The sequence below is a fragment of the Diadema antillarum genome, unplaced genomic scaffold (genome assembly GCF_040938485.1).
Source record: "Diadema antillarum isolate AM-2024a unplaced genomic scaffold, OU_Dant_1.0 scf00000171, whole genome shotgun sequence".
In the NCBI taxonomy this organism is placed as follows: Eukaryota; Metazoa; Echinodermata; class Echinoidea; order Diadematoida; family Diadematidae; genus Diadema; species Diadema antillarum.
Window position 1 is genome coordinate 411,404 of NW_027271060.1, and position 65,773 is coordinate 477,176.

The 65,773-nt window shown below is 38.6% G+C and overlaps 4 protein-coding genes across 4 annotated transcripts; 2 read left to right on the plus strand and 2 right to left on the minus strand.

Annotated features, from left to right (window-relative positions):
- Positions 1-3,333: 3,333 nt before the first annotated feature.
- LOC139722765 (uncharacterized) lies at positions 3,334-4,448 on the minus strand. Its single transcript, XM_071634051.1, has one exon. The coding sequence runs from the start codon at positions 4,377-4,379 to the stop codon at positions 3,591-3,593; it is 789 nt and encodes a 262-aa protein (XP_071490152.1). The 5' UTR covers positions 4,380-4,448; the 3' UTR covers positions 3,334-3,590.
- A 2,559-nt stretch (positions 4,449-7,007) lies between these two features.
- Positions 7,008-7,901, plus strand: LOC139722770 (palmitoyltransferase ZDHHC22-like). The gene has a single exon (XM_071634055.1). The coding sequence runs from the start codon at positions 7,008-7,010 to the stop codon at positions 7,899-7,901; it is 894 nt and encodes a 297-aa protein (XP_071490156.1).
- A 14,284-nt stretch (positions 7,902-22,185) lies between these two features.
- LOC139722771 (BTB/POZ domain-containing protein KCTD3-like) lies at positions 22,186-44,879 on the minus strand. The gene is made up of 16 exons (XM_071634057.1): positions 44,777-44,879; positions 34,718-34,771; positions 34,079-34,124; positions 33,040-33,172; positions 31,989-32,069; positions 31,103-31,264; positions 30,256-30,540; positions 29,010-29,125; positions 28,494-28,581; positions 27,960-28,082; positions 27,214-27,384; positions 26,501-26,656; positions 25,744-25,840; positions 24,831-24,963; positions 23,291-23,348; positions 22,186-22,523 (listed from the first exon to the last, which is right to left on the minus strand). Exons 1-16 carry the CDS (start codon positions 44,857-44,859, stop codon positions 22,186-22,188), a joined length of 2,124 nt encoding a protein of 707 aa, XP_071490158.1. The 5' UTR covers positions 44,860-44,879.
- A 4,145-nt stretch (positions 44,880-49,024) lies between these two features.
- LOC139722766 (TAF6-like RNA polymerase II p300/CBP-associated factor-associated factor 65 kDa subunit 6L) lies at positions 49,025-59,563 on the plus strand. Its single transcript, XM_071634052.1, has 10 exons — positions 49,025-49,231; positions 50,825-50,911; positions 52,067-52,217; positions 52,625-52,681; positions 53,859-53,956; positions 54,616-54,789; positions 55,782-55,906; positions 57,658-57,790; positions 58,367-58,489; positions 58,790-59,563. The coding sequence occupies exons 1-10, from the start codon at positions 49,037-49,039 to the stop codon at positions 59,561-59,563; spliced, it is 1,917 nt and encodes a 638-aa protein (XP_071490153.1). The 5' UTR covers positions 49,025-49,036.
- Positions 59,564-65,773: the final 6,210 nt, after the last annotated feature.

The following is a 65,773-nucleotide window of genomic DNA, read 5'->3' on the forward strand; positions in this document are numbered from 1 at the left end:
GTAATGGTTACAGAACTTTCACCTTCCAATGACCGAACATCTACAAAAGCATTACTCATATTCATTGTGATAAAACTCAAAGCAATTCATCCTATTTTCGTTGGGAAATGTAACAGAATGTACAGCAATGTTGGGCAAGCCATATTGCCGTTGACCTGGACACAAAATGGTAGAAGACACGTAAACATGTTTGTCTTTGAGACATACATGCACCTGGACAGTTGATGCCGACATTGGAAAAACATGTTTATGCAAGAAGGAGGAAAAATACACCAGCGTGAATGCATGGAATTCGGAAATGCGAATAACAAGTGAACAATTAAGAAGTACTGGGGCACTGCAAATGCGAATGGAATGTGACACTAGGTGGGATAATGTATGAAACAATTTTCCATAGGTAAATATGAGAACATAGGGATGCATAGGTTCAACCTGTGCGGGTGACACTTCGGTACGTTCAATTAAAAATTGTAAACATGTGACCTTCCTTAAGGGCAAATGTGCACATTTGGCGTTGCCAATGAATACAAGGATGAAACATTTAAACATCAATGCAGAGACAAACGAAAAAATAAGCATGTACATCACTAGCTCTACCTTAGAGCACTTCACTAATGATAGTAGAGTGACAAAAAATATCAAACTACACATTTCTTTCGAAGATATCGACAGCCAACCCACCCTCCTCTCTTAATCCATTAGTATAAAATAAATTTTTAAAATCTAATTATCCAGGTTTATGGTAAGATTCATTATGTAGTACATAGCGGTATCAAAAGAAATATCACAACCCCCTCCAAAAGAGGGACTCATGTGAATACATTATACCTTGTGCATGTCACACGAGTTTAAAACATGGAGGGAATATACTCCGGTAGCCGTGGAAGAAAAATGTACTATACCAATGCATGCCTTGAACATGCAAGTTATGGGAGACTCTCCTTTCCAAAAGGAGCAAAAACAGACAACGAATACATAATGCTAATAACACGCAGTTATTAAACCTTCAGTTAATCGTTGCTTAAATCACCCGAAAGGCTCCTGACCTACACACACAATACATGGAGTCGCAGCTAGGCCGCCAAACTCGCAACCCCCGCAAGCAAAGCCTGGTTCTAAAACAACATGGCGGTCGGTCTACTTCTCCGACCCGTAACCGATGCACATATCGGTAAAATATCAAAATACAATTTATCAATACAAAGTTGTGAGTCATTTCTTTTCACTATTGTAACAGTAATAATGTGGGTATCATCATCACCTTTGTATACAATTATAGCCAGAAAGCATAAAACACTAATACGGTGTATTGTTAAGAACTCAGAAATGGCAGAGGTTAAGTGCAAAATGCGTGAATGAAAAAGACGAAATAAATGAAAGGATATTACTCATGATATAAATTCCAGTCCGACGCAGCTTTTTCTTTCCATTTTAACACAACCTTGATTCATTATGTAGTACATAGCGGTATCAAAAAGAAATATCACAACCCCCTCCAAAAAAGGGACTCATTACATTATACCTTGTGCATGTCACATGAGTTTAAAACATGGAGGGAATATACTCCGGTAGGCGTGGAAGAAAAATGTACTATACAAATGCATGCCTTGAACATGTAAGTTATGGGAGTCTTTCCTTTCTAAGAGGAGCAAAACAGACAACGAATACATAATGTAAATAACTTGAAGTTATTAAACCTTCAGTTAATCGTTGCTTAAATCACCCGAAGGCTCCAGCTAGAGTTAATGTAGGTTTAAAACATGGAGGGAATATACTCCGGTAGGCGTGAAAGAAAAATGTACTATACAAATGCATGCCTTGAACATGCAAGTTATGGGAGTCTTTCCTTTCTAAGAGGAGTAAAAACAGACAACGAATACATAATGCTAATAACACGCAGTTATTAAACCTTCAGTTAATCGTTGCTTAAATCACCCGAAAGGCTCCAGACCTACACACACAATACATGGAGTCTTCTCCGACCCGTAACCGATGCACATATCGGTAAAATATCAAAATACAATTTATCAATACAAAGTTGTGAGTCATTTCTTTTCCCATTGTAACAGTAATAATGTGGGTATCATCATCACCTTTGTATACAATTATAGCCAGAGAGTATAAAACACTAACACGGTGTATTGTTATAAGAACTCAGAACTGGCAGAGATTATGGACCACAAGACCACAGATTATGGACCACAAGATTATGGACCACAAGAAAGATTTACGTTCTCACGTCAAAATTCAGTAAGATATACATCTACCAGGTACATGATTTAATTTTTCAAGCAATATCAATACAGTGCACTCCCGTTATAATGAAATGCTCGGGACCGGCAGTTTTCTTTCGTTATAACGAAATGTCGTTATAACCGAACAAATACAATATATAACGAAAATAAGGAAACCACGCATATATATCATATTCTATTTGCTGAATACTCATCATACACTGGAAAGCTATGCGTGTATGTGAAATGGGATGGGATTATTGTATTACAATATTAAATGCAAGTTCCCCTCAGAAACTGTGCGTGACACAAGGAGCGAACACACAGTGATGTGAAGCATTCGCCCGTGCAGAGGCGCTATAAATGCTTGTTATACTGCCACGTATTTTCGAAAGCAATTCGCATTTCGTTATAACGGAGCACATTTCTTTTGTTTTTCTTTGTCAGTGGCGCTCGGAAAAGACTTCGTTATAACGAAAATTTCGTTATAACCGTGTTCGTTATAAGCGAATTTTGTTCCATAGACTTTAAATTAATGGTGTTAATTTTGGGACCAGAAGTTTTACTTCGTTATAACGAAATTTCGTTATAACTGTGTTCCTTGTAACGGGAGTGCACTGTATACACAGAAGCATTAATGACATGCAGTATTTCCATACAACTTAGTACAATGGAAAGCTCTTGAAAGACAAATCTTGCATTCCTTTTTCGTTTACACACATAGTGAAAGTGAGTTTTGCATTTATATTTTGGAAGTGTACATCCTCAAACTTTGACCAAGTGTTCTACTAACACTTCTGCATTCACTCAATCCACATGTATAGTTCAGTTTCATTCCCCTTTAATTAAATAAAGACTGACAGATATGTATTAAAGATGGCCTCAAATCTCTTCTCTCACAGTTGTACCACAGATGTGCTGTACATATTTTGTATTCTATTTTCACTAACTGTACTCTCAAAATCATACAAATGTGGTCAGGAACTGCATAAGTTGACGTAATTTTTTTTTTTAGGGAAGTTAACTGTGCTAACCATACCATGTGTTAGTCAATTAATCATGTAAGGCCAATACTGCTGAAGTCTACAAAAGCCTCTTCTCTAGTCCTAAAAGTTTCCTGTGCAGAGGTGACAAAGTACATCTTTTGATTTAATCCCTTTGATTTACAAAATGGATAACAACTGAAATACAGATAATGAAGGAGCAATTTAGCCTTCTTGCAGGAGCAAGAATCAATGGGCTTTTCATCACAACTTGTGTCATCCCCCGGTAGGACAGTGCAAAATGCTCAAATCCATTTTGGCTGGTGTGTGGGAATGAACATTAATTAATCTGTTCACCAAGGATGACTTCTCTCTAGAGAGGAGGGTAGATGTAGGAGTACAGCTTTTCCAGGGCGCACCTCCCATGACTTGACTGACGATCCAAAGGCACCCCTGGGATGTGAGGCGGGCACATGAGCCAGTCATTCCCAGCATGCCCGAACACCTTCAACTGCCCCAGTGACCTTGCCGCTCTCGGCAGGAACTGCATGCAGTTGTTGCTGACATCAAGGGTCTCCAGAGCATGCAGGCAGCCGATCTCTGGGGGCAGGGTGTGGAGAAGGTTGCCGGCGACATTCAAGAGGACCAAGCCTCGATGGGAAGCACCAGATAGAACACAGCCCGGGACGTCACGGAGCAGGTTGTCTGAAAATTTCAGATATTTCAGTGAAGGGAGCTCTCCAAGTTCCTGAACTATTGAAACCAGATGGTTTTTGGATGCATTCAGTTCAGTCAGGTCCTTCATACTGTGTATCTCACGTGGCAGCGTCACTAGTTTGTTGAAGCTGATATCAAGAGTGGTCAGCTTTACCAGCAAGAAACAAATCTCCCCAGGGATATCGGTCAGTGAGTTCATCGACAGGTCCAGCGTCAGGAGTTGGGGCAACTGGCCAATTGCCAGGGGAACCCTCCCAGACAACTTACAGGCGCTGAGGTACAGGTGTTGGAGATTGGATAATTTGGCGACATCCCTGCAAGGAAATGGCTGGAGTTGGAGGCCATTGAGAGAGAGAATGCAAGAATTCCGTGCTGATCTTATCTTGCAGTGTAGGATAGTCTTCAGGTTATCACAGTCCATCTCCACACACCAAAACGTGAACATTAATCACATGAAAACAGGATGTACAACACTTGAAATTCACAAAAATAATAAAGAAAAAATCTTGCAGAGAACAATTCATATACTGTAATGATTGTGGCTTCCGACTGTTTTATTTCCCTACGCATGACTATTTTTTTTTTTTGGGGGGGTCATACACACGGGTATACTTCAGTTTCAGCGCAGGTATTGTTCATTTTTCTTTGTGTGGTCTTATTGTAGAGATGTCAAAAGTCAGACATTTTGCAAAGATGCTTTTTCCAGGTCAGTGTGACTCCTCATCCGCTCTGTCTCCATATTGATTGATCTGGCGAATCCTTCATGATGGTAGATGGGCCATTGAACTTGAACCTTAAAAATATCAAAGAAAGCACCAAGTTCCACAACAAATTGAACATGCATGACAACAGTATCACTCACTGTGATCAGTACATGAAAATATGGTAACAAAATACTAAAAAAGATCAAACCACAATTATAATTTAATGTGAAATACTTGTACATGTATCAGCTTCAAGATTAACATACTTCAAATAGGCCTAATGCTAATTCAACAATAAACACATGTGCCTCGAAAGCCTTGTATATGATACCAAAGACAAACATATATATGGCAGATATTCTTAAAGGGACGCAATCCTCACGAAATTTAAAAAAATATGTTGTTGTTGGTACCTCCAATGAACTTATATCATCAAAAACAAACTTTCAAATCACCAAATAAGCTCGTACATTTCGGTTAAAAAAGTGTGACTCTGCAAATGAGCAAGCCTTGGCGGAGAGTACGTCATCGATGCACATCTCTTTCCAGCAGTGTTCTGCTCGTCATCCCTAGTTATTTATAAATACATGTTTACTATTTATTTTTATATTAATTGTATATATAAATAAGCTTGAAATATTTTGTTTGAAATAATAAAACCACATATTGTCACATTTTATGAAAAAATCAGATATGATCATTTTGAACACTTAAATTGGTTTTCTGAGGCACGGCTGTCAACTTGAGAGTAGGGCATCAATGACGTTGCACCTTTTGGCAGGCTCTTACACGATCGCTTGCAGGAATTATATTTTTAAAATCGCGTACGGAGACAATTTTTGATGTCCACGCGTATAAATTGGTGAAAGGTTATATTTTTTACTCTTCTTAATTATCAGTGCAGTGAAAATCTCAGGACTGCTTCCCTTTAAGGCAACTGCTTGGGTCCCATGCCTCTCTCTTCCTTGAACCAAGGTTTATATTCACTGCACCATTCACCATTAGACGTTTGATTGCAACAACTGTCCATATCTTGACAATATAAATACTAAATAGATGGGGGGGGGGGAAACCACCGGTTTTTTTTTTCCGTATTAGCTGATTAAACCCGGAAGTGGCACCAGTTCCTATAAACTGCTTTGCGCACCCCCTCCCCCCCCCCCCCCCCCCCTTTACAGAATTCCTGGATCCGCCCCTGATGCCATATATGAACAGTACAAATAATTCTATTTGTTTACGGTTAATAGAACTGTACGTACTTTGCCTTTAGGTCTGCAACGTAAAACTCGAAATCAGCACTGGCCACTGCGTTAGATTATTTCAATGTTCGCCAATGGCAATGCATATGTGTGGCCGTGGTACGTATCGGCACATGTCACCAATGTTTATGCTATGACAGGCGCAGCACAGGTGCACGCCACAGAAGTTCTGTGGTGCATGCCAGGGACTTCCCCAGACTCAAGCGTACACAAACTTCGCGCGTCCATCTCAGTGACATTTCCTAGGAGAGTATAGTAAAATAAATGTTCAAACCGTTATGGAATGTTTGCTTCATCGATTTATATATTTTTGACGATTATTTTTATATTTAATATAAGCACGTGAATTTTTAGATTAAACTGAATATACTGTTTTTACTTTTATGAAAGTAGCGATTGATGACACATTCGGTTGTGTTTTCGGCGCGTTGTGAAAGTGCAGGACTTGAATGAACATGGTACGCAATATGTAGTGATGAAACCAGTGTAGTGGTGAGTGTGTGTAGTACGTGAGGCATTAGCGTACACGCACGTCTCGAGCAAAATAATGTGCGTCGCCGGTCTCCATAGCTATTGATCTGTGTGACTTATGAGGCGATAACTCCTGATCCTGGCCCTGTAAACTATACGCTCAGACAACTTACTTGGACGTAAGTTGGATACTTGGTTGATTGGCCCTCTATTCCTGTGGGAAGGGTCTTGGGAACAACCAAGTTGTTGTTGACGTTCACGTTCGCGTTCGTCGTCGTGGATCGTTATCCTTGGCCTTGCTTGCTCCTCTGAGCTAGCTAGCTAGCTGTAAACTTTAATGAGCTGTGCGAATTATGGTTCATCATCGATCCCGCACTCATTCACTCATCTAGCTAACTGTTAGTCATCAAAGACTTGATCAGACAATGATCCAAAAGCAAGTGAGTCTAGAACCTAGACTAACCTTGCTTGAGTGGCGCGTAGTAGCTAGCTTGACATGAACATGACACACTGTTCCAGCAGAGGAGTGTCACTGCTGCTTTGAGTGAAGGTAACTGGACCAGCTGTACCAGCACTTATCATTTGAACTTGATATCTAGCTGCAGTGTAAGATACACATCTACACTGTGTATTCTCAACATGACAAAGTTATCACTAGCTGAGCTCCGTAAGAGCGTTTTGGACTCCATTCCAAATCAGCGTCAAGTTATGAAGCTAGCCAATACCAGTGGCATTGCTTATTATTGGATTATGTCCATCCTAGTGTTCTACACAACGCTGTACGTGGCCATTCCAGAGGTCTGGGGAAGTAAAGAAGAAAGCTTTACGCAGAAAGTTGCATCGTTTATCTTTGTGTATTTTTTTTGCAGCATGATGATGAACTATGTCCTCTGTCTCATTACAAACACATTTTACGATGCCGGAACCCTGAGAATGCCAAAAGCCGAGGGGGGAAAGAACTGGGGATACTGCGTCCCTTGCCAGCAGTACATGCCTCCACGAGCCCACCACTGCGTCGTCTGCTCAAAGTGTGTCCTGAAACGCGATTCGCACTGCTTCTTTGTAGGCCGATGCGCTGGGCACAGAAACCACAGTTACTTCGTTGTGTTTGTCTTCTACTGTGCCCTCTCGACCCTCTTTTCTTTCCTGTGCTATGCAACGTACCTAAATCATATTATTGGGCCTTTTGTGTCATGGCAGACACCATATTATCTCTACCCCATTGCGGTCATCAGGTGGCTTGCCGGATCCTTCCCTCTCCAACCGCTGTTCATCTTGACGATGTTCTACACGGTGCTTGTGATCGGGATCGGCTGCACCATGCTTGCCTTTCATCACTTCAATTTGATCTTACGAGGACAGACCAGCTATGAAATGTCCAAGAGAAATGCGGAGTATGATGCCGGTGCACAGGTCAACCTCCGTGAGGTATTTGGTCGTTACTGGTGGCTTTCATTCATTTTACCGGTCAAGTTTGGCCAGTCCGGTGATGGCATCCACTGGGGGCGAGTGAAAGACATCAAGGCATACTGATGGAGCAGAACCAACCAATGAACAGTAGCAAATTATCAAAAACCAGAAGAAGTGAAAATATAGACTTTTTAGAGAGTAATGAGTGATCTGCATAAAGCCTGGATGGTATTTTAACTCGTTGAGGATGAGTCCCAAGTATACTGTAAAACATATATTTGTGGCATGAATTTTTCGCGAATTGGAGCCGACGGCCTTTTTTGCGGCATGAAATTTTCGCGAACTGGCATTCAATGCATATAGTGTAGACAAGAACTTTCACACGCATTTTAATTTCGCGAATCTTGGCGCTCACGAAATTCGCGAAATTAAAATGCACGCGAAAATTCCTCATTTTACAGTACTTGGCAGGTGTCTATGGGAAATGCGTGTTTTATAGCAAAATTAAACCGTCCAAGAACCCCACAACAGGTTAAACACCACATCAAGATGTATACATACATACACAGTATGTAATTTGATTCTTGATATACCAGAACAACAACAAAGACGTCTGTACTGTATTATTTTTAATAAAGTGGAGTGGAAGAGAAAGGCGGGGGGGGGGGGGGGGGGGGGGGTGTTCATAGCATTTTTGGTGTATCACCTTGGAATTTAGGCTGACATATATTTTTTGAACATTTTGTATTGTGTAAATTGATGATACCATGCAGTGCTAGAACTACGCCATTACATGTGCACGTTGCAGTGCATGGTTGTATAATCACAAGTCTTATCCAACCACCAAAAAGTATTCTAGTTTATGAAAAAAAAAATACCATCAAAAATTTAAGAAGGAATCCTGTTCAGAATGCACTGTAAATCAGAATACACTGTAAAGAATGTGCCATCACTGGAATGGAAGATTGTAGAGTTAAGAAACCTGTTTCTATAATTACGCAAATGTGACAGATTCCAGGTAAGAATTTGCTAAAAGAATTTAGGTCACAGAAATATGTTCATGAAGAGACACATGTTTCAGTACTCTTGGGTTTGACAAAACAATATATCCCATTTTCATGCATTTAGTAAGGACTAAAGCTGTTTACTATATTGATAGCTCAAATTCATTCATTTAAAGAAAAATGTTGAGCGATGTCATTCAATTTCTTGACCACAAACTTTCCATTGGATTGCAATGTGCTAAAGGACAGCTCACTGCTTGAATTGATGGGTTGTTTTTTTCTGTGTCCAAAAAGAAGTATGGGAGTTATGTCATAGTCACTCCAAATAATCAAGAGTTTGCTTGTACAGTGTAGTTCATGAGAATGATGAATATAAGTACTGTTTGATGTTTACAGGGATTGCATGCAATATGTATATTGTACATTCCAGTTTTGTGAATTTTGAAGTGAAAATGAAGACTCCTATCTGCTTTGCTGAATATTTTTAGTTCAACTTTTCTGTTATTTCACTGGTATAATGGTATCTTTGCAGATCCAGAGCTTTTTTTGGACTTGTACAAGTGTATGTACTGTATATGTCTTTGGTTATTTGCATTTGAACTGTTGTGTTCTTTATGATAATGTACACTTAGTGATGTATATCTTGAAGATATGTGTACAGTTATAGGTCTCCAAACTCTATATTTCTTTCAAGAGATAATCACAAATAAATTTCATCAAAATTGTTGACCACAACATGTAATATATTTAAGTTGAGTAATGTATATATTTTGGTGAGATATTTAATGCTGTGTACTGTGATCTTGTACTAATACTAATTATGTTTCATTTTATTTAAGTGACATGCAACATTGAATAAACTTCCTATCCAGTGAATGAAAGCAGACAACACACACAAAGTGTACATGCATGTATTTGTCTACATTAATTAGGGTAATTTGAGTGTTAAGTTATTTCCAAGGTCAAAATTATTCACATTTTACAGAAATTCAAGGTACTGTAAAAGTTCAGTCGATTGGGGGTTGACTTTACATGATTACTATTCTGAAATACATGTACATGTATAAGGCAATACATATTTTTGTTAGTGTTTGATTGAATTGTTGGTGGGTTATTTGCTGTGAAGATTGGTAGATTGTATGTTTTCATAGAACACAACATAAATGATACACTTTTCTGTTACACAGTAGAACTGTTTGCATTCATGGTGCATTGTACCAAAAGATTCAACTAAGCAAGTTATTGTTCACATCATCACGTGTGAAGTTCTTTAAAGCTCAAAGTACCAGAGAAATTATCTACACATTGTACAGCTGTACATCTGTAACAGACTGGAAAATGGTATGTGTAATTTGCCTTGAAAGTTCTGACAGGAAAGTTCATTCTGTGTGAGATATTGATGTTTTAGATGTGTTTCCATGGAAATCCTAACTTGCAAATCTGTGGGGAGATCTGGACATGAATTATGCACAATTTGCATCGTGTATGATCAAAAAGTACACCGACCCCCCATCAAAACAGCGGATGAAGTGGTTTGATCTTGGGTTTCCACAAACTTGTTTAAGATTGTTGTCAGATATATGATTTATGTATGGATTTTTTTTTTTTCTATTTTAAGATGACTGAAACATGACTTCAGTCTTGAAAAATGTATTGAACATGCTAAACAATTGATCTGTTACAAAACAGTTTAGCGTAGGATTATCTCTTTTTTTTCTGATCTCCATATACGGGAGATTCCCTTTATATCAAAATCCTCTGGACCAGCAGTTTTCTTCTGTCAATATCAAAATTTTGTTGTAATTTAAGGGAATTTTGAGCCATAGATTTTAACCCTTTCTGTGACAGTGAGTGAAATGTGCCTAAATTGTACACACATACACATGTATGGAAAATAAATGTTGCACATAGAGGGTTAATTATGATAATTTTGACTCCTGAATTTTTACTTAATTTTTTAATACTGGGGAACCTGAAATTTCCTCCTTATATCAGGGATAAAAATGTAAGAATATAACAGGGAGAGGACCTTTAATATCACTTCGTTAAATCAAGTAATTCGATATATCCAACCTCGTTGTAACTAGGTTCCACTGTAACTGTTCGTTGGAACAGGAGTGCCCCATGTACATATCATCTGTATGTTGTATTTATTTTGTCTAAGAAGTTTGCAGATGTTCTTTTGATGCCAATGTTGTCCATGGGAGGGGGGGGGGGGGGGAAGGATCGCTCAGATCTTTATGGGTCCCATCAGCGGTCTACACATTTCAATCGGTATGTGTATGCAGTTTTCTCACAACATGGCATGACAGTGTACACCATATGTATTTGTGTTTTTTTGTAAAATTGTTCATCTAATGGCATCAACCAAGGAATGTTGATGCAAGTTTTTGGAAGCACTTTTGCACCTTGTATGAAGAGAAATAATGTTTAACAACTTGGTCTTTCACTTTTTACTGTCAGTTTTTGTTATTCTTGCGTGAAATAAAAGCAGATATAGATTACAATTACGTGTATCATGGTCATTGTGTTAACACTTTGTCTCAGTGTTCAGATTAAATTTACATTACATTGTAGGTCTAATCAATGTGCATATTATATCAAGGCATACTGTAAAAGTGGATATTTTTGCGCGTACCGGTAATTTTTTGTGCTTCTCCGGGTAAGATGAATTTCGTGTGTTTTTAATTCCACGGAATCAGGATATTTACTAAAACATATTGCATGCAAAAATATCAGTGTGCTTTTATTTTGGGGCTAGCTTATGGTACCGCAAAATGCGCACACATTTCCACACCGTGGAAATTTCCACTTTCACAATAGAGGCATGTTGGTGTAATATGTAGCACATGTATACAGATATTGCCTGCTTTGAAGAGCAAGGCTAAGACTATTTGCCCAGTGGTGATTTGTCAACAGTGCTATATATGCCCCAAGAAAAAATCACCAGGGGGACATAGTTTAAAAGTGTATCTGTACACAGAAATTTAGTTTTCTGACATTGTAGGTTATTGTACTGGTAATATCCCTATGAAATATAAGAGTGCAACGCTACTCACATACAGAGATATAGCAATATATAAAGAGAAATAGAGCAATCTCTAAACTGCCAAAAATTACATGCGCCTTGATCTAAGAGTAGTCTTCTGGCCTTATCGACTGAATTTGATTTCGTAGTTTGATAATTTTCTGTTCGATCTACTACAATACTCTCAAAACACACAAACGCATGCAAATGTCCATGTCCGCAGCTAGGTTAGTGCTACTGCGCCGCGCCAGGCCACTGACCAGGCAGCCGCGGCAGCCTGTACTCATGCGGATGCATATGGCTCGATGAGGCAATACCGATGGACAGTATTCGATATAGCTGTGTGCAGATGGAGGCGAACGAAGGAAACATGCACGCACCGATTGTCTACGCATGGCTACTATTTTCAAATCTGGCTACTACTGCAGCACACACTAGTGCGTGCTGATTTATTAAAATTAATATTTCACAGTTTGGGACATTTTTTGTGATGGGATACAATTTTCTCTAGAGTTCTTCGGACATGCTCTCACACCTCTTAAATTTAAATTTTAGGGGAGAGATTCCCTTTAACCATGTCTCAAAAAGCAGTCAATATTTGTTTCACATACTACATGCCACTTAATTTATGATATTCATGCTCAATTACGGCATTAAATTGAAGTTGTGCTACCAGCCAGAGAAATTACGTAAAGTAATAGGTGTTTTAAAAAAAAAACGTTTCCCACTTTTGATCCTTAATAGTTCAAAAACTCTACATCAGATAATACTGACATTGATATGAGCAATCGCTGAAGAGTGTACAATTTTGTTGGAGGTAATTTAAAAATGATAGCATAAATCAGTTTCATTAAATTTAAGATTTATTTATAAGTTTGGTTTCAGATTTTGCTCTGTTTTCAACCCTCAGTACAAAATTTTAATTTTGCACAGCGGTCAATTGGTGTGCATGGGAGTGTGTGGTTAACACCCTGACAATGGTCCTGAACAATGACCAGGATTGGAATGCTCTATTAAATATTCATGAGAAATTCCACTATCACAGCTAGTCTTTATTCATCCCGAAATGTAGTGTATGCAAGCACATGAAAACATGAGCTTATTATTTCATGTGCTCGCATTTTACCCTTTACCATGAATTCAGACTAACGGTGCCCAGGGCAATCCATCATGAATTATTGATAAAGCATTCATGTGCCTTGGAGCAAGAGTCCAAAAGCCTCGTCAGCATAGCTCTGAACAGGTGGTATTCGTGGTATTCATGTCTTTTGTTCAGGGTCATTGTAAGCACACACTCACATACACATCGTTGGTTCTTGTGTAAAGTTCACTTTTGTACAGAGGGTTCAAATTTGACCAAAATCTGGAACTTGACTTTAAAATCAATCATGGATTTAACAAAACTGATTGATGCTCTCACATTCAAATCACCTCCAACTAAATTGTACACTATTCAGCTATCAATCATATCAATGACAGTGTTACCTGATGTATAGTTTTCGAACTATTAAGGATCAAAAGTGGGAAATGTTTTTTGTGACACCTAGTATAATTAAACCAATGCACAAATATAGATACACATGCAAGATATACACAATATCTATGCACATCTTTAAAAAAAAAAATGCAAGCTGAGTGCTGTCCAGTATAGCAAAAACCAGTGACTGCACCATTGACCAATCGGAATTGCCGATTCATCAACTGAAGTACATGTATATAAATGAGATAAGAGAAAGCTCCTGTATTACAAATTATTTGGTAAATCAAATGCTTTTTATTTTCAACACTTCAATATTTTGAACCCTTTATTTCAAATATGAGCAACATACAGAGTAATCAACACACATCTCTGAAGTCGAGTCTGGCATGACAGAAGCAAATCATCAGCTTACACAGTAGGCCTACAAGGAAACCGAGTTATAGTGAGGTCACAAGGATTGCCAATTTTATCACGTTACGACCAGTACCTCATAAATGCACAAAAAAAGAGATCAGCTAAACACAGTCACAGGAAATTGGGAACGCCGAATTCAATTTGTTAAAAGCAGTATCTCGTATGTGAGTTTTTGTAATAGGGTTTCCTTCTATGTATGTACAATGTATGCACAAGCCTGGCATTAATTCATAATAGAGATTTGAGCTACATGGTGCTTCGATCTGGCTGAGGAAGAGATTTACTGGTGCTACACTCACATGAATTGCATATTCTCTTGTGACTTCTATGACAAAAAAAAAAAAAAAAATGCAACGAGCATAATCAGTACTATTTTTGTGTGTACTACACACCATTTCAACTACTGCCAAATTCCTGAATTTCACTAATACAGTGTACATATCTTGATACAAGTGTATATAATATAATTTGAGCCTTGCAGTTCTACTGCTCTTTTTGGCACTACAGACACCAAGAGATACTGGTAATGGCTTCTTTTGTCATTTCATCCTAAACTGAGTTTGTTTGCAAGTGAAAATAGTCACACATGGTAAAAGGACTATTCAGAGGTAACACTGTTATCAGTGAAGATATAGATCATGTAGGTTAAGTCAGAAAACATCTGATATTGCATCATCTTTTGAGCCCTTCTCACTTCTCAGTGGTAATCTCGTAAAACAATGAAAGGTCTTTTCCAAACACTGGCAAAAATTGCCTTTTAATAAGAAATGTGTTATATATGACCTCTTCACACGGAGATTGACTCTACAACATATGATAAAACCTTTGGTTTCCATTTTGTCAATATGTATGTCATTATTTGAACTCTTTCTCGAACACAGACTTGAAAAGTTGTTGATATTGTACACAGGCAGGTGGCTAGTGGGAATGAGTGACTCAAACACAATGGTGTCTATTGACAGATATGGAGATAGGCATCTAGACCACTTTACAAACACTGCTAGTGTTAAACTTTCCAGTTTTGTGTTCACAAAATTATCAATCAAACTACGACTTCTCTTGAATTTGTACAAAAAGACCAACTTCCTTGGTCTTGGAAGATGCATAACATGACTAAATCCTAAAAATGAGTTGGCAAGAGTCCTGATTGGAAGATGTGTACGTACTGCCATTTCACACACAAGACTACTAAGGGGTACAGTATTACACTAACATGTCACCTTCAGTGACAATGGGGCACACATATATTTATTTTGCCCTTAAATATGTCACAATCTATGGGATAATAGCCAGCTAACTTACCACAATGGTAACAACAATCCTTTCTGTATTTCTATATCATGTTCTGTCATGGTGCGTTCTGCGGACACGTAGTGTATGTAATAATATGTGTAGACTCTACTCTCGAGTTTCACTGGAGAGTGATGCCAACTATCACATGTCCTGGTATGCTGGCTCAAGAGTCTCACAGAAGGCTTATGCCAGATGACTCCCTGCTACATTCAGAGCATATAGAGTGATTTTCATCTTAACTATCACTCGTTTGATTCACTAATCAAGTGGCATCTTATGTTTATACGCCAATTCTCATTCAAAAATAACTTAAAGATACATTCTGTATCTGTGTGTTGAAAAGCAAATCTATAGTATATAGCAGCATGACCTGGTTGACAGGCACTGTAGAAGAAAACAAACAAACAAACAAACAATACGACACAAACAAACACAAATCATAGTTACCATTACAGTAAGATGATGGTAGTCATCTTAAAGACAGAAATCATTCATGGCTTACAAAAAAATCAAGACCACAGACTTAAGTAAAATATAAAAATTAGACAATTTACAATCAATAATAGGTAACAGTGTTACCACCACATGTAGCATTTATGTCAAAGAAACAACTAGATTCAATCCCTATAAGGCACATGAACAGAAATGGTTGGATTGCAAATATATATAAACATGTACAGGTTGCATGAACAAATCTTACATTTTCTAGCTCTTATGCCATCTTTAAAAACCAAAATGCACTGAAAACAATATTGTATAACGCAAATGAAACATATCGTACTCTTCTTCAGTATATTGCACTACCAGTCAGTAATAAGGTAATATACTCAAATGATACACATTGGGTACATTTGAACTACTAAGCTGTCTTTATATAATCTCATAAATATATAGAATTTAGATACATCAATCAGCACCATTCATTTCGTATTCTGTGCTTCTCTACTTTGTCATCTGTTTTCAGTGATACCCCAGGCAAATAATATTGACAATTCTGATTACAGAACACGCACGTAGGTTCAGACACTTGCATTTCGCGGAAATGCTACAGGGATCACAGAATTAGGAACAGCTTGAATATAATCATTACACATGTAGCTTGCACACACACACGCACACACATTCACAAACATACTTGACACAGTCACAATGCCATAAGCACAAACATACATTCACACAGCAAGACCCAGTCCTCAACACTTGCATTTATGACAAAGCATTTTATCAATCCCCAGTGAAATGTGTGCTACAGCAAGCATGTATTCAATCCATTGCTGTTGCACATGCTAAAACTAGCGAGGAATATCAACTCTGGCATGACACTAAATGTCAATGTTTGGCTTCATAGTTGCATATCAACAAGCAAAAAGAAAAAAAAAAGCCAGAAAGGAAATATTGTAAAATCTTTGTATACAGCAGCCTTCAATGTCAGCCCATCAGCACTGTGCTTCAGGGAATCTGAAAAATTTATCAGCATGATTTGCAAATTAATATCACACCCTTGTTGGAATGACAGCCTTTTTAAGACTAGTCAGAAAAGAAACTGGACCCTGCATCCTGTCGTATCAACCTGATACACATTTACAGTGAGATCGTATAAAATTACTTTGATACACAAAACCAAAAATTAGAAATCAAATGAACAGAACTGCAGAATTTTCACTGACATCATACTTATAATAAGAAAGTTATGGAATATTAACGTTTTACTTATTTAACAACAAAATACATAAGTTGCATGGTTTGCATATCAAAATTCATGAAATATCATGTTTTGGTATGTCATCTAGCAAAAGCAATTCCCTCCTCAAAAGTCATCGTCGCTAAGTTATAACATCTCTACAATGATTTGATACACAGAAAATAGATGTAATTTTTTCGTTACGATCGATATAATGACAGAAATTTGTGACGATTTCTGTCCAGGTCAAAGGGAGATATGGAATGACAAGGCAAGAGCCAAAATGTGTCTCGCCCATTCGCGTAGAAGAAATTACTGTTTTTCTAACTCTTGGAAGTTCATTGACCCCGCCTATGACCTTAGACCTTGTGGTGACTTTCAATTCCCCAAGGAACATTTACCAGCCAAGTTTGGTCACAAACATACACATGGATCAAAAGTTATGAGCCATAATCGAAACGCGCCGTAAAAACTTAACATGGGCCCTAAAAGTTTGTTGACCCCTGTGTGTGACCTTTGACCTTGTGGTGACCTTCAACTCCCCAAGGAACATCTACCATCCAAGTTTGGTCACAATCAAACATAGGGTTCAAAAGTTATGAGCCATAATCTAAACGCGCCGAAAAAACTTAACATTAGGCCCTAAAAGTTTGTTGACCCCTGTCTGTGTGCTTTGACCTTGTGGTGACCTTCAACTCCTAAAGGGACATCTACCATCCAATTTTGGTAACAAACGGACATATACATCAAAAGTTATGAGCCATAATCGAAAAGCGCCATACAAACTTAACATTGGGCCCTAAAGTTCATTGACCCCTGCCTGTGACCTTTGACCTTGCGGTGACCTTTATGTTTGGTAAAATGTGTAACTTTGCAGAACTACTCTTCCCTCCAAGTTTGATTGAAATTGAAGTCCTCAGTAGAGAGTTATTCAAGTTTTTTTTTTTCAACATACATGTTGAAAAGTACATATGTAGTCTACTCTAGTCTATTTCTGAATTTTAATTCAACACATACATGTATCATTGCATCCTAAAATTCATCAAATAAAGCACTGACTATCCTACGTCATGTGTCTAAACCACTATGTGGCAGACAACTTTGTAATTCCTGCAAACAATTCATTTGATTTCACACTTATTTCACTGGAGGTATGCTATATATTCAGTAACCTATTTCTCAAACATACAAAAAATAAATAATAATATAATAATAATACATACAATTTCTATAGCGCCGTTCTCCACTTTGATTAAATGCTCAAGGCGCTTTACAATTGTACATCAAAGCAAACAGATTGAAAATACAAGTACATCACAGTAATAGAAGAAGGATGAAGAAGCAGAAAAAAAAGACATGAAAGTCTGTCTTCAAAAGACACTGGTCTTCAAAATGCACTGCTAAACAGATAGGATTTTAAATTACTCCTGAAAGATGTTATAGAGCTCGAGTCTTTCAGCTCACGAGGAAGTGAATTCCACAGTGTTGGTCCAGCGTGAGCGAAAGCTCGTTCCCCCCAAGATTTCCTAGAAAACGGAATATGTAAGAGACCTGAAGTTGAGGATCGAAGAGTTCGTGAAGGTTGGTATTGACGAAACAAACAAACATTGTAATCAGGAGCTGTTCCCTCAATAACATGATAAACCAAAAGAAGTATCTTAAACCGAATACGCTCCTGTACAGGCAACCAATGAAGACTCTTCAGGATAGGTGTGATATGACTGCGTTTACTTGACAAAGAAACAATACGTGCAGCGGCATTTTGTAGCTTTTGTAATTGGGCAATTTGCGAGTTTGGTAGATTGAAAAACAAACCATTACCGAAATCAAGGCGTGAAGAAATAAGTGCATGAACAAGTTTTTCCGTGGCAGAGCGAGTCAAATACTTGCGAATAAAACCAATATTGCGCAATTGATAACGGACTGATTTAGAAATGTTGGTGATTTGATCGGACATAGCCATGTGAGAGTCAAACATAACACCCAGATTGCGACATGACTTTGACAGAGGAATATCATTACCTACAATCGAAATACAATTAATATCCAACTTATTCAAGTGAGATTTAGAACCAAAAAGGATAAATTCACACTTGCTGTGGTTTAGAAACAATGAGTTAGACCTCATCCAAGCATCAATATCAATGATGCAATTTTCTAGACAGCGCAGTGCATGAGATGCTTGGATTTGATGTGGTGGAAAAGATACAAAAACTTGTATGTCGTCTGCATATAGATGATACCGAACAGAATGCCTTTGAAATATTTTCCGCAGACCGATCAAATAGATAGAAAAAAGGGTGGGCCCGCCAACAGAGCCTTGAGGTACACCACAGCCTAATGGCTTTGAAGACGATGTGACACCATTCAAAAGAACAGACTGTGAATGGTGTGATAGGTATGATTTAAACCATTCGAGAGCTTGTCCCTGGATACCCAAACTTCTAAGTGTATTGACAAGAATTCTGTGATCTACAGTGTCGAAGGCCGAAGACAGATCCAACAAAACCATTGCTGTGACGGATCCGGAATCCATTTCCCTTAAAATATAACTAGAAACATTTATCAAAAGGGTCTCCACACTATGGTGAGGGCGATAAGCCGACTGTAAAGGATCGAATAGACCATGTTCCAGCATATAGTCTGAGAGTCTCGAGAACACAACTCTCTCTAAAATCTTGAACAAAAATGAAAGATTGCATACAGGACGATAACTTGTCAATGATTCCTTATCCAATGAAGGTTTTTTCAGCAAAGGACGGATCAGAGCTTTCTTTAAAGATAAGGGTACGGTAGCTTGCTCGATACTGAGGTTAACAATTTGAGAAATAATCGGGGCAAACGTGGGTGCGCAGTCCTTTAAGAGAATGGTTGGAACCGGATCCAATGGACAGGATTTAGGAGGCAATTTTCGAAGAAGGAGAAGTATTTCATCAGTAGTTGTATGTTGGAAGGTTTCCAGTGTGGAAGAGGTAACAGGTTCAGATTCAGATAGTACAACATTACAATTGAAATTATCTCGGATTTTTTCAACTTTCGAATGAAAAAACTGACTAAAAGTTTCAGCCATGGCACAGCCATCGACATGTTTAGGCAATGGAGATGACTGTTTGCGGTTCAAAAGTCGATTGGCGACGTTGAAAAGCTTCTTATGATCATCTCCGCAGTTTTCGATGAGTCTGGTGTGATAGATGCGTTTGGCTCTGGACACAAGGTAGTTTACTCGGTCTCTCTGATCACAGAACAACTTTCTGTCTGTCTGCAGCTTTCCATTGTTGCGCCATCTCCTCTCAAGTCGCCGCCGCTCTTTCTTTGCTTCAGAGATACCAGAGTCATACCAGGGTCTGTACTGATGAGACTTCACTTTCCGAGTCTTGGCTGGTGCGTGAATGTCCAGTAACCTGCTAAGTTCTGAATTGTAGCGGTTCACAGCATCATCAACGTCGGCTGTTGACAAGGACGAAATGTTACTGTCAGACACGTCGTTGGCGAAATCAGTCCTGTTGATGCCTTTTATGTTGCGAGATGAGAACGTAGCATCATTCCTCTCTGGCTTGTTAAAACGAAACAAGCAGGTTACGGCGGAATGGTCGGAGATGCCGGGAATAACTCGTGTGTTGGAAAATAGCAGTCTGTCAGATTGCCGTATCAAGATGACGTCGAGAATATGGCCATGATCATGTGTAGGTGTAGTCACCAACTGGCGGAGTCCATGGCCATCGACGAGGTCGTTGAACTTCTGCGTGTACTGGGATGAGAGCTTATCTAAGTGTATATTAAGATCTCCTGTGATTACGAGAGAAGATAACTTATACAACTTTTCATCTAACAAATCCGAGAACTCATCAATAAAAGATGAAAAAGAACGATATCCTGGTGGTCTGTACATAACTACAATCTCAAGACTAGTAGTGCTGTTAGAGACCACGGCTGACATAGATTCAAAACTTAAATGGTGATCTGATGGATTGAGAACTACAGAGAGATTGTCCCTGTACAAGAACCCAACACCTCCACCACGCCTGGAGGCTCGGGGTTGGTGCAGAAATACAAAACCGGGTGGAGTGAGATCTGTGATGGCTGCATCATCTAATGGAGTCAGCCAAGTCTCAGTCACTGCAACTACATCAAACTTGTTATCAACAACAAAATCTTGAAAAATTGTTGACTTATTACAAAGGGATCGGGCATTGATTGTACAGAATCTAAGATGATCACTAAATTTGTCATAACCTCCTCTTTTCCCTCGATGTGTCTTCGACCTCCGACCGATACCCAGGGACAGAATACTCCTCCATACTTCCTTGTTTTCTTCACGCCATTTTGGGGATTTACTGCTACAGTTGTATGAGTGAAGAAGCTCACTAGAATATCGAACCCTAGAATTGCGTGTGCCAAAAGTTATAGAATCAGACACATCTTCAGAAGGGCCTGGATTCGGGTTAATGTCCCCACACATAAGCAACTTTACACGATAAGTTGATACAGTATTGGAGTAGTACAGTATGGGGCTCCCAATGTACTTGCCCTTTGGTTGTACAGCAGAGCCATGGGACATACCAGGCTGGGTAGCACACATACGACAATAGGTCTGTGATAGTTGAGTGCTATTACACAAAAGAAGGGCAACAAATACAAAAGAATGCAATGCCAATGGTAACATTGTGTCAGTGAGAGTGAACCACACAGAATCAAGTGCAGTGAAGCCTATGCTATAACAGATATAAAATGGCTGTGGTTGTCTGCACTGTATACACTGTAGCTGTACTGAAAAATCAATCCACTGTAAATGCGCAAAAACAGTACAGAAATCACTACAATTTGTCCAGCAAGTGCTTGAAGACAAACATTCAAAGATAGAATACAATACACACTCAATGAAAAACTTACAACAGGAGAAATAAGCGAAGAATTAAGAGCTCTGCTGGCGGGCAGCCACCGGGCGCGCGCAACCACCGAAAAAAAAAAAAAAAAAAAAAAAAAAAAAATATGCTTTGACTGTTGAATTAATCATTTGCCATGTAATTTATACACCATCAGCGCAAAGAAAATAGTTTTCACCAGTATAAAAATAATTTCCTTAAAAATAAAGTCCACTTATAAATCTTAGCTCAGGCATAAAATGATATCTTTTTAAACAAAAAGAGAGCAATTTCATACAAGGAGTGAAAGTTTTAACTCAATAGTCACAAAATATAAATAAAACTATTTTTGCATGTCCAAACTAGCTGATACGTGAAGAAAGCCTCACCTCAGCAAGTGAACATGTCTGATACTTGGCAAAGAAATAAATATGTCTAGATGTCAATACAGAGACCCGTCAAAAGCTGTTTCTACATTGGTAGTAAATTTATTGCCAGCTCTCAGCATATTGAGAAGAAGACTTGGATCACGTTTCCTTCCATCCTGCTCAAGTAATTTGTCCCAGGAACAGAGAATGATCCACACCCCTTCTCCTAACGTATCATGCCACTGTCCTCTGGGCACAGATGCTGCACTCCGCTGTGCTAGCAGTGTGACACTTTGACCTTGTGCTGCGTCGGCTGAGACGAGTCTCTCGGTGGCGGGTCAGAGGTCGCCGCCGCCTCCCTCGGGCCCTCCCCTTCACTGTCCATGGCGTCGGGCTCGCGTCCCCCCTCGGCCCCCAGGCTGCGGGGCAGCTCGTCCACGCTGTGCTGGGGCAGTGCGGTGCAGGAGGCCCTGAGCTGGTTGGCGCGAGGCATGGAAAGCAGCTGGGAGGAGGCGGGGCTCATGGAGGGCGTGGTGCATCGGGAGGCACTCACATCACTCCCTCCAAGCAGCTTGATTAGCTCCTCCTCAGTGGGCCCACCGGGAACACTTTCATCTGGAGAAAAGAAGAAATAAATAAATGCAAATATCATAATCATCAGTAATCTTTTGCATTCAATGTTACTGACATTTTGAGAAAGTGATTTTTCAGAGTTTAACCCTTTTGTGTATTTTGAGTATGATTGGCACAAAAAAACCTCCATAGCACTGTACACACTGCCCAAAGTCCCAGGTGTAGAAAGGGTTAAAAGCATGACACAGTAGTTGGCCACATTCATCAGTTCCATTACAGTTTTTACTTTGATTATTTAGATTTTTTTTAAATCAATAAAGTCTGATTACAATTTTGTATATGAGATGTACTATAGTTTATACCTGGGTTGTTTTAGATATTCTGTTGTTAAACACAAAATTGTTTAAATGCATATTTTAACTACTCTTATCAATATGTTGAACAATTGGTATGATGAACATTGTTAAAATCTTGATACAGAAGGTTATGCTTTACATATAGATTTTTTGTTACACTGTGATGACACGTATACAAACATATTCTATGTCAAGATGATTCACTGCATTATAACACTGACGGACTATCAAAACAAGAAATGATTAGATCAGGTTGAGGTAAAAAACTAACAAGTGAATGAATTTAATGAGTGTGACGACAGCATTTCCTGCAGTTTAACTCCACAATTCAATATCTTTGACATTTCTTTGTTTTCCCCAAAAGAAGGCTGGAGGATTTTAAAAAAGAAGAAGATAATAACACTTCCCCCCCCCCCCCAAGGGGGAAAAAAAAAATCTCAAATGTGGACTCACCGGTATCAGTCTTCTCTTTTTTGTTGAAGATATCTATCGCTGTTGTGAGATCCCACATCTGGCAGATATCAAATAAGATACAATTTTTTTAGTACTCAGATTAATTGGACAGTTTACTGAGCATTTGTAATACACTGTGCAAGAGGTTCAGGTGCCAACTGCATCATGGTGTACGTTTGAAAACACTAGTTTCTATTTCCTCTGTGTTTACTCCCTTCCATTATTTCCTTTATAATCACATTTTGTTATAAAGTGCTCTTTGTCACAACTTTTGCAACAGAAACAAGCACTATTTCAAAAGAATACTTTCCAAATATTAAGAGGAGTTTCATGTGCAAAGGTTAGCCGTGCACAACCATGTTTAACAATTACATATATATGAGCAGACATTAATTTTGATTGTGATACCGTTCGGTATTGTCTACTTTGACATGGCCATTGCTAGGACAGAAATGTCAGCATTGCTCAGTTGACAAAGAAAGGCATAACTATAACATTCCACAATTTCACAATCCGCCCCCCCCCCCCGACGTTTCGCGCTATAATTCTGTAACGCGAGAAGGTCTCGTCGCAAGGCTTCTTCACTTTCTTCTTTCAAGTCTCGCGCAACTTTTGAGACCAAATTTGCAACGTCCGCGCATACTTTTGCGAAGCCACGCCCATTTTTGTAATGGAATGTCGCCCCAAAACGGGCACAATTTTGTGATTTTGTGTACATTTCCTATGGAAAACGGTGCTCTGTCATGAAAGTCATAAAAACCTAATTATTTTTACAATTAATCACTTTAATTGATTAATTTTGTGCTAATTATGGTAGAAGAGTGGTCAGTGACAATTTCCAATGAAAAAACAAAGAAAAAACAAAAGTTGAAAAACAAGGAAATACATAAGAAATTCTGAAAACAATAAAATACATAGGAATTGGAATGAGTTTTGGAAGTTTTTGTGATGTACAATTGTTGAATATGCTAAAACAGATTTACAGATCAAAAATTAGACTCTCCATGCTTTTGATTAGGCTAAAATATGATCTTGAGCTTAATTTGCATAATTAATTAATTAAAATTAGAAATTGATTTTTTCAAAAAATCTTATGACACAATCTTGTAGATTTTGACGTGGGTCTCACGCATGCAAAATTTCATCAAGATCGCACCACCGATGGCCGAGATCTTGGGGGGGGGGGGGGGGGGGGGGGGCGGAATCCATACCCCCGGTCTGAGCACAGCCAAAAAAGCCCGGCCCCTTTAGGGTTAAAGGCAAAATGACAAACAGAGAGAGCATCATAACGATGGCAATTAGAAAAGCAGGGCAGTAACAGCTCTTTTGAAATATCTATCAAATAATGAAAACTGTTTCAACATTGTGGGAAACAGTAATGAACTCATTTTCAAAAATTCTTTTCATTCTAAACTTCACCTATGAAAGGTACACTATAATACATATAAGGATAGACTGCATTCGTTCACATAAACTTGCTTTGGACACTTTTCAAAGATTGTTGTAAAGTCCATAAAACAGACACAAAGTTTGTGATTACCTGCACCCCACCGTTGGCATGACCTGTAAAGAGGTACCTCCTGGGTCGCGACCCCATGCGACTTGACCCCTCGCACTCGTGGACACAGAACGAGGATATGCTGCTGCCGTCAACAGATCGGATCATGCACACTCTGGCAGAAAAGATAAAGATCACATCATAAATTGTCCTAACTCTGCACAGAGCTTCAATCGAGTGCAGCTCTCATTCTGCCACAAGAAGCTCTCATCATGGCTCAAATCTAGGTCTGACTGGCAGGCAAACTAAAATGAAGCAAAGTCACAGTAACAATCCAGGATGAAGCTTACCTCATGTCACTATCTAAATTCAATAGCACTTTTCTCTTCTGTGTTGCTTCCAGTATATTTGTAGTTCCTCACACAAGTCATAAAATATAATTATATCAAAAAATCATGATTATATTTCAATAGAAATTGTTTGTATTATGGTTAGAGCTTGAAACTACTGCTTTAGACAATGGATGCAAGCCTGAAAACAATACAGATAAAGGGACTCCCAAAACAATTTAAAACATATTATATTATCATATCGTCGCTGGGGTAACAAGACCTTGTATCTGCAATTTTGGTGAAAATGACTTTTTTTGATTAATGGTCAAATAATGGGTTAAGTGATGTCCTGCCCGAATCCCAACTGTCTTACTCCAAAAATGAAGCCACCACGGCATGTCAAAGGAAAGGCTTTCCCATTCGCCATAGTGCTTTGGCCACCATTTTTTCTGGCTCTCCTGAACAATTGTCATTTTGTAGATATGAGGTCTTGTCACCCCAGCGACGATATATTATTAAAACATATCATGTTGTAAAATTAATCCTGCCATTTCTACACCTATGTATCATCATTTTGAATGAAAAAGAAAGAATCGTATTTCACTCATTATACAGAACTTCACCTTTGACCCGTAGACGACAGTCTGACGTAGACTTGATCTGTGTCGGGAACAACTTTCTGAACAAACACCTGCTGATCGTCAAGCTCTCCAAATGGGCCTACGCAGAATGGGGGAAAGAGATGGCATGAAAAGCAGTGCATATTTACACCAAACGTTTTCTCACAAAAAACAAACAAACAAATAAACAAATAAACAAAAAATTCTACCTGTTTGAGACCACAGAGTTTAATTTCTACTTCAAGGTGCCACAACCAATTCATTACTGTAAAAGCTGTTATTTTGGTGAATTTTGCAAATCACTGTTGGGCCATGAAAGTAGCTACATACGAAAATATTGCCACCTGATCTTGATTGCATTAAATTTGCTGTGTGAAAATATCAACGTGCTCATTTTGCGGCATTTAGCGATTTCCGAGCTGGGGGGTAAAGCATGGTCTTGGCTAGCCAGATGTCACCCCAACGCTAGTATATCTAATGTCAGGCACATCCCTCCTGATCAACAAAGCCTCAAAGCTAACTACATATTATACAGTAAAGCGGCAGAGTGAATGGACAAGCATTAATGCACTTACAACAGATTCGATGTCACATTGTGAAAACGACATCTTGCGAAAATGTCTGTGACCTCCTCATTTGCGAAAATATCTGTACGCAAAAATATCAGCTTTTACTGTGTATCTAAAGGAGCCGGCAAAAATATGTGTGTATGTGTGTATCTGTGTTTGCTTCTGCATACTGGCATGTCTTGGGAACTCACCAATGTCATTGCCAACCTGCTGGCAGGGATGAGGGTCCGAGTCCTCTATGGACAGGACCTTGAAGGAAGCCAGAGGTGTGGAGCCGGGCTGGGTGGACAGCATCCCCCGGAAGCGTGTCACGGTCCAGGTGCGGGCGTGGTTGAACTCAGAGCAAACTGATATATAGAGACGCATGCAGTGAGGACTTGTCATCATAGATTAACATTGCTTTTACGGAACATAACAACATCCCTGGCATCATTCACACACAGGCACAGAATATGAGAGAACAGACAGAAAACAAAAGAAGATATTGTGGAAAGTAAGTACAAGTCACCTGAAAACAAGTCATTCAAAAACCCTCACATGGGAATACACTAGATGGCAATGTATACTGGAAAGGTCTAATAACACACTTCGCACTAAAATATGTTTATTCTTACGTCATATTATAAATTGATGACATAAAGTAGCAGTTTCAACAATAATGAATTTCTATATTACACCTTACCTCATGAACACTTCGTTTTTTACATGCTCTTCATATCTAGCTGTCTTCCTCTCTCTATTGAAATCAACTACTAAAATACTTGAAACTGCAATAAAGTTTGCTGCGCGCAGTCAGAGCAAATAATAGAAATTCTATAGTCAAATGTCTTTATTCATTCTAATCACTTTTTTATTTGGTGTAAAATCTGGAGTTAGATGGAAATTCACACTAATGTGCACTCACCAGAGACTAGATACTTTTCTGACAGCACAACCTTCGTGATGGGATTTCTGTGGACGGTGAAGGTCTGGAAGAGTTGGGGGCCTTGACCGACGGTTTCCGGATGCTGGACGATCACCCTGACCTTGCCCGAGCTCGTGCCATAGGCTATCTCAATCCAGTTACCACTTGGACCTACAAAAACAAACATCAAAGAGTGGTCAGAACCAATCTTCACACTGTACGGTTTACTACAGAGCACAACACATATTTGATACTTACATGGATAAAGGTTATTTTGTCAAGAGAGGGGAGGGGGCAACTATGAAAATGACAATGTAGTACCAAACTTGCTCTGATTCTTTCGCCACATGTTTAAGCACACACATTACATTTACTTACATCCCAATAACCAAAGCACGTTGTAGACCTACAGTTCAGCAGACAAATACAAATATGTATTTGATAACTCAATGTCAGAAAGAATATTTATTTTTATTATCTACAATAAGCATTCAACAATGAAATGCACCTACATGTATACAGATACCTATAATTCAGCTGCAAAACTTGAGCAGTGCATGATCGCAAGCCCCGGTAACCAACAGAAAAGGTAATGATCATGAACTTTTCCAACAGTCAGTCAAACTTCTCATAACAGAGTCACATCAATATCACAATATGCAATCAATGGCATAAGATGACAAAAAAAGCTAAGGAAAAGAAAGAAACAGAACACCAGACATATAAAGAAAATGAAAACCTCTCACTATTGCTGCTCTTTGGTGTGAGGTAAACACTGAGAGCTGTGACGGCATCATTGGCTGGATCCTTGTACAGCTCGGTGACCAGGAGATCTTTGTCCTTGATTCGCAGAGGAAACTTCTGCATATCTGGTCAAGGGCAGAACAGAATTCAGACAGGTCTTTAAGCATACACATCAACATTTTTGAGGACAACATATTCAGTATCATTAGTAAGTGATACCCTTGCATATACTTGGTGTATGCTACATAGTCGCAACTGGCCTTTCCTGTACACAGATTTTCATAACCTACTTATTGCACAGCAAGCAAAACCAACCAATAGCTTACCCTTTACTACCAACAATGTAACCAAATTTGTGACAAACAATGTAATTGACTTTTGTCAATTACTATGCTTTCACTTTTCACTTGCTGATTCATTTGATAGTTTGTGTGTTATTTTACTTTTTGATTGTTTCTACTCAATGGAAATAGATGAATACAACTATGAATAGTACAATACAACTGATCGCAGTTTAATTGGACTATTTCCTATACCTATGTAGTATATTGATCCATTCGTGCAGCCTAGAAGGAGGACATAGCCTGCTGTATCATAGCTGGCAATGGGCTGTACATCTTGGACCTGCAGAGATGGGAAAGAAAAGTCAAAGGTAACTTTAGAGTCATATGATATCAGTTGTACTCACAGCTCCTTTAATGTCTGTCAATGTGAAATGTCACCTTTGTTAAGTATGATCAAGTTGCTTATGAGTACTTATTACACCTTGAACATGGATTTGCTTGGAAAGTAAACAAAAGAAGATAATAAGGACTAACGGCTACCTTAGTTTGCTTCTGAAAAAATTGAAACACTATCATTTACCACTAATGATAAAATATATCTCAATATGAATAAGTAACATTTTATTTTTTTCAAAATCATAGGAAGGTGAGAAAAAGAGCAATTCTAATAATTGGCAAATCAGTAAAACAGGAAACAAATCAAAGAGACTGTCTATGAAAAGACTTACTCATGAATAGTTACAGGCTACTGTGGGAGAAGAGACATACCTGCCAAGCTTGTGTCAGAGCGTACCAGACTCCAACCTTGCCGACGTGACTGGTGGCCACCAACTGGCTCCCAATGAAGAAGAGACTGTCCACCTGCACCCCTAAACTGAAGGTTCCTGTTGAAAATTTGAATAATAATAATAATAAAAAAATATATATCATGGATGCATGAGTGAGTAATTTGATTTTCAATTACCGTAAAGAGTAAATGTAGAGATCTTTGCACTGTTAATCTTTCACGCTTGGCCAGGTAAGATGAATTCTGCATGCTTTTGATTTCCTGAATGGATGGTCACGACAACTATGAGAGTACTTCAAACAGCTCGCGATACATACGTGTACTACGGTAAAAGGTAATGAGTCCACATTATGACTGCGAATTCACGCAGGCTACAGTATTAGTGAAAGTTTTTTTTTTTAAATTACTACAAATAGCATAATAGTTAAACCCCTAACACATCAACCTACTGTGAGATCAAAGATATAAGTAATGTTACAGTACACAAATTTTTGCATAAAAACATCGCTTTCATTGAGTCCTGAAAACAAACATATTAATCACACTGCCATTTATACAGAACACAATTCAGCTAGCAAAGTTTTGTTTACAATATTAGTAGTCATGCACTTATGGGTATCAGACACATGGGCTCTTTCACAGTAACACACTCTCGATTCAAAAGGCCCATTCATGGCATGACAACCAAAATATTCTTACTCTTTCATTTTTGCGCTAGTTTCGTGTCACGCAAAATGTACAAAAAATGGTCACTTTTACAGTATCATACCTATGGCCTCCATATGTGAAATGTACACACTCTTAGACTTCATCCTTGTCTTATCATGAAGGCAACTTCAGCTGGGAATCTCAATGTAGTGACTGTCATGTAAATACATTGTATGTAGGAGGGACAAAATGGTTGCTATTGTATCATATAGCAATACATCACATACAATACTGATATTTCAAATTCAGAGGTGCTGACTGATTCACAATGAATGAAAAACAATGACTACTGTATAACTCATTCATCATCATTCTTATAAAACTAGTGGAAACCTTTTCCTTACAAGTGAAATTTGGTAATGCTACAAAGAGGGATAAAAAGAATATACCATCATAATCTACAGCATGAAAGGAAACAAATTGGTTCACATGATAATAATCATGATTGTCATGAAAATGTACAAAGTATAAAAGAATCACTGTTAGCTCATGTATCAATCCAAATTGTGACATGCTCACCAATTTCAACCTTCTCCTCTCCTTCCCGACAACTCCACATCCGGATCTGGCTCCCGTACGCCACGGCGACCATCTTCTCCCGGTTGTCGAGATGAGCGACTCCGCCCACCTTTGGGTTCAGCGCCACCCTCTGGACTGTCTGCTCCAGGTATGGCGAGATGAAGACCTGGTGCCAGCCAGTCGACTCCTTGATGCGGTAGCAGCAGACGTAGTGGGCATAGGCCAGCACAATCCAGTTGTGGTGTCCCCCGATTATGAGCACACGACGTGGATCAATGCTGGCATCTGTGAGAACAAAAGTTGCTGATTTGTTTTTTTGACACATCGATAGGCCACTCTATGACTGTATCACGGGACTAATTAAAATAATCTAATATGCAATAAGTTATTTGACCTAAACATTTTAATGTCCTTATAGTAAGACAGGTTAAGATTAATTTTGTTGCTTTGTCTTTCATATGCTGACATAAATCAACTTGCACGAAAGGCTACATGCCTGAGTTGAGTAAAGTGAGCTAAAAATCTTTAGCATCCTCACACTGAGCAAAACATGACAGCACTGTTTACTGGATTATAATTGAGCTGCAATTCATATCAAAGCTCCATCCATCTGTTTCGGTGCAAAGGTATTCAATTCACAATATGAAATGCAAAATTGAGAATTCTAAGATGATTCCTTCTCAACACATTATCATAGAATCACAGGAATGGAAAAAATGACCTCCCTCTTTTTAGAGTGTCAGCAATACTCAAATTAAAGTTAAAAGAAGACGGTTGAAACCCTGAGCACAATTAGACTGAGATAAAGACAGAATCCAGTGTCTCATAAACCTAACATTCAACTGACCTAGTGGAATGTCAAGATCATTTTTGGAATGTCTGATATCGATGGCCGATGCTGGTCGCTGATCCCTGCCGGACCCGGCCCGAGAGCCTGGCCGCATCCTCAGCTCTGCCTCACTGGCAAAGCTGTACCTCTGCTCAGCAAGGTCGTGCCTCACTGGGAAAGCTGGAAAGCAATGATTGATACACAACAGATGCCCTAAATGAAGGGTTTAATTACCTTAATTAGAATGATAAGATATGATAGTAAAGACCCTGCATACATTCTCAACCTCAACCCCCCCCCCCCCCCCCAAATTACTATAACATGGACAGCAATAGTAAGATGCTTGTTTTTTGTTGTTTGCTTTTCATGCTGTCAATGTGTCAAGTTTGGTTTGAAAAAGATTCCCACATAGCACATATGGTTGGCTAAGTGCATTTTACCATGACCCTATCAAAACATTCTTCATTACACAATCCCTCCCAAAGTAGGATGTAATCTAACAACAAAATTTGACAAATTAAATCTCAGAGACCCCATCTTCTATGCAAAATCCCTAAATTCAACATCAGCAAGTCAATCTATATCAGACACATAATTTCAGGATTAATCTCAGAACATCTCAGATTAATACAACATCAGGCAAGTACCAAAACGGTGCTGACTTCAGAGAATTTAAAATCTATAGAGTAACAACCATTTCACAGAGCATCCCAGGATCAATAGTTGAAATATTCCCTATGTCATCCTGTCCACGGTCCATAACCTTATTTTCCATACACTACTTATATAGTGGCTACAAAAATATCACAAAAGAATACTGTCGTAGAATGACCGGTGATGAAAGGGATTGTGCATTGCATGATATACATTTCTTTTTAATCTACATTTGACAGATTCTACTTACGTGTGGGGGGCAAAAATCCATGGAAGAGAACATTTCCACAGGATGAATGATCCAGATCCTCACATAAGGCCAATTTCTTCACTGGAAACAAATGTATGACACCAAAGCAAAATAATCTAATTTGCATCAGTATGGGTAAAATGACTGAACTGCTCTGAGACTGACAGCATACATAGACAGATATCTTGGTTTTGCATTTAAAACAGCCATCATCTAAATTGTATTGGAACATGCATGCATATTCAAATAACTTCACTAAGTTGTATTTGTATATCACACTGAATTAGGACTCTGCAGTACTTTTCTCAAGAGTTTGTTTAATCAAGTAGCTAACTTTTGAAATTTATCAATTTGAATTATCCAATCTTCATGCCCAAGCACAATTCTTACTAGCCTTTCATTATTTGGACAGATGCTTGCCTAGAGCTCAGTAAAGACTGGTCACAAAACAGAACAAGAAGGAGGCACATGTATTCTATCACACCTACTGGAGTGTTAAAGAACCCGTTTACAGTGCGAGCCCGCAATTTTGTTTTGAATTCAAACCTTTCAATATTTTGTCGTTGTGGCGCTCTGCTTGTAAACAAATGCAATTTGGTATTGTCTGGTTTTCAGACCCTTTGCCAAATGAATTCCGTGGCGATGAAGTCGCCGTTCGGGCAAAGGCCATTGCCAAAGGAAAAAAATCCTTTGCAGGACAAAACCACCTTAAACTATACTAGCTTTCGACGTTGAGGGGGTTAATATCCTGAACAGCGAAATAGTACAGGCAGAGGGTTTGGAAGCCAGACTAAAATTGGCCGCGCATTTGGCCCAGTTTACGTTTACACTGAGAAAAGGCCGGGCTCGGCCGCGGCTCGGCCGCGGCCGAGACCACCTCCAGAGCGAGGCCAAATGCGAGGCCAATTTTGGCCTCGCATTTGGCCTTTTGCGCGTTTACACTGAAATGAAGGTGGGCTCGGCCACGGCTGAGCCGCGGCCGAGCCTCGCACTGTAAACGGGGTCATGGAGACATGCAATGATGCAAACTGACAATGAGTGCATTACTCACCCAGTGGTAGGATTCCATAGAATTCTGCCTCATGTTTCAGGGTCTGTATGTCAATGCCTTTGAGATTCAGTTCCTTTGTCCTCAGATAATTGAGGATGGGAACAAAGGCACTGGGGTCTCTGTCAATAAATATCTGAAACATGACATGAAACAAAAATGCTTTTGTTTGTTTGTTTTTTAAGACATGCTGCTAAATAATAGATAAATAAATGAATTAAAAGAAGAGTACAACTATTGCAAGGTTCCAGGAGCTTAGCATACTTCAGATACTATATATTTCATTTGAAGCATTTACATTCTTTGAACATCTTACACAGTAAATGCGAAGGGACACACCTTTTTAGCTGAAAGACTCAAGCTCCATAACATCTTTTAGGAGTAATTTAAAATCCTATTTGTTTAGCAGTGCATTTTGAAGACCAGTGCCTTTTGAAGACAGACTTTCATGTCTTTTTTTTTTCTTCTTCTGCTCCTTCATCATCTTCTATTACGGTGATGTACTTGTATCTTCAGTCTTTTTGCTTTGATGTAAAGCGCCTTGAGCATTTAATCAAAGTGGAGAACGGCGCTATAGAAATTGTATGTATGTATTATTATTATTATTTTGGAAGTGACAACACAAACATTATTGACACATTATTGATACAAGCCTATATTGCTTTACACCCAAACTACAACTTTGATATATGCAGCACATTTGTATTTTGATATCAGATGATAAGTAGATTTGTATATGATCAACATAGATTAAGTGAGATATGCAAAAACATAGAACAATGCCTATAGGCACAGATGGTGTATATTCAATTCCAGGTTCAGTTCACATTTCAACTACATGTACTTTTGTACATCTGAATCATAATTACAGTTTCAAAGGAGCAGCAGGTTTATGTACAATATCAACTGAAGAAAACATCCCAAAAAAATACATATATGCTGGTACCATTAACAAGGATTTTACTGCAATAGCACTGCTACTGTTTACAATGTAGAAAATATGACTGAATTTTTTGTTCTTCACTCTATTTGCAACACTTACCGCTCCAGTTTCATCCTTTACAGAAGATATTCTTCCACTTAGTAGGCTATGTTTATGTACATGTAGGGGGATGAAGAAAAGGAAGAACAGATAACGGTAAATTTCTACACACACTCAGTCTTTGTTGCAATCCAATAGGCCTAATATCAGAAGTAACTTTAATATCATAATGTACAGCCCTTTGATCAAACAAAGAAAACAAATTTCAATTTTGAAGACATATCCCTCAAAATGAGCAGGTTCTTTCACATCTTTAAGCCACAGAGAAAAAAAAAAATTTACACGCTGCACTATACCACCCGGTCCGGCAGCGTACAGATCCAGATCCAAACAAAGAACATTAAATAATTTCCAAATACTTATATTGTTTCATATTTCTTATCTATTCATATTTTCCATTTATTCAACATCTGATCTTATTTTTCCAGAATGAAAAGAAAAATTCCTGGAAATATTCGCATGCCGAACAACCTTCAACAATAGCGAAAGCCAAAGGATTTGTTGATATTTAAAGCAAGCCGCCCATGATTCAACCATACCGCCGTCCAAAATTTGACCGCCGACTACATGTAAAACCTATGCTGTTGTGTACGGTCAAATTTTGGCATGGGAGGTCGAACCTTGGTGAAGGGTTTTTACCTTGAGAAAAAAGAGTCTGGAATCCATGTCAGTGTCTGCCTGGATGTTGAAAATCTGTGCGAATAAAAGGGGTATATAAAATGAAAATCACATTGTAACACCTGGGCAAGTACAATGTAGTGTTCACTAGTATTACTAGTGTTAGTGTAGGTCTATCTAAATTAACTGTTAAATGGTAGTGTTTTGTCATGATCATGAATAACCACAAAAGCAACCCCAATACGTGCATGTCAGAGTCACAGGGTTAGCTTATTGCTTTCCATGTATCGCCTGATATGGCTTACTGTCCGAGAGACCAGAGACCAAAATACATAGTACATGGTTTTATGCAAAAAATTTGGAGCCAATCTGCTAGCCGATATACTTACAATCATTAGCACGGGCATTGATTTACAATATGATTTGCTGTAAGAGTCCATTGAAAGATTTTGTTTGAGCCTTTTGGTCTTCCCTGTTCCCTGCGAACTTTGTAAATGCATTGCCGCAGTGCTTTCACAGCGCATGCGCCAACAACACTGCTGTTGATCGGGTATGGACAAAGCGTAGCACATATTATAATACACGTTGCATGCATATGGAAAAAATCTTGAGTTCTCGCTGAGACCTGATACAAGTATATTCATGAGCCGATGTTAAACAGGCGTAACCTAGTAGAATGCACGATGTTCGAATATGTCAAATGGTCATTACATTACTTATTTGGAATAAAGGAATTGCAAACATAATGGAATTCGTGAGGATGTCCTGTGTATATACTGTCAATGGTTCAGAATTATTTGATTGTTTAAATATTTAAAGAGACTTTTTTCTTTGAAAAGGCTTAACTAAGGTTGAAATCCTACCTGTCTTTCTTTTTCTTTAAGTCATATTACTTGCTGTTTGATTGTGTGTGTGTGCGTGTGCATGTGCTTGTGTGTGTGTGTTTAATAATAATTGCGTATAACAAGTTAAAAAAATGGAAGCTAAATTTCTATGCATTAATTAGCATACAGACCAATAAATTTCACTACTCTGATTATTCATCCAATTTCATTCATTCATTCATTCATTCATTCATTCATTCATTTCATTCATTCACAACAATTGGTGAAAAAGTGTTTCTGAAAATTTTTGAAATCTATCAATGTCATAACTTTTTTTAAAATCATATTTTTATCATTTTTTTGCACTGTTCTGCTGGATATCTTTTTTTATTATTCTCATAAAATTGATAGAATTTTAGAGTGACTTTCTTCTTTAAGGCATATCATATTGGACAATGAAAAATTAGGAATTAACCCTTTCAGTTCCATGCATATGGTTATTGGGGTTTTATTCCATCACTCCCCATGGCATTTTCAAAAGATGAAGTGGTTTGTTAAAACACTATAAAGAATAACACTCACACACTAAGTTATAACTTCATGTTGATATTGTTATTTATATTCGATGAGTGTTATGATTACACCTTTTATGTATTAGCGATGGTAATGTACAAGCATATTCATACATTTATTCTCTTCCACGTCAAGCATATTAGGAACAATTACGCACTATTATGTTATGTCCAAGTGTAAACGTCTGTATTATTACAATGGTCAAGGTCAAGGTCAACCACTAAAATTTCACCTTTTCCCCACATCTCCGTATACCAACATAAACATGACATGGCATTATTTTTATGAAACTAAGCATATTATAAAATGTATTATCAGGTAAAGGTTGATTCTGTAGATAAAATTATAGGCCATGCAATGGGGCAAAAGTCAAAGGTAAAAATTTTCACCATATATAATGTATACAATACTGTACACATATTTCGGAAAATGCTCCAGGCATCTTTAATAAAAACTTATTACATTATGCCTGATGATGATTTTCTCAGGAGGTTTGTGTCATTACCTTGGATTTTACCAAATGTGTAAATGCACTAATTTAAACTTATATATGACTAAATAATAATGAGTAGGGAAATATTTCTGCCCTGAGAAGAAAGTCAAGAGGATTGCTAAAATTTCACTGTGGTGTTCCTCTACATATTATCATTGCAAATGGCTGAAAATATTGTCACGAAAATTGGTGTATATGGAGAGTGATTATTTGCTAGTCATGAAAGCACCTCACATTCGCATTCTCTATGTGTGAATCACACATGCAGTGATTAAATTGCATTCCCTCCTCGTGTTTCTGCGCTGTGTGAGCTGAGCCAAGTTCGTGGCTCTGCTCTGACCAAAGCTGCGCATGGCGGGAAAACTTTTCTGAACAAGCAGCATAGAGCCTGTCTCTTTTCCTGATGTTTTCTATTTGACCACTGTATGGAATCATGGTCTATTACGATCCATCTAGGTGTACATGTGCATGACTCTTTTCGAAAAGGGGCCAAAGGGGTATAGTCGATTGAGACTGGCCACAATTACATCTCCAGATACAGCCTTCAAACTTTGCAACAGGACTGTGTATTTGGACAATTTTGTGCGCCGGAAATGCCACTCAGTAATTCTCAGAAACACTATGAAACAGGAAAGAAAAGGACTGCCCATCGGCGCCCTGCAAGAAGTCAATTAGGAGAGAATGGAGCGCCAGTAGAGAACTCTCCAACCCCAAAAGCGAAAAGGAGGGCCCTTTTTGCTACCCCAAAAAAACAAAGATCAGGTCAAACTGAGCAGCTTGATTTTAAGGTTGCAGGAAATCAAGTTGAGGACACGGGATCTGAGGCATGCGATGACAATCGGAGCCACAGAATATCAAGAGGATGATGAAGAAGAAGGAGAAGAGCGTGTATTCCGGGACCCTGATGACTCAATACCACCACCATTACAGAAGGCAGTGGGGTATATCAAATCCCATAGGTATTTGCATGGCATCTGGGCAATGTGCAAGGTGTCTTCAAATGCAAAACGAGCAGTGATTACTGCAGCGACAGATATGGTGAAAAATGAGGTATTATGCTTACACTGTTTTTATGCTGATGTGTGAACATCAAAATTATGATGTTGCTGTATATATCTTATTTCTTTAATAGTATCATCTCTATCGCTGTTATTATCAACATTAGTATTAATATTTATAGTATCATTATTATTGGTGTTGTGGTCTATTCATATTTTCATCATCTTCAGCTAGCCAAACTATTTTCAACCTCAGAATTAGGCCTACTTTTTCAGGGGAGGGGGGTTGATCGCAGAAATCGTAACAAAGTATTAAATCCATGAATAAACATCACCTCAATTATGATTTTGTACTGGAGGCTGTATTGGTATTGACTGAACAGAGTCGGTTTGATTGTGTTCGGGGTATAATTATTTGATTTCCATATTGAATACACGCAAATCATCACATAAAGAGATTTTCTTTAATAATTCCTCCCAGTCATTTCATGTTGATATTGGCAACCAAGAAGGGCATTGCATCCAACCCATCGAACTACAGACCGATTTCCCTCACCTGGGTATGCTGCAAGACAGTGGAACACATTACTACCAGCAGCATTATGCACCATGCCACAATTAATGAAATCCTCTACCCGCTACAGTATGGCTTTAGAACAACAATGTCTGGTGAAACACAACTTGCTGGATTTCTGGGAGATCTTCAGAACAACATGCAAGAGGGTAACCACACAGATATCATCGTACTGGACTTACACTTGTAAGTAAAGCTTTGATAAGGTTGGCCACCAACGACTCACCCAGAAGCTTATGGTATCAAAGGATATACAGGCAGATGGATCAAAAACTTACTTCACAACCGTACTCAACAAGTTGTGCTAGAAGGCCAAACCTCATATGCAGGCTTCGTGAAATCAGGCATGCCTCAAGTTTCAGTCATCGGGCCCTGCCTCTTCCTAGTTTTCATCAATGACCTGCCTGATGAATCCCTCAATTCCAGTGTGCAACTCTTCGCTGATGACATCCTGATCTACATGACGGCCAAAACTGCCATCGATTCAAAAAAAAAAATTCAGGCTGGCCTTGATACTCTAGCTGATTGGAGCAAGAAATGGCTGATGGAGTTCAATCCTGATAAGTGTCAAGTCCTTCGGGTCACCCGTAAAAGACATCCAGAGGTCTTCCAGTACACCCTCTATGGCAAACCTCTCAAGACTTTCCCAGAAGTGAAATACCTAAGTCACAATTTCCTCAGACCTACCTCAGACCTATATGAGGATATAATTCTGTTTCACACATGTCCTGCGTACCATCAATGGTTCAGAATTATTTGATTGTTTATTTAAAGAAACTTTGTTTTCTTTGAAAAGGCTTAAATACTATGGTTGAAATCCTACCTGTCTTTCTTTTTCTTTAATTCATATCACTTGCTGTTCGATTGTGAGTGTCTGTGCGTGTGCATGTGTTTAATAATAATTGTGTATAACAAGTTTAAAAAATGGAAGCTAACTTGGTATGCATTAGCATACAGACCAATAAATTTGACTACTCTGAATATTCATTCAATTTCATTTATTCATTCATAACAATTGGTCAAAAAGTTTTTCTGAAAAATTTTTAAATCTATGTATGTCATAACTTTTTTTTAAAAGCATATTTTTATCATTTTTTGCTCTGTTCTGCTGGATATCATTTTTTTTTTCATTCTCATGAAATTGATAGAATTTTAGAGTGACTTTCTTCTTTAAGGTATATGAGATTGTTTAATGAAAAAAATAGAAATTAACCCTTTCAGTTCCAATATGGTCATTTGGGTTTTATTCCACTACTCCCCATGGCATTTTCATAAGGTGAAGTGGTTTGTTAAAACACTCATATCATCAACACTATAACTAGTAACACTCATACACTCAATTATAACTTCATATTGTTATTGTTATTTATACACAAGAGTGTTATGATTACACCTTTTATGTATTAGCGATGGTAATGTACAACGGAACAAGCATATCTATACATTTATTCTCTTCCACTTCATGCATATTAGGAACAATTACTGTGATGTCCTGTGTAATCGTCTATATTATGTTCGTCATTCTCATGACTGTGTGACTGTGCACAATGAACACCTGGGGAGGGAAGGTAACAATCACACCCATACCAGTGTCATTTGCATGCCCATGAGCGCACAAAGCTGTGCCTATCAACTTTTAGGTGGAAATAACGTCTTTTAGGAGTTACCTATTAAAGTCCTATTTGTTTGAAAGTGCGGTTTAAAGACAGCTATTCACTTCTTCTTTTTCATCTTCTTCTTTTATGGTATTTGTATTTTCAGTCACTTTGCTTTGGTATAAAGCACCTTATGCATTTAATCAGAATGGAAATGGCACTATGGAATGTATGCATGTATGCATTGTCATTATTATCAAATGCTCAGAAACAATGGTCATACAATGTAGGTCAAGGTCAACTACTAAAATTTTGCCTTTCCCCCACATCTCCATTTTACCAAATGTGAATGCACTAATTTAAACATATATCTAGGACAAAATAATGACAAGTAGGGAAATATTTCTCCCCTGAGATGAAAGTCAAGAGGATTACCATGTACTAAAATTTCACTGTTTGTCTACATATTATTATTGCAAATGGCTGTAAAGATTGCCATGATAATTGGTGCATATAGAGTGATTATTTGCTAGTCATGAAACCACCTCACATTCGCGTTCTCTATGTGTGAATCCACACGTGCAGTGATTTTGCATTCCCTCCTCGTGTTTCTGCACTGTGTGAGCTGAGCCAAGTTTGTGGCTGTGCTCTGACCAAACCTGCGCATGGCGGGAAATTTTTTCTGAACAAGCAGCATAGAGCCTGTCTCTTTTCCTGATGTTTTCTATTTGACCACTGTATGGAATCATGGCCTATTATGATCCATCTAGGTGTGTTATATGCATAACTCTCTTTGAAAAGGGGCCACAGGGGTATAGTCGATTGAGACTGGCCACAATTACATCTCCAGGTACAGCCTTCAAACTTTGCGGCAGGACTGAGTATTTGGACAATTTTGTGCGCCGGAAATGCCACTCAGTAATTCTCAGAAACACTATGAAACAAGGAAAGAAAAGGACTGCCCATCGGCGCCCTGAAAGAAGTCGATTAGGAGAGAATGGAGCACCAGTAGAGAACTCCCCAACCCCCAAAGCGAAAAGGAAGGCCCTTTGTGCTACCCCCAAAAAACAAAGATCAGGTCAAACTGAGCAGGTTGATTTTAAGGTTGCGGGAAATCAAGTTGAGGACACGGGATCTGAGGCATGCGATGACAATCGGAGCCGCAAAATATCAAGAGGATGATGAAAAAGAAGGAGAAAAGCATGTATCCCGGGACCCTGATGACTCAATACCACCACCATTTAATACAGAAGGCAGTGTGGTATATCAAATCCCATAGGTATTTGCATGGCATCTGGGCCATGTGCAAGGTGTCTTCAAACGCGAAACGAGCAGTGATTACTGCAGCGACAAATATGGTGAAAAATGAGGTGTGCTTTGCCTTACATTGTTTTTAGTCTTACATGTGAACATCAAAATGATGATGTTGCTGCATATGTTATTTCTTTGGTTTAATAGCATTAATCTCTATCACTGTTATTATCATCATTAGTATTAATATAAGTATAAGTAATATTATTGGTGTTAGTATTAGTAGGTCTACTCATATTTTCATCATCTTCAGCTAACCAAACTATGTTCAACCTCAGAATAAGGCCTACTTTTTCAGGGGGGGGGGGGGGGGTTGATCACGGAAATCGTAACAAAGTATTACATCCGTGAATAAAGATCATCTCAATTATGACTTTTTACATTTACATCTCCAGGTACAGCCTTCAAACTCTGCAGCAGGACTGTGTATTTGGACAATTTTGTGTGCCGGAAATGCCACACAGTAATTCTCAGAAACACTATGAAACAAGGAAAGAAAAGGACTGCCCATCGGCGCCCTGAAAGAAGTCGATTAGGAGAGAGTGGAGTGCCAGTAGAGAACTCCCCAACCCCAAAAGCGAAAAGGAGGGCCCTTTTTGCTACCCCAAAAAAAAAACAAAGATCAGGTCAGACTGAGCAGCTTGATTTTAAGGTTGCGGAGAAATCAAGTTCAGGACACGGGATCTGAGGGACGCGATGACATCGGTGCCACAGAATATCAAGAGGATGATGAAGAAGAAGGAGAAAAGCATGTATCCCGGGACCCTGATGACTCAATACCACCACCATTCTAAGGAAGTGGGGTATATCAAATCCCATATGTTAGGTATTTGCATGGCATCCGAGCAATGAGCAAGGTGTCTTCAAATGCAAAACGAGCAGAGATTACTGCAGCGACAGATATGGTGAAAAATGAGGTATGATGTTGCTGCATACGCTGTATGTTATTTCTTTAGTTTAATAGTATTATCTCTACCGCTGTCATTATCAACATTAGTATTAATATACGTATTCAAAAGTAATACTATTGGTGTTATTAGTAGGTCTATTCGTATGTTCATCATCTTCAGCTAAACAAATTATTTTCAACCTCAGAATTAGGCCTACTTTTTCAGGGGGAGGGGGTAGATCATGGAAATTGTAACAAAGTATTAAATCTGTGAATAAAGATCATCTCAAGTATGATTTTTTTTTTTACTGGAGGCTGTAATTGGTATTTGACTCGGTTTGATTGTGTTCGGGGTAATATAATCATTTGACTCCCATACAGAATACACGCAAATCATCACATAACGAGATTTTCTTTAATAATTCCTCTCTGTCATTTCATGTTGACAATGGCAACCAAACTGAAGATTCAAATCGGACAATGCTTTATTTCCCTTCATCCATCATTGTTTTTCTCTTCTTCTTTTTTTCTTTTATTCTGTTGACATAAGGCTGGTGGCCCAGATGGCATAAGCCCCAGAGTGTTTAAAGAGCTTTCCAGGGAGCTGGCTCCAGCACTTACAGCTATCTTCCAGTCATCTCTGCTGACAGGGTCGGTACTGGCAGACTGGAGAGATGCCCATGTGACACCCATTTTCAAAAATGGTGAGCATTACGATCCAGGAAATTATCGACCAATTTCGCTCACATGTGTAGCCTGCAACTAAGATCATGGAGCACATAGTGGTCAGTGAAGTGATGGACCACTTTGACACATATGATGTGTTGGCAGATTCCCAGCAGCCATGGTTTTTGTAAACAGCATTCATGCGATACACAGATTGTTGAGCTAACAGAGGAACTAACACACAGCCTGAAGAGTGGAAAACAAACTGACATCCTGGTAATGGACTTCGCCAAGGCTTTTGATCGGGTGAACCATAGCTTACCGATACACAAACTCCAGTGCTATGGGGTCCATGGAGCTACTCTCTCATGGATAACCAACTTTTTACATGATAGATGCCAAGCTGTACTGGTGAACGGCAAGAGGTCATCCTCTGTCCATGTTAAGTCGGGCATCCCGCAGGGGTCAGTCTTAGGTCCGTGTCTGTTCCTGGCATATATCAACAATCAATCGAAGGTCTGTCTCTTTGCTGACGACACAGCAGTGTACCATGTAGTAACAAGCAGTGCAGACCAAGATCTCCTGCAAGATGCCCTCCAGTGCCTTACCACCTGGGAAGACAGCTGGGACATGAAGTTCCATCCGGCAAAGTGCTGCTCCCTGCCAGTCACCAGGAGTAGAAACCCATTACAGCTGTCATACCACTTACAAGGCCACACTTTGGACAGGTTCATAAGTGCAAAGCATCTCAGAGTGACTGTCCAGCAGAACGTAAGCTGGGACAACCATATCAACGAAATCTACAATAAAGCAAGCAGAACACTGGGCTTCCTCAGAAGAAATCTCAAGATAAGTTCCAGTAAGATCAAGGAAAGAGCGTACAAGGCATTTGTAAGACCAGCACTTGAGTATGCCTCCTGTATTTGGGATCCCGCTACTCGGAAAAAACATCAATAAGGTAGAGTCTGTACAAAGATAAGCTGCTCACTTTGTGTTGAACAGGTACCACAACACATTAAGTGTTAGCCAGATGATCAAGACCCTTGGCTGGCAGTCCCTGGAACACAGCAGAAAGATCTCACATCTCTCCATGCTCTTTAGGATCAATAATGACCTTGCCCACTGCCCGATAATCAAATCAAAACTCCTTCCACTACCCCCTCACCAACGGCGCTTTCAGAGCAAACAGTTCCAGCTTGTCACCAGCAGAACACAAAACAGGGGGTCATCTTTCCTACCAAGAACCATAAAGGACTGGAACAGCCTTCCAGAGAAAGCAGTGGCTGCTCCACATTTCAATGTCAAGGGTCAGCAAGTAACAAACCATCATTGGGTTTGTTTTTAAAGAGAGAGAGAAAAAAAAAATTGTACAGTGTGAAAAGCAGTTTTGAAGGTCAACGCAGGACAGGTCTGGCTTGGTCTGCAATCCTAGTAGTGTAGTACAGTGCCATCATAATCAACCTACTAGTATTGATTGTAGGCATCTTCGGCAAGACAAGACAAGACAGCAGTCTAAAGGACGTTGATGTCAATGGCAACGTGGCTGTCTCAATGCCGCCGGTCTCTGTAAAAGACATTGCTGCACAGCAATTATCAGGTTGTCTCTAAGAGTATAATAATTTGTGACCCGCTACTAGTACAAGAAAACGTTCCGAAAGTCGGGGGAGGTCTATTTTCTGAAAATGTTATGTGTAGCCTATGTGATTATTCCCTTACTCTTCTGCTAACAGCGCCCCGTGCGCGCCGGGGCAGAGTTAGATCATGAACAAACACAAAAATACAAAATGCTATTATACCCATTAATATTTTTATTACTATAGAACTAAATTATTAGCCATATTTTTATAGTGTCTTTTACTGTTTTAAAACATTGTGATCGATGTGGACACCTCAAATCTTTGACTATTGATAAATTGACCTGTGTCATCTTGATTGGTCAAACAGATATCCACATTTTCTCTGCCCACTCTCTCTTTGTTCAACTCATTCACATATTGGTCAGTTACAGTTGTAAATTTATACCCGGGTAACACTATTATCACAAATTCTATGCTGCTGTCTGTCATTACTCACGATTTGCGATTATTACAGCGTCAAAATAGATATGTGGGACTAGAGCTTCGACTGGAGTGTAAACGAGCAGTAGAATCTACTTACCTTGTTCCACCGACGTTCAGTTTTATGAGATCGCCCGAACAAAAAAAGTGTCCACTCATCGTTGGTCTCCAATCAAGAGGCATCTGGATGAAAAGACAGACGTTACACGCTCTAAATATTGATAATTCTTGAGTCCTAATGGTTCAACACCTGACTACACTTTTACACTTTTTACAGACTGCATGACTACTATCCGAAATTAGCAAATTAGAATACCGCTGCTTTTATATTTCGCGTACATGTACGTACAATGTACGTACAGTACATTTGCATGCTATGCTGTATGTTGTGCCAGTGCAAGTACACACTGGTACACACAAAGTGGGGAACTCCTCTGGCTGATGTGACGTGTTGCACTCCTCTTTGCTTCTTTTGACTGCGCAGTCTTTGCTTTCACACCTTATTATAAGCCCCATGTACACTGCGTAGCAGAAAGTTTGGTAGATCACTCTGATTCAGTAAAATGAGTGAACAAAATACTTACTTTATCTTATGAAATAGGATTAAAAGCATATAAAAATGTTATCGTTGACATTTGCCAGATTAAGACTTTCCTAGAAATGCGAACACAAAATATAAGAGTCGGTATAAAGACTAGCAATCTGAGCGCCCCGCCCTATAAAACTAAAATGTTTTCGGGTTTGGAATCAGCTGGATATTTATAGGCGATGATAAAATGTCATCAGGGGTCTTGTTTCGCAAGATTTCTGGTTTTGTTTTACACCCCTGTCCAATTTAATTTTAAGTTTAATCATGGAACTACTAAACAATGTTTAGTAGCTGCACGGTATGACAATGCGCCTAGGTTATCTAACACTTGATTAGTCAAGAGGAACTGAATTTTGATTTCTCTATGGCTAGTTTTTACTCTTTTATAGGACTGTTTATGCTCGGAGCTCCATACCGATGGGACTGATGTAAACAAGCACAGATGCATTATAATTATGATATCGTTGATGTAGACGAGAAAGGTGTTCCAGACAAAAATAGACAAAACACTCTTGTATCATCATTATGATGAACTGATAGGCCTACACTTTCAAACAAAGGTATAATCCCCTTCTCCGCTAAGCTTCCTTTTCACTTTCCGACTCAATTCGTGTTTTTTTTTCCTCGTCTCCACTCCTCTTGTTCTTAACCTGCTCTCACTCTGCTTCAGTTTTATATGATCGAGAAGTATACAGGGACCATGTGTCATACACACCACGCACACACACACACACACACACACACACACACACACACACACACACACACACACACACAGCACCTATACACAGGAATATGATAGACGCAACAACAACAACGACAAAATTGATATGTGCTTACTCGCAGGATTATAAGACAGTAAATGTGTGTGTTTAGATAAAAATGTAGGCCTATAAGTGATCAGGAGTTCCATATTTTGCCCCTGCGACAATTGCTCCCATGATATCTGCATGGTGCTAATCCATACATAAATTCTAACCACAAACAATTCTAATCCCTAATCTTAATTCTCACATCAAATTAAACCTTAAATCCTATTACAGCCCTAACCCAGCCCCAAGTCCTTGGGGGCAAAAATGAGAAGTCCCAGGAGCACTAAATGTCGTGTCAGGGATCCGGGTTTAGGATGTATGACTTAGTATGATAGTGCGTGTTTCATGGTTGCAAGATTTTTATATTGAGCAAATTGATTGCTAGGTGTAGAACAATATGTGTAGAATTCTACATTTAAATGCTGACATTAATTCACAGCATTTTGAGATGGTCAGAAGGGGGAGGGTGTGGGAGGGACTATCTCCCACCCACACGACGGAGCTTTTGCATTCTGCGTAAATAGCACACTGAAATTCAACGATCTGGAATCTATTCGGGGGAAATATTTAGAAAAGTTAACTAAATGAAAAGCTTGAGAAACAAGTATTGAGGCCATTCGAACATGAATTACTTCATCATATTTCTGCTTTCGCGTCTTTTCACTGTGTATAGTTAATGGCGATGGAACTTGAGGAGGGAAGATGTTATAGGATGGAGTTCCCCCTCCTCCTCCTCCTCCTCCTCCTCCTCCAGAGAATATTTGAATTTTTAGAATTGAAATTCAACAATCTGGTGCACTCTTTTGGTGGAATTTTGAGAAAGTTTTCAATCATAAAAGTTAGAAATATTACCATATCCCTAAATAAATTCAGTGATATGGTAACCGAATGGTTCAATGTTGTGCAATGCTGTTTTTAGCGCAAACGCTGACGCGCTCTTAAATGGAATGGCTAGTAACCGATCAGTGGGAATCAGTGGGAATGCTGAGGGATGATTGTTCCAATTCTGGTGGGATTCATTTAAGAGTACATTATATATCTACTGTTGTGTGAAAATCATTTGCTTCAGAACGGTCTCATATTCAAGTAATGTGCAGATTAATGCCCCGTCACTGACCAGGCACGCTAACCTGGCAACATTAAACTACACATTACTTGAATACGAGACCATTCTGAAGCAAATAAGTTTCACACAACAATAGATATATAATGTCCTCTTAAATAAATCCCAGAAGGATTGGAACAATCATCCTCCAGCATTCCCACTGATTCCCACTGATCAGTTACTATAGCCATCCCCTTTAAAGGGGCTTGCTTACTATGTGTTATATATTACAAGACAAGCAATGATACAGATAGTGAGGATAATAATAATACTCTGGCAGTAAGATTTATGAATTTACTCCATCCCCCGTTGTATGCGTCTCTCGATAAATATCTAATGACGTTCCCATTAGAGGCAGAAAAAAATTGTACTAGTATTTAGCGATCAGAAGTATGGAATACAAAAGCGAAGTGACGAGGACGAAGATTAGGATAAGAAAAATAATAATGATGATGATGATGATGGTGATGATAATAATAATGATGATAATAATAACAATAATACTAATAATAACAACAACAACAACAACAATAATAATAATAATAATAATAATAATAATAATAATAATAACATAATAATGATAATAATGATAATAATAATAATAATAATGATTATAAGAAGAAGAAGAAGAGGTAAAAAGACTTAGAAGAGTGATAATCATAATTACGATAACCCCGGAAGAATACGACTAGTAATGTAGTAAAAAGATATATTTCCCTGAAACCTGGGAGGAGGATGATTATACATGGCATCCCCACCTTGTATTTAGGGAGATCCATACCCCCGACCGATATGAAGAGACAATTCAATGTAAGTCGGGATAGAAAAAAGTTTAATAATGTTTGGTTTGCGAAATTACTGCCTGGTGAATTGCATGTTTATTTGTGTGCCTTTGTGCCTTGTTTGCAGGTAGTTTTCTGCATTTATCGCAAAATAAATGTTTACATGACAAAATGATCAGATGATAAACAATGGTTATACAGTAAAAGTAGATTCGATAGATACAAACCTTATACAAACACATCATATTTGCGTGTTGTGGGTTCCGGTTGAATGTAAGACATAATTAAAATAGGGCCTAAAGGATTTATCAATTTTTCATAGGAAAACAAAATGAAAAAAAAAAATGTTTGATCAATACAAAGTAATAGTGTTTTAATCTAGAACTCGTCGAATATGCATCATTGCTACGACACAACAGGCATATTGTTTTAGTATATTGTGTAACCCCAACATGATGAAACGATGACAACGGCTAGAGTGATGTATAATAACATCAAGTTTGATTTTCTATTCATAGCTACTTTAGTTGCTGTTTGGAATGTACATATTGTCACTTTTTAAAGATAATTTCCGATTTTTTCAATGCCAGAAGAGATCAATACTGCACTGATATAGGATACATTCAGTTATCTTTCTTATCATGTCTCCAATATCCTTCTGACTCCACATATACGAGGGTTAGCCTTTGGTTTTTGCTTATGTTCTCTACCACTGGAAAATTTTGACATGTTTGTTGGTTGTTGCAATTGAAGTCAGATTACACGGTTATTCTATCTAGATCAACTGTACATAGTAAAAGTGGTGACTATTTGATGCGCCATGTAATACCAAAAATAATACAGGACTGCGACATTTATCAATTTCATGGAGACATTTCCTTCGCCTTCCTACTCCTAGAAAGTCAGTCGTTCTCTGGCGCTGGTCAGATTGTTGGTACCAGCGGCTAGCTGGCTGCGCTTTACAGGGCAGGCAGCTAGGGATCCGGACGCTTTACGCCCGTCACCCCGTCTGATTGCATGCTTACAACGCTAACATTTGAACATGGCTGACAGCGGGAAGGTGAACACAGTGATGAATTCTACTGAGGCGAAGCCGCAGATTAAGCAAGAGGACAGATCAAAAACTGTAGATGAAAAGAAGTATGCCTTATTTTCAAAAGACTCGATCAAGATCATGGCGGAATCTGCTGGTTTTGATGGTGTCTCTGACGAAATAGCAGCAACTTTAGCTGAAGATGTGTGCTACCGACTTCGGGAGGCAGTGCAGGTTTGCTCAGTCCCATATATTAATGTTTATGTCGTATAAATGAATAAACACCATCCCTCCTGATCCTAAACCGCACCGACCCGAACGCGCTGGTTTATCCCACAGAATCCTCATCCCTGCTTGTTCTCCTGTCTACAGTATGTGAAATATAACTGCGTGAAGTTATTTAGTGTGAAATTTAGCCATAACTTTCATGTGTTCATGAGCTGTTTGTTGCAAAGCAAGTTCTACAGGGGGATATGAATATGGGAAGACTTCATATAGAAACTCTACTGTAAAACTAGCCCCGGAGACCCGCCGCTCTGCGGCGGGGTCCTGGCGGCTACCCCGCAGTTTCGTTCAAGTGAGAATCACGAACAACTCCCTATTGCCACATATACGGCAACTTCACAAATAAACCATGGCTAAATGTCCATCATAAACACAGTGACAATATAAAATGAAATATACACTACCCCATTGCCTTGGTCCTTCTCACCAATTTATCTGGAAACTGCATAATTTTCCACATTTTTTAGGAGTAGGCGGTCTGCCCTAGTGGAGAGCTTTGCTGCTATTTTGAACGTGTATATCCATCAGTACGCATCTACGCATGCGTAAACAATGACGTCAACGTTACGGACGCAAAAGGATATGAATAATGCATCATCGCACGGTGAATATGCATCATGTAGCGAGTAATACAGCTGTCAATGCGCTGCACTGAATGCATTGTGTGCGCATGTGCAAGTGATTGTGAGTTTTAGTGAGCATTGGTGAGCTGAAGATATTTGCCTTATAAGACAGCATTTTCTGCATCATAAGCAATGAAATGCATCAAACAGTCGCCGATGTGAATCATTTAGGTTTAGTCGACCCATGTAAGTATTCCCAGTAGTTTTTGTTGAAAAATTAAGGAAATACAGCGCCGGAACGGCACCCGTTTGGTACAACATTAAAATATCGATGCCAAAACGGCGCAGCCCCAACACTGTACGTTGTACGTTGGGGCTGCTGGTTGCAGTTACTGTAAAACATGATATATTCGCGGCATGAATTTTTCGCGAATTGGAGCCGACGGCCTTTTTTGCGGCATGAAATTTTCGCGAACTGCCACTGGCCTTCAATGCATATAGTGTAGACAAGAACTTTCGCGCACATTTTAATTTCGTGAATCTTGCCGCTCGCGAAATTCGCGAAATTAAAATGCACGCGAAAATTCCTCGTTTTACAGTAGTCTAGACCTATTCCATCCATTCACTGCACTGTGCTGTGGCACTGCACTGTAAACATTATTGCTGCTAAATGCTGTCTGTTGGATAGCCTGCACTGCTTTACCAGGTATCCATCTTTTTGGCTGATACGTGAAGTAATGGCATACATTTTACAGTATCATGGAAATAATCTAAAGGAAAATGGAATTTTGAAAGCGCAAGGAAAATGCATATAAATATTATGTTGTGTACAGTGTATGTTAAACTTAATTGTGCAATGATACATGTGTCATGTATGTGTTTGGAGTGGCTATAAGATTTCACATCAGCACCAACTATAAAGAGAAAAAAGCTTATCATTTGTCTTTTTCGTCTTCTTCTCTTTTGCTTGTACACCCAGGCCAGCGCCCAGTTTATGAAGCACAGTAAGCGTAAGCGAATGACCACAGAAGACTTCAATAAGGCTCTTCGATGGAGTGATGTAGAGGTAGGATATGCCAATATCAAGAGTACGGTATGTCATGTGTCATGAGATTGATTGTAGTCATAAAGTAAAGTTTAATGCACTTTTGTCTTGATACCCTTTATTCGATCTGTATAAAAATTATGATGAACAATGGGATTTATGATTATGACTTTGATGATGATTATTGTATTTTATTATTATTATTATTATTATTATTGTTATCATTATTATTATTATTATTATTATTATCATTATTAATATCAATTATTGTTATCACCACCCACTTCTGTCTATATGAATGTTCATTGGTAGACTGGCAAAATAGCCTGGCAACAGGGAAAAACAAAAGAAAGAAAATAAAATGCTCAGATAATGATAATGGGCAATTCCGCAGTTAGGTGGACATGACATGGATAAAAGAAATGTGCCTCTTTATCTTACTCTTTAATATAGGTATCAACTAATGCCATGGATGTTCACCAATCATTAAGGTCTTTCAAATTCAGTAGATTTTATTTTTCGTATTTATTGATTTTGCGAGATCTAAAACATCATTTAAAATGTACATGTGGGACTGGGGATGCTGAAATTCACTTAAATGCAAATTACAGTGGGTTCCTTTGAAATTTTTTCCTCAAAGTTTTGCTAAAGGGTAAAAGATGAATACATTTAAATATTCCAGAAGTCATGTGACTTTTTTGTCAATTACAAAAGGGTGAAATGACCTGCGGAATTACTCCGGACAAATGTAACGTTACTAACTGTAACGTTACTAACCATGCTTTTGGGGGTCTAGCTAAGAAATTATCGGTCGAACTGCTAAAAAAATTTGCGTGAACACTTGCTATGATGCAATAATTGAAATTAATGCAACACTTTCTTTGAAGTAACTTGAATATTTGCACACTTTTTGTAACAAGACATTGATTTTTTTGTCATGTCCTTTTTTCGTAACGTTACTAACCAGCCCTTTAAGTTGCCATAGCAATTCTAATATTTCTCGGATTGTATTCATTCTTTTCTGTATCATAAACCTGGGAAGGATGAACTTGTTTTTGACATAATTTTGACTTGAAATGAATAAATGGAAATTTAGTAGTAAAAAGAAATATCTAAATTTGTTCAAATGTAACGTTACTAACCGCGGAATTGCCCTAATGTATTTCTACCTTGCAGCCCATTCATGGATATGGTTCAAATGAGCCCTCTGTATTCAGGCAAGTGAAAGATACAGAGCTGTACTTTGCTGAAGATCGTGACCTAAGCCTCTCAGAAATTGCCATGGATACGAAGACGCCCCTCGACAACGGGAGAACATCTCTGAAGGGTGAGCTGCGCTCCACAGTCCATGTGTCTTTGGCAGATATGCTGTACTACTGTAATTTCATGCATTTTTTAATCAAAACCTTTGTTTTAAGTAAGCCTTTTTAAAACAAGAAAAAATAGATACACCTGTACTAGAATAAGATGTAGCATTAAAATGAAATAAGTCACATGCAGTACTAATATACAAATTGGCTTTGAACTTCTTGTGCAGAGAATGCACATTATTTTCTTTTCAGTTAAGTCAAATGAATGGATGTAAGTTGTATATATAATCATATTAATGGTTAAAAGTATCTTTGTGCAATGGAGTAACAAAGGGAGCCCTCAAGTCAAAGACAAGATTTGTATTCATTTTTGCCAGTCTCATCCATGTAGTTGTAGCTGACAAATTTTCTTTTGTGCTTACAGCAAACTGGCTGACCATAGAGGGTGTGAACAAAGTATCAGCATCACATAGCGACCAAGGTAAGAGCAAGATTTAGTGTCATGGCATCTTGTAGAGTACATTCGTTGACGGTTTCCATGGTGGTAGAACATTTGGTGGGTGGTTTCATGGCACACTATGTATCCTTACCATGAAACCACCCACACTCATATGGAGCTTGAAGTACTGGTACATACCCTCTTCAAGCAAGCAAGTATAGAATACACCTTATGAATGTCATTGCCAAAACCAGTGATATGACATCATTCTAGATTTCTATGCTATGATTTTTTTTTCATTTATTTCACTGGTCCTGGTACAAGGTATTGCTCTCACAGAAATGGTCTCACATTGTTTTCATTGTAGAGAGTTGAAATGTGTTAGTATTAATACTTCCCGGTCATTAACAGCATTGTAGATAATTCTGCTAATTGGCCAATAAGTTGCCACCCAACAGAAAGAGACAAATAACATATATTTTTTCTAGTTATTAGGAACATTAATCTGGTGTAGCATGTTGTTGACAATGAGGTACTGTAAATATCAAATAAAGCACTTTTACATACTCTGTGGTCTCTTTGAAAGTTACCTATCTGTTGGACAGTTGAGTAAATATTGGCAGTATGTGCAGTGTCTGTAATTAAGCATTTTATCATAAGTATTTTCATTTGAATGCTTCATTGCTTCATTTATATTCATTGCATGTTTGTAAGCCATACATCTGAAGAGAGAGGGCTCAGTTTTATTTTTGACTTGTTCAATTGAACATTTGCTTTGTGTAATTGGAAGGTTTATGAGACTTAGTTGGGAAAACAATTGGTCACCTAATGGTACCTCTTTTATGTCCATATTTAAGAAATACCAGTAGTCTGATTTTCTACTGTAAGAATGGCAATTTTACTGGACTTGAAATTGTGTGTGTTGGGAAAAGTGATGGTGGCACTTGTGTAAGACTCATAATTTTATAGATAATGAGAGCAGGAGATGATGGAAGACATTCTAATGAGATGTTTTGTTTTCTTTTTCTTCACAACAAATAATCAGATTCTTTGTTATTTCATGACTGGGTGATATGCTTCAGGGAGTTGTAGTGCATTCCTTGAGGCTTGGTTCTTAAATAAAAAATGAAAGAGAAGGAAGGTCTGATTCTTTCAGAAACCATGAAAGCAGTGATGTACCATCAAGTTTTGAATGCTGCTTTGTGATTTTCATGATCAGGTCTTTTGCACACAAAGGACATGCTGTCATCAGATCAGGTGATCTACTACCAGCAGCTGGTCAGGGCTGTTCTTGGGACAGACAATGAGGCTGCAAAGGTAGGTCTATTCCTGTCCACTCAGGGCTTCACTTTCTCCTAAACTGCTGCTGCTGCTGCATTGCTATAGTCCTCATAGAAATGTCGACATTTTCTTGTGCTCTTGTTCTTGCCACGGCCATTTCTCCATTCGTCCACTTCCTGATGTTGTCAAATCCATCCTGTTTTCCTACATCCTGGCTTGGCCTTCTCCTCTTCCTCTCCTTCTACCATTATCTGAATAAGGCTGTCTGATTGGTGTTTCCAATGTCCATACATAGACAGCTCCATCTACCTAAATGGGCAAGCATGTCTCCTTCTACTGAAGCTCCTGCTCTTAGGCGAATCCATACATTGGTATTCCTATCTCTCCAGCTGACCTGAAGTATTCTACGCCACTCCCATAGCTCAAATGATTCTATCATCTTTATGTGACTCTGCTTTAAAGTCTAAGTTTCTGCACCTGCCCCACCTTAATGACAGCGAGGTATGATATCCTATAAGATGTGCAATTGAAATCTGTAGGAAATTATTGGAAAAATCAGGTGTAATTACTTTAACAAGTTCCAAAAGTTGTACTCGGTGCGGTGCTAAGTTCTATAAAGTGATTGTATTCATGTTTCGAAGGAGTTCCTCAAATGTTTGTAATTTTCTGCCATTTTATTCTCTCCCTGTATCCAGACCTTGTTGAACGATCTTCAGACAAGTAGCAAGATAGCCTGTTTGCTGCCCTCTCTTGTCAACTTTGTCTCGGAAGGGGTCAAAATAGTCAGTCTTGAGCTACATCAACTGAAGGGGCTGCTTTATGTTGTTGATGCGCTTGTCAGGAACAAGTTTCTCTATTTAGGACCCTATGTGAGTAACTCTGACTTCATCTGCAACTCTAAAAAGTCTCTATATATACTCTTTGTCCCCAAAGACTGTCCAGATAGACATTAACACATTGGCCTGAATTCACGAAGGTGGTACAAATGAAACCATGGTTTAAACCATGGACAAAAACCACGGAGCGCCAAGTGTCGCACAGAATATTTATATTATATATTACAAAATTGGTCATTTCGTCGATAAAATGACCATTTCGTTGAGGAAGTTATCATTTTGTGGACGAAATGTTCATTTAGTTACAAAATGATGTCATTTCGTTACAAAATAATAATTTCATCGACGAAAAGACTGATTTCATAACGAAATATTCCGTGCGACACTTAGCGCTCCATGGTTTTTGTCCATGGTTTAAACCATGGTTTCATTTGTACCACCTTCTTGCATTCAGGCCTTAGAGGCAATTCATGATGTTCGTCTAACTTATTTTCTTCGTATGGAACCTGATCTGAATTGCCATCAGGTCTTTCTTCTTTTTTTTCTGAATTTCAAGATGCACAAAGACTTTGAATTTTTATTCTTTTCTATTTAATCCAATAATCAGTGTAAATTAGTATCATATCTATAGATTTAGATATTTAATGATTTACCCATATTTCCCCCCTGCCGTCTTTCATGTGGGTTTCCCTTGTAATCCATACATTTATCAATGTTATGTCCACTTCAATGTCATGTGGAATCTTAAGATTCATAAAGCTAAGGCCTCTACTCTATGGAATAATCTACCCCAGAAGTCAAGACAAATTACTAACATCAATAAATTCAAGTCTGCTTTGAAATTGCATCTTTTTACAGTCTAAACGAACATGGAACTTGATACCATTGCAATTGCAATTGTATATGCTATTATATTCTTTCCTTTTCTTGAGTGCATAGAGACATATGCGCTATGTGTTATGCGCTATGTAAGCATTGTTGATTATTATCATTATCATTGTGCCTGTAATTCATTTCATTTGCAGATGATCCAGCTGGTTTCCATGGTGATGTACTGCATCCTTGAGCCACTTGCAGTGTCCATCAACCCACTGAATGACCACTGGGGGCTGAGAGACTTTGCTGCCAGACTTCTCCAACCCATCCTCAGGTGCGCTTCACTGAGAGTATCCTTGTAATCCTTTCACTGTTCAAAACAAACAAACAGACACTCACAGATGAAAGTCATTCCCCAAGTTGATATGTTTTATTCTCAACTGGTTATAATTGCAAATATTTATAACTGCGATAAACATTTATAAATCAAAATAAGGTTTCTTTCTGAGGTTGGCATCCGTAGTTTGGCAGATTACATTTACATTAGATACCTTTCAATGGTACTCGCAAAAAAAACAAAAAGAAAACACACACACACACAAGACAAAACTTTTCTGAAGTTGATGTGATGATTTGACTGATATAGTTGCACAGTTGTACATACTTTGATTGGCATTTACGTCTTTCGTGAGGTTGACATCTTGGTTTTGAATGCCTTTTCCCTCTATACTGACATCACATTATTATTATTATTATTTTTTATGCCTCCGCCAACGAAGTGGCCGGAGGCATTATGTTTTCGGGTCGTACGTCCGTCCCGTTTTGTTTTTGTTGATATCTCAAAAACAGTGTGGTGGTTTTACATCAAACTTGGTATGAGGGTATATCCTGGGGGGATAATACTTTATTTGAATTTTAGGGTCACGGGGTCAAAGGTCACAGGTTATTTTGTGAAAAAAAAGGTTGAAAATTCATGTTTTTCTCCATATCTCGCAAATGGTTCAAGGTATCTTCATGGAACTTAGTATATATGCTTGTTCCAATGGGCAGTGATTATCTAGGGAAGCTGGGGGTCCTGGTTCAAAGGTCAGGGGGTCAAAGGTCAAGGTCAACTCCTCAAAATATCACTACTTTCCTTATATTTATGCAATGCCTGAAGGTTTTTGGTTTTTTTTTTAACTTGATGTATGCATGTATTACCCAATATATATTCTGTGGGAAGTTTCTTGCCAAAAGGTCAAAGGTCAAGTGAAAGTGCTGAATTGCACTTTTTCCTCCATATCTCAAAAGTAACTCAAGATATCATCATGAAACTTACATATTTATGCATGTTCAACCTAACAGTGATTCTCTTTGGAACTGTGAGGTCAAAGGTCAAAGGCCAGGTTTAGATAATGCTATTTTCCCATTTGATACTGAAATTATACTTTTTCTCAATACCTTGAAAATTACTCAATGCATAAACTTATGAAAGGGTCAAAAGTCAAGTAAAAATCATTAGTTCCCCAAATACCTGCACTCTGACATTTTAATCATTCATCCAATTGAACCTAGTTCTAGGAAAGTGAACATTCAGCACATTTGTGGCACACCTGTCATTTTAATATTTTGCCAATTGTGTGAAACTGTCATCACACATTGTCAAGACATTGTACTATAGACCTATTAGGAGAATCATGCATTATGGTGGAGGCATATCAGTCGCCGTAGCGATATATCTAGTTTTTTTTTTTGGCTTTGACATGTTAGGTGATCTTCCTCATGTCATAGCCTGGGTCTTTTGATATAACAATTTCTCTCCCCTTTTATGACTGAGTTACCTCCGGAGTTATATTTCACAAATCAGCCCATTTCTGTTTTTAGACTATTTGATGACAAAGAGGAAAAAATATTAAAGTAATTTAAAGTTTTATGACATGATTTTTACATTAAAGACATCAGTCTATGTATCAATCTATTTGTATGTTCTACATGTTGCATTTACCTACATTCATGATGCTCTCTCACTTAAATTTGTAATGGCATAGGAATCAGAATGCACTTTAATCAATGCAACTACCACTTTGCTTTTTTTCCTCCACTCAGATGTGCCAAAGATTCAAAGAGCAAGTTCTACCAGCAAATGTTGACAGCACTCCAGGAAGTGCTGAATGATCCGGCCAGGCCGCTGTGCACATACTATGGGGCAGTTATGGGACTCATAGCCCTTGGACCCCAAGTAAGACTGTCATAGATATTTTTGTTTTTCTGTGTATGTTCATGCGTACAAATGTAAAATGTATTATTTACAAAAGACAGATATGTTACCATCATGTACTTTCACATATACCCTGTTTGTGTTATATGCAGGTTCGTTGTCCGTGTAGAATATGACTTACTTAAAGTGGACATGTTTCCTGTTTTCGACTTTGCACCCAAGCTGTCATGCTATGTGATATGTTTTTTGTATTATGGTTGGCACACTTGCCTTGCAATATGCATGCTTTGGGTTTAAGCCATAGTCATTACTCTACAGCCCTTCAGCAAGAGTACACAAACGCACAAGCAGTGATTTTTTTTTTTTTTTTTTTTTTTTTTTTTTACAGTGCACTCCCACTTTAACGAACACAGGTTATACTAAAATTTTAGTTACAAAGAAGTAAATATTCACCCCCCCCCCCAAATCATCAGCTATATATCTTTACGTACATTATTTGTTCAGTTATAACAAAATTTTGATGTAACGAAAGAAAACTGCCAGTCCCAAGGACTTTGTTATAACAGGAGTCGACTGTATCATGATAATTCTTGTCAGGCCATTGAAGAGGTGCTGTGTCCACAGCTGGCCACATACTGGGTCACCTTACAGCAAGTCCTGGAGGAAACGGCCATCTCACAGGTCAAGGCAGATGGACACAAGGTCCATGGGGCTCTCCTGGTAAGTGAAACTTATCATCTGTGTACTTTAATTTGCAAATGCTGCATATCACTGGTGATTTTGAGTTAAAAGGGAATTCCAATCCAGTTAAAAGTTAGTCAGAAAAGCAAGAGTAAAATTTTTTATGCACATTTGAGAAAATTTGATCAAAATTGGACACAAATAAGGGAAGTTAGGGAATTGTAAAGTTTTGCTGTAAATTGTGACTTTTCACTGATGTTACTCAAAGTTAGTTTGGTGGCATTATTGATATTTATCACTTTTTCATTAATTTCTCCTTCACTTTCTTTTGCTTTCCAGATGGCTGCTGAAACATTACTTCGTTACAAGTACCACGAGGGTGTCTCTGACCCGGAGCTGCCCAGCCAAATAAGTTCTCCCTGCGACAGTCCGCGCCACCTGCCAGAATTTGCCTTTGGCACAGCCAGTCGCGTTATCCAGCTGCGCTCGCTGTCCTCGTCGGGGAGCCTTACTCCGCCCCTCAAGGAAAAGTCCGTGGAGAAAGCAAGGGCGAACGGTTTTGTTGAGCTATACACAGAACTCTACTCATATTTTGGGGACAGCTTGAGCGTTAGACTCGGTATTGAGGTCAACGTGCTGCAAGTGCTTTCCCAGCTTGACAAGCGAATCGAACACAGTGCCTCCTTGAACGAACTCGTCAATGAGCGGGTCACCTTCGATGGGACCATGTTCAGGCGCCATCGGCCAAACGCCACAAATACATTTCCTCCCCCACCCCGGTCGAAGGTGGACGCGGCGGAGGAGGCGAAGCCCAAACCACAGAGTCGGCCACCGAAGCCCGGCAGCTCAACGCACAGGTCGCAGAGCCTCAGAACAAGGCAGGGCAAGACCAGCAAACGATTCCGGACCCGTTCGGGTGGGGTGAGGGATGCCTTCCAGCCAACAAAGCTTTTGAAACATCCTGCCAAGAGAGGGAGTGCCCCGCAGTTAGAGAGCCGAGTCTGGCAAGTGAGCATCAAAATGCCACCAGTAGGCAAGGCCAAGAGGACGAAAGTGAAAAGATTGGGAATGCCGTCCACCAGGAACCTCCCAAGCATACATGCAACGCTCTAGCACCCCTGGATGTCTTGTTGACTCTCTACTTTTTGCCAAACAGGTAGCTCTCTGGTAACGTGGACCAGTGCTTTCAGTTATATTTGGTAGATGTTCTTGCAATATTCAACACTATCTCCTATTGAAGGCCAAAGTGTAATTGAAAAGCCTTGATGTTTGAGTCTCCTGTTGTTGAGGTTTTTATATCGTGATGTTAAACAGACAGGACAACTGTTGGAAAATTAATGCACACGAATCAAGGAAACTACAAATACTTTTACAAGTTTGGTTGTTTGCATAATTTCATGCTTATTTGTCTTGTTTTGCTCAAAGAAAAAAATAGGGTCCCTTTTTTAGCAACACTTTGGCATGTATTTGCCCTTTTGTAGATCACAGTAAACAGATTTGTTATTGTGAATATTAGTCCAGTGGTTATTGAGTCCTTACAGCTGGAAAAACTTTTAGCAAATTTTAAGCCTATAGATGCCATGAAGGAAAATACCACTACTAGTGAGATTTCAGTCTTTTCTTTTCCCATCTAAGAGGAATTCTGTGCCGTAGAGTTGCCTATTCATAATTTGTATTCATTTCGTATGTAATCATGATCCGAAAGCGATGTTTTTTGTGTTTAAGATTCTTCAACAAATGACAGCAGTATGTAAGCAAAGGGAGGATGAGTAACTGGGAACGACTTTCATCCTTTGTCACTTTTGTTCTGCCAGGTAGTCCAAACAAAGTATTTTTGAGTGATGTCAGTGAGGCACCATGTAAAAGAGACCGATGTTCCTCCTCCCTAGCCCCCCCCCCCCCCCCCCCCCCCCCGCAAAAACAAGAAAAAGGAAACGAAATTATTTGATATTAATTCTTTGTGAAAAAAGCAAAAAAAGGGAAAACAGCAGCAAGGCATCAACAAGAGGTGCTCATCAATGATACGGTGCAAAGAAAAACAACATCAATCAAGTGGTGTATACAAAACATTGTGTAGAAAAACCCCATCTCATGTTATTGAATGGTTATGATCATGGTTATGCAGCTTTCTCACTGCACTTTTAGTGAGTAATCCTTGGTTCAAACCCCACTATGGCATTTATGTCCTTGAGTATACAAGCCTTATTATACTTAATAGTCTCTACTCAGGTGTGTGAATAAATGAGGACAAGGTGAACAGCTTTAATGTCACTGTGATTGAGATGAGTGTGCGCCACCATATTGATGCTTGGCTCCCCCCCCCCCCCCCCCCCAGAGCAGAGAAGTGCACTGGGGGTATGGCCCTGATTCCAATGAGAGGTAGATGATGTGTTTTAAAGGGCTTTCATTGCCATGACCTTGCAACAAAGGGCAGTGGAAACGGGCTGCTCATTGCAAGAAATGCTGCAAATGCTGAGTTTATCACTACCACAAATAGTGACTACCAATTATTTCCTTCATCCATTTTCAAGCACTTGAGTTTGATTCTATGTTGATTATTGGTTTCAGCCATATGGAAATCACTGGTATGTTTTACCTTTTAAAGTCCAGAAATGCATTCAAGACATCCATGCCATGTGTTTCATTTCAAACAAGCTGACCATATCCCTTCAATTGTCTTAATGACATGGATAAGTATCTAGCTGTGGCATGAAGGAGCAAGTGTATAGGCAGCAAGCCGCATACTTAGTGGGTCTCCTGGTCTAGGCAGAATGTTCAACATTTCTTTATGTCATGGAACTTTCGTCTGTATTCAAATTATGTGTACAGATCCAATCTGAATAGTATGCAGGTATTAACTGCTTTGAGGGGCGTACAGTAAACAATCATTTGCCAAGAGGGAGAAATCACTGAGGGCAAATAGTCTTAACTGTGACCCCAAAAGAAGCAGTCAATTTATTTTTTAATTTTTTTAAATCCTAAATCACGGCTTTGAAGTGAAGTCATCATGCTACTGATCAGAGAAATCATATAAAGCATAATTTCACAATGTGCAAAACTAGATGCGTGTACAGATACATTTATGCACATCTTACCCACTAGCTGATTGCCAAGCAGTACATGTATAGTGAAAACTAATGACTGCACCTTTGACCAACCAGAGGTCTAGAAATTCTGAGAATCGTCAAGTAAGACCCGTTTACAGTGCGGGGCTGGACCAAGCCCAGCCTCGATTGCGAGGCCGAGCCCCGCAATTTTGTCCGTTTACACTGCCGGGCTCGGCCGCGCTTTTGATTCAAACCTTTCGATATTTTGTCGTAGTGGCGCTCTGCTTGTTAACAAACGCAATTTAGTATTGTCTGGTTTTCAGACCCTTTGCCAACTGAATTCCATGGCGACGAAGTCGCTGTTCGGGCAAAGGCCTTTGCCGAAAAAAAAATCCTTTGCAAGACAAAACCACCTTAAACTATACTAGTTTTCGACATTGAGGGGGTTAATATCCTGAATAGCGAAATAGTACAGGCAGAGGGTTTGGAAGCCAGACTAAAATTGGCCACGCATTTGGCCCAGTTTGCGTTTACACTGAGAAAAGGCCAGGCTCGGCCGCGGCTCAGCCACGGCCGAGACCACCTCTAGAGCGTGGCCAAATGCGAGGCCAATTTTGGCCTCGCATTTGGCCTTTTGCGCGTTTACACTGAAATGAAGGTGGGATGGGCCGCGGCCGAGCCTCGGCCGAGCCTCGTACTGTAAATGGGGTCTTAGGTACATATAAAGCTTCAATACTGCAGTGGAAAATGCAGGAGGTGCTAACCATGTTATCCATTTCTTTGAAGAGGACTGAACAAGTATGTTTGCATTCTTAAACAGCAATACTGCTGTGTTTCTTGCTTCTTTCAGACTTCATTGGAAGCGTGAAAATGTCTTGGACCAAGTGACCATTCTTATGCCTTTGCCTGGAAGGGTACCAAAGGCATTATTTCTTTGTTTGGATGACTCAAACAGTGGTCGAGCTGATGCTCAAGTCAAACGTCTTTTGATTTTGCTTTTTGGTGTTTTATGAAAGCTTCCTTTGAAAGGATGGGCTTTATGTGAATAGAAGTACAATGCAACAAAACATTTTTTTTTTTGAAAATGTGTATTTTCGAATATCATTTGAAGACAATTATCTGAAACACTGGGCTGTGTTCACCACGGGTGCACTACTTGTCGTCTTCGTAATGTGTTCGACACTATGATCACTCGTTAATGTAAATACATCGTCGTATTGGTGAATAAACACTGAGATATTTATTTGAATACTTGTATCTGGTGCTCATTTCTGTAATTCTCTGTCATGAATCATGTGACAGGCCTCAGCACTGTAAAGTCAACATTGGAGTAATTTTGTATTTCAGCTAGAAGGGATTACAAATTTCTTCACGGGTCTTGACAATATGAGTCGAATAAACTTATACTTTATTGGCCAAAAATACACAAGCATTTGCTTGTTTTTTCTTCGTAGAACCAATACATTAAATCTCAACATGTTTGGACTTATATGTATATATACACGGGCGGATCCAGGAATTCCGTAAAGGGGATGCGTCTTTGCAAAATTAAGGGGGAGGGGCGCACGCACCCCCATTTTTTCTTTTTATTTCTTTTGTTTTAACCAAAAATAAAGAGGGGATGTGCACCCGGTGTACACCCCTCTGGATCCGCCACTGATATATACATATATAATATATATGTATATATATATATATATATATATATATATATATATATATATATATATATATATATATTATATATATATATATACATATACATATGAAGGGTTTGTTTGCAAAAACCGATAAGTCCATTTTTGAAGATTTTGAAGTACGATCTCTGTCATAAAGTACAAAATAATACCTTTTAAATGATATACTGTAAAAGTGGATATTTTCGCGCGACTAATTTTTCGCGATTGGCCGGGTCAGAAGAGTTTCGCGTGTTTTTAATTCTGCGGAATCAAGACGGCATGCACAGGAACATATGGCAAGCAAAAATATTCGCGGGCTTTTATTTTCGCGCTAGTTTCTGGTTGCGCGAAATGCGCGAAAATTTCAACACCGCGAAAATTTCCACTTTTACAGTATTGGTCACTATGTATAAAGGTATATTTTTGAAGTTATGGTCAAAAGAAGCAAAAAATTTCTTATTATTCTCTTTATTTTTCTTGACCTTTAATCGCAAATATCTCCATTTGGCAAATATGGACTTATCGGTTTTTGCAAACAAACTCTTCATATATAATATACACATTGTATATACAAACTGTGACATGAAATGTAGTTGACCAGTGAAGTTTAGTGAAAGTGGATGTAAACTGAAAGGTTGTAATTGCCAATGTGCAATTCTACACCATGTTTGAGTTACCCAACTTTGAAGAACAATGCGAAATCAGCGGAGCAAAATTAAGTTTTTAAAATTGCTCAGAAAATAATAGAGATGGTAACTGAATATTAGGGTCCATATGGAAAAGACAGTGCAAAAACAGAGAAGCACAATATTTTCACAGTTTTTAAGTTATAAAGGTAATCATCAACTAGAGAAAATCAAACTCTTTACAATAGTACTGTGCATGTTACATAACAAGAAATATTTTAGAAGATATTGTCAAATCATTGCAATGTGCATTTATTTTGATTATTTCCCTTAGTTTTCAGCAGTTTTAATCTCAAATGTCTCAGGTTGATAAAAGTGGATGTATCGTTTTTGTTTTTGTTTTAGTTTAAACTCTTCATATGTTTCTACTAAAATTATATTGGTTGCTATCACATCAACAATATGCTAATTAAAGGAAACCAAAGCCCAAATATAAATGTGCATTGTGTGAAAGCAGCACTGTCATCAGGAAAACTGGACAACCCGTTCTAAAATTAGAATGTTCAGAGTTATGGTGCCGTCATCACAGGATATAGGAGACTTCTACACTTAATGACATCATTATGGATAACAATACAAAGAAAATATAAAGAAAATTCTTATTTTTTTTTCACTTTTCCAGCATAATGAAAGAGCATTTGTCTTACCTCTTTCAGAAAGCAGGGGGAATAATACAAGCGTATATTCCCTAAGACATGTCAGTAACAAGTCGGTGGAATGTCATGAAAAGCAAATTTTGTGGAATTTTCCTTATATTTTCTTTATATTGTTGTCCATAGTGATACCATGAAGTGTAGTAGTCTCCAATTCGACTGATGGCGGCACCGAAACTTTAAAAGATTCATAACTTTTGAATTGATTGTCCAATTTTCCTCAAACTTTCACGGATGTGTTCTGTTAATATTGCTGTTTTCACTCAATCCACACTTATATTTGGGTTTTGCTTTCCTTTAAGTTAGTTTGTGATGTCTTCAAGGCACACTACATTTCCATTGATTTGTCAACCGAAAAGCAATGATTACCGATACTAGGTATATAAACTGTGGTCCATGCTTAAGTGACTACAACCCTCTTTGCCTAACTGTTATCATTGCTAGATTATAGCAATACAAACAAACTTTGATATAAAGGATACAACTTTATATTTTTTTCATGTCAAAAAGAAAGTATAACTAAGATTTATTTCATAATAGTATGTCAAATAGAGACTTGTAAGGTTGTGTAATCAGCTCATCTCATTTGGATATCAGCTAATATCACTGTTTACTGGAACGTCAGACTTTTTGTGCACCATTTTACAAAGGAATACATAAGGTGTAATCACTTTGGGCCCCCTCCCCACTTTTTTTAACCCGGAAGTACAAAAGTGGCACTAAAAAGAAATAGATAGAGATCTTGAAGTGTGAGAGCGGCAACATTATGTTTTTGCACTGAAGACCCCCCCCCCCCTTTTTTTATTTTATTATTTTTTTTTGCTTGTTAGCTCATGAAACCCGGAAGTGCCCCCCTCCCCCCACACACATACTTTTGAAAACGCTCTGCCGGTCCTGTAAACGGTCAAAAACTGATAATGCAACATCAGATATTGCCGTTAATATTATAATGAGCATACTGTACCAAGCATTGAGAAAAGTGTCGTCTTGTCTTCAAAGCATGATTACAAGGCCAGCGTCAAGAAGAGGATGAGGAAGAAGAAGAAGAAGAAGAAATCTCTATCCACAATAATTGTTTATTCTGTTCATTTCATATCCTCCTATAAGATATCAAATTAATTTCTGCCATTATACAGACCACCCCTGAATGTATACATTCAGCAGTAATTCAACATTTTTCACATTTTGATGACAAATTATCTGAAATTTAAAAAAAAATGTATTTTTGTGCTATAAAATCATTGCCCGAGTAATCAAA

Coding starts and splice junctions, on each gene's coding strand:
- LOC139722771 (XM_071634057.1), bottom strand. CDS start 44,859: ATGCCTCTTGATTGGAGACCAACGATGAGTGGACACTTTTTTTGTTCG. Junction 26,657..27,213: donor AGAAAAGTATCTAGTCTCTG/GTGAGTGCACAT, acceptor TCTATATATCAG/TTTGCTCTGAGTTCAACCAC. Junction 25,841..26,500: donor GCAGGTTGGCAATGACATTG/GTGAGTTCCCAA, acceptor CATTCTGCGTAG/GCCCATTTGGAGAGCTTGAC.
- LOC139722766 (XM_071634052.1), top strand. CDS start 49,037: ATGAATTCTACTGAGGCGAAGCCGCAGATTAAGCAAGAGGACAGATCA. Junction 50,912..52,066: donor TTCGATGGAGTGATGTAGAG/GTAGGATATGCC, acceptor TCTACCTTGCAG/CCCATTCATGGATATGGTTC. Junction 52,218..52,624: donor CGGGAGAACATCTCTGAAGG/GTGAGCTGCGCT, acceptor TTGTGCTTACAG/CAAACTGGCTGACCATAGAG.
- LOC139722770 (XM_071634055.1), top strand. CDS start 7,008: ATGACAAAGTTATCACTAGCTGAGCTCCGTAAGAGCGTTTTGGACTCC.
- LOC139722765 (XM_071634051.1), bottom strand. CDS start 4,379: ATGTTCACGTTTTGGTGTGTGGAGATGGACTGTGATAACCTGAAGACT.